This window comes from Lynx rufus, unplaced genomic scaffold (genome assembly GCF_022079265.1).
Source record: "Lynx rufus isolate CCGP_SWC_20201006 ecotype Redwood Valley unplaced genomic scaffold, mLynRuf1.p SCAF_9, whole genome shotgun sequence".
In the NCBI taxonomy this organism is placed as follows: Eukaryota; Metazoa; Chordata; class Mammalia; order Carnivora; family Felidae; genus Lynx; species Lynx rufus.
The window spans coordinates 101,390,083-101,462,171 of record NW_025814897.1 but is presented as its reverse complement, the minus strand read 5'-3'; the positions used below and the strand labels follow the sequence as shown (position 1 = coordinate 101,462,171).

Genomic DNA, 72,089 nt, shown 5'->3' with positions numbered 1-72,089 from the left:
ATAATTGTTTAATATCACGCAGATAATAAGTCATGGAGGGCACCTGGGTGGCTCAGTTGGTTAAGCATCTGACTCTTGATTTGTGCTCTGGTCAAGATCTCAGTCCCTGAGATGAAGCACCATGTCAGGCTCTGTACTGAAAGCATGGATCCTGCTTGTGATTCTCTCTCTCTCTCTCTCTCTCTCTCTCCTGCTCTCAAATAAATAAATAAAAAGTTTCATGAAAATAGCATTCAGACATAAAAAAAAATTGCTAGCTTGCAATCACAAACATTTGTGCAATTGGTCAACTATCTACCTTTTCTGAGATTTGATAGCCTTATCTTTAAAGAATGGTGAGTTTAAAAACAGTGATTGAAGAGTATGTTTTGGAGGAACAACAAAGAGAGTGGAGGGTAAAACTAGACAGACAGCCAACATCTTTCCTCTCTGTGCCCACACACCTTGCATACTACAGGTGATGAACACACTCTTGGTTGTCCCGATTTCCCAGGGTCAACCTGCTTTAAAGTTTTGTTTTGTTTTGTTTTGTTAATCTGAATCAATGTTCTCAAGTTAATTTTTCTGAATAAAATCCTCTCACGTTTTCCACATAGTAGCCTTCTAAAGGATATTCGTATGGGCACGATAACAATTCTAACATATCTTTAAAAACCATTTAGTGATTTGGACTGAATAATAGGGACATTTATGCTCAAAATCAGCAAATAAGGACAGAGGAGTGAAAACCTGAAAAAGGTAGCTGAAAATATATGTGAAAAGACGCTTTAAGATAAAGTGCTACTGCATGGAGAATTCATGGAATATACAATAGGGTTGTGAAGAAGTGCAGTTAAGTAGAAAACCAAATGACAAAGTAATAGGTCTGTCCTCAGTGTAGTCAATGTTCCAGAGCCTGTGCTGAGTGGGGTATAATTTTTTTTATCCTGGGCTGTGTTCAGAAAGTATCATGGAATGGCCCTGAAGCAAATTTCAAGGGAGTTTGACAGTGATAAGCCACAGGATCTAAACTGGAAGCATGGGACACATATAAATGGTAGCATCCTTAAATTGATAACAACGGCAGTGATCACGAAAGCCCATCTGGACATTTTGAGTCAGTCTAAAGAACAAGCAATGTCAAGGCAGGTACAAGGTACAGTAAAAAGCACAGGCTATATTTCTCCTTCCACAGGTGAAACACCAGGAAAAATGCCCAGACAAAAAATCTAACCAAATTAATGGAATGTGTTCTCTTGGATTTTGCAGCTATCCCCATCTCCAGTGGTTTCTATTTGGATTGTACTTGGTTGTCTACATCATTATGCTGATGGGCAATGTCACCTTAGTTCTGACAGAATTGGACCCTGATCTCAACTCCCATGTAGCATTATATTTGCTTGGCAGTTTTTCCTTCTTGGAAATCTGCTATACAGTGTTATCTATTACCTTCCCCGAATGCTTATGAATCTTAGGACCCAAATAGAACTTTTTTTTTTATAGTTTAGTCATGCAAATCTTTGATCCTAAGTACCTCCATCTATAATATTCCATGAAGAAATCAACACTCAAGAAGATTATTTTAGACTAAATGAGAAATCTTATTGCAAGCACTTGATCAACACAATGATAACTTAGTTAAAATCATTTTTGTCTTTTGTTTTTCCAGACATTATGTAATGGTATAATTGCCTTTTTTTGTTTAAATTTCTATATTGTCCACCTATATCTCAATACATGAATAGATAATTGAGTCTCTGTAGATCTCATTAATTCTTCACGATCACAATGTACTTGCTCACTTGCTAGCTAAAATATATATTCTCTGCCTTTGATGTTTCTGGAAACTGTCTCACAATGATATTTTATAATAATCTATAGTGTTCTATTATGATTTTTGTTTTTCAGTTCCGATATATTATTAAAATGAGAATTTTTCAATGAAAGTGACCAATGGCAGTGAGCAAGTCATTTGAGGATAAATTTGCTAGGCAGAGTTTCAGAAATCATATTATCCATGTAATTCCTTCAATATTGCCATTATTAATAAGGAATAGTTCAGAAAGCATTTATCAAATATCTACTACATGTTTGGACAAGATAAAGAAAAGATCTTGCATTATAACATCTGATGACCATGTTGTTTATTTTATATTGATAAATGAATGAAACCAGAATGGTTTCAAATAAAGTGCATACACAAACAGTAAGAGCTACAGCTGTGAGGTACGGAATGGAAGGCAAGCTTGTACTTATAAAAAGCCACATGGGGGCATCTAAGTGGCTCAGTTAGTTAAGCGACTTACTCTTGACTTTGCCTCTGGTCATGATCTCAGTCTTGAGATAGAGCCCTGCCTGGGTCTCCATGTTGGGGCATGGAGCCCACTTAAGATTCTCTTTCTCTTTCCCTTGGTCCCTCCCTGCTCATGCTCTCTCTCTCTCTCTCTTTGTCTCTCTGTCTCTCTAAAAAAAAAAAAAAAAAAAAAAAAAAAGGCTTCCTGGAAGAATTGAGAAGTAACCAAAAAATATATCTCAAAATTTGGTGGTAACATACCACAAGGAAAAAGTAATGTAAAGGTCTCTGTCTCAGGATTCTGTTTGTCAACATATAAAGAATAAAATGGGGGCGCCTGGGTGGCGCAGTCGGTTAAGCGTCCGACTTCAGCCAGGTCACGATCTCGCGGTCCGTGAGTTCGAGCCCCGCGTCAGGCTCTGGGCTGATGGCTCAGAGCCTGGAGCCTGTTTCCGATTCTGTGTCTCCCTCTCTCTCTGCCCCTCCCCTGTTCATGCTCTGTCTCTCTCTGTCCCAAAAATAAATAAACGTTGAAAAAAAAATTTAAAAAAAAAAGAATAAAATGGATTAATTTGCTCTGGACACAAACATACAAAAATTGAAAATTAACAATTCTACAACACATCATTTTCAGTCAAATTCTAACCTTGTATTACATATTAACTATGTTGATATATTTCGAATTTCTCCATTAGTTGTGTTCTTTATGCCCAGGATATGAAAAGCTGGAAATTAGTAAACAATAGAAATTTTATGTACTAATTTCCCCTAAGTTCCTTTGGTCCATAAAATTAGAAAACAGCCCCCAAAAGATAAATAACTAATTTCACTATTTTCACAGATGGAGAAAAAAACAGCAGAAGTAAATCTCACTTCAGTGATGGAATTTGTTCTTTTGGGATTTTCTGATATTCCCAATCTTCAAATGTTTCTTTTTGTAATATTTTTCTTTGTCTATGTGATAATTCTGATGGGAAATGGCATCATTGTTCTCATAGTCAGGGTTGACCAGGCTCTTCAGACGCCCATGTATTTTTTCCTTAGTAATTTTTCCTTCTTGGAAATCTGTTTTGTGTCTGTCACTCTTCCCAGAATGCTCACAAACCTTTGGACTCAGAAAAGAAATATTTCTTTGTTTGCCTGTGCAACACAAATGAGTTTTGTCCTTACGCTTGGAAACATAGAGTGCCTCCTTCTGACAGTGATGGCCTATGACCGCTACGTGGCCATTTGTAACCCTCTGCACTATCCTTTAGTTATGAACCACAAGGTCTGTGTCCAGATGGTAGTGGCCTGCTGGATTACTGGAGTTCCAGTGGAGACAGGGCAGACATACCAAATTTTCTCTCTGCCATTTTGTGGGTCTAACCAAATCAATCACTTTTTCTGTGACATCCCTCCACTACTCAAGTTGGCCTGTGGGGACACATTCCTGAATGAGATGTTAGTCTTTACAGTCGCTGTGCTGTTTGTTACGATCCCCTTTCTGTTGATACTTGGATCCTACATCAAAATCATCTCCACCATTCTGAGGTTGCCATCAGCAACAGGACGAACCAAAGCTTTCTCCACCTGCTCGTCTCATATCACAGTTGTTGTGATGTTCTTTGGATCTGCAATCATCACATATTTACGGCCCAAGTCTAAACATTCTTCCAGAGCAGACAAGTTTCTCTCTCTTTTCTATACCATTGTCACCCCAATGTTTAATCCTATGATATACACTCTGAGAAATGAGGATGCCATGATGGCCTTGAGAAAATTGTTACCTTAATGTTTAATGTATTAGCTTCCGATTTGAGCTCATTTTCTGTTTTCTTATTTAAGTCTGCCATATTGTAATCGAAAATTAATGTTCAGTTTGCTTTCCTACATTACTATACATTGATTATGTTTACTCATTGCTGAGTTTGTTTTATGCTGGACTCTTTGATATCAGGATTGTATCCACATGGTTGCCCTGCTGATAAGAAATTAAGAAGCTAAGTATCCATCCAGCCAATCCCACCAGGCACCACTTTATGTCTCCCCCAAAGTTACTAGTGATGGCACTTTATACTTTTCTATAGCTGACTTGAGCAGTAGTTATAGGATGTTTGCTTTGTAAGGACTCACATGGGTGATAATTTATAAATTTTTCTGCAGGCATAGGATTTAAATCAAACACAACTATGTTTAAAAAGATGGAAGAAATACATCAAAATGTTCACACATGAGAGACAGTTTTGTTGTTTTAGTTTTTTTCCTCTTTTGTCTAAATTTTCTTTAGTGAACACATTTTGCTGGTAATGAAAGCAAAAAAAAAATACTGCTCTTTATTCTTTTAATGTCATCCTTCTGTTTTAACCTGAAAGCAAGCCAGTAAAATCAATCGCCCTTTGCTTCAAAAAATCATAATTGACCAAAAATCGTGTGATCCAACACTGGAGATACCACTGAATTGTTTTGGATAAATGACTCAAACAAATATAATGGACATACTTAAAACACAGTCACATATGATTTCCAACATTTAAAACAAATAAAAAATAATCTCCATTTCTGGTGATAATGTACATGGTCACAGCAAGCCCATTTTCCTGATGAAACCACTAAAAAAATTTGGGTAAACTATAAAAGTGCTCTTTGGAATGCATCAGATAGCTGTGGAAGGAAAAAAGAATAGATGACAATATCAAAATGAAGGCTCATTAAGTCAGAGTGAGACAACCCACATGATCCCATTTAGTTGGCTTTCTTTTGCAAGTACAATGGTGTCATCAAATTCAAAACTGCCTAAACTCAGGGCACCTGGGTGGCTCAGTCAGTTAGGTGTCTGCCCTGTCCCAGTTTATGATCTCAGAGTTGGTGGGTTTGAGCCCCACATTGGGCTCTGTGCAGAAAGCTGGAAGCCTGCCTGGGATTCTCTGTCTCTCTGTCTCTGTCTCTCTCTCTCTCTCTCTCTCTGCCCCTCCCCTGCTTGCACTCTGTCTCTTTCTGTCTCTCTCTCTCAAAACTAAAATAAACATTATTTTTTTAAACTGCATAAACTCATACACATGCAAGCTGGTTTGATTCACCATGAACACAACTGAGTTAGGGGTCAATGGCTGGTTCCTGTCCACAGGACTTGTGCATTTCACCTGTACAATCAGTGTAAATAATGTGTTGTCCTAATTGCATAAAACTGTCAAAAAATTTTTTTAATAAACTGAATCTCTACAGTTTAGTTTTTTTTTCCTTTTTCATAAACAAATTTGACCACCTTCTTATACGGTTAGAAAACGTTTCTTCATCTAGTTGGCCCATTTTTTCTTTTCTGCTTTTTTTTTTTTTACTTCTTGATATTTGAAATACTGAAAACTTGAATACTTGATGAATTTTTGTCAAATAGTAAATAATGAAAGAGGAAAACCTCATTCGGAGCCAAGATTGTAACAAATAAGCATGATATTTATTCATTTTCCTCTTAATGATATTTCAAGAAGAGACCTAACATAAAACCATCCAGGGGTGCCTCGGTGGCTCAGTCGGTCTGGCTCTTGGTTTTGACTCAGATCATAATCCCAGGGTCATGGGCTCAAGCCCCATGATGGACTCTGCACTGAGCATGGAGTCTGCTTAAGATTCTCTCTCCCTCTGCCCCTCTCCTTTGCCTGGGATCTTTCTCTGTCTCTCTCTAAAATAAAAAATAAATTAATTAAAATAAAATAAAATAAAACAATCCGGCTAATAAAATCACCAACTCTTAAGAAATCCAAGAAGCATTTATAAAAAGAAAATAAAATATTTTATGAAGTTAAAGTTGTGTAAAATAGCGAAAGTGAGTTTTCAGTGTAATGTTGGTTTTGAAATGAATTCCGAGGTTTCAGTAGCTAATTTATATTAAGTATACATCTTCATGGCTGAAGATTAGCTCCAGATGTGGATAGTGACTAGTATCTAACTGATTTAGAATATCGTTACACATTCTGTTAATTATTTGAGTTTTCCCAGTAATTGATGCTTGAATTTAAAATAGAAATATTAGCTTACTAAATTTTATTTTCCTAGATTAATAAGGACTTCAACATTCAAAAGAAAGAATAGTAATATAGAAAACTTTGTGGCAGCACTCAAGATAAGTTTGCTTTTTCCACCTCATCTTCATGTGGAGAAAAAAATACACAAATCTTATGTATTTCATGTCATACATTAATAATTTGATTACCCAAAACTGGATACAATTACATTTCATTTAAATATTTTTTCTTTCTCTCTCTCTTAAAGAGAGTGAGAGAGAGAGCAAGCAGGCAGAGGGGCAGAGGGAGAGGGGGAGATGGAATCTCAAGCAGGCTTCATGCTATCACCAGAGCCCAAAGTGGGGCTCAATCCCGCGAACCGTGAGATCATGACCTGAGCTGAAATTAAGAGCCAGATGGTTAGCTGACTAAGCCACCCAGACACCCCACAATTACATATTATTTAGCATCAAGAACTATTTTATTTAATTAATGAGTGAAACTATTTATCTTAAATGCTACCATTCCTAAACGTGATCCATCAAGACGATTTTTTCTTTTGAATATTAATGTTTTCCCTTTTAAGAACCAGGATTATCAATTTAAGAGACTTTTATTTTAACTCACTTCAGAATCAACCTGAGCATTGTATTAGGTGAAAACGTTCACCATATGTACTTTTGACAAGGAATTTGTATCCATAATACGTAAAGAATACTTGCTATCTGATAATACTGACAACCAAGGAGCGGGGAGAAGAGCAAATGGACTGAATGAGCACTTCATCAAAGAAAACATACAGTCAGTAAGAACATAAAAATAGGCACATACTTAGTCACAAGAGAAATGCAAATCAAAACAATAATGAAAGACCACAACCCATCCATTAGTACGGCAAAAAGTGAAAACTTTAATGATGCCAAATGTTGGGGAAGGTCAAGCTATTATCCTTCCCCCACACTGCTGGTGGAAGTGCAAAATGTTGTAACCATTTTGGAAAATATTTTTACAGTTTCTTAAAAGACAACCTCACACCTACAACCCAACCCAACCATTTCACTCCTATTTATCCCAAATGGAAATATATGCCCTACTCCAAACTTGTTCAGAAATATGCACAACTGTCTATGCGATAGAAACAACTAAAATCCCATCCCCAGATGAATGGATGAACACACTGAAGTGTATTTATCCAAGGGGAATTCAATTCTGCAGTGAAAATCAATGTGATATATACAACACAGATGAATTGAATCTTAAAGTTTTACACTAAGCAAAGACTCCAGTAAAAAACAGAGGACATTCTAATTGATTATGAATGATCTAAAGCTACAGAAATCTGATCAATGGTTCCCTGGAGTTGGAGGTGAAAGGAAAACAGATTGTGAAGCTGCACAATGGAATGTTTCAAGATGATGTGAATGTTCTGTATCCTGATTGTGGTAAGAGTTTCACAAGAGTATATGCTCATCAGATTTCATCAAATTTCAAATTTCATTGAATGTATTTTAGAAGTTGTACTTTATTTTATGTAAACTATGCCCCAATAATGTTGCTAATTTAAGAATGAAATTGGGGTGCTGGGGTAGATCAGTTGATTAAGCATCCGACTTATGATTTCGGCTCTGATCATGATCCCATGGTTCCTGAGATTGAACATTGAGTCTGCTTGGGATTCTTTCCCTCCCTCTTCCTCTAACCCTCCTCCACACTTTCTCTCTCTTTCTCTAACTCACTCATTATCAAAATAAATGAATAAACGTTGGAAACAAAGAATAAAATAATATTATATTGGATTAGACATAAAATATATCTTTTTAAAAAGGTAAAATATAGATATGTACCACCAATAATTACTGTTATGTAAATGTCATGCTAGAACTTCAGTCTAAAGGCTTACATATGGAGGTATCTGGGTGGTTCAGTTGGATAAGCATCAGACTCTTGATTTTTGGCTCATGTCATGATCTCAGGGTTGTGAGATCAAGCCACACTTTGGGCTCCACACTGAGTTTGGAACCTGTTTAAAATTTTGTCCCTCTCCCTCTGCCTCTCCCCCCTGACTTGCATGTGTGCACTCTCTCTCTCTCCCTAAAATAAAAAAAAAAGATTAAAGGTTTACAAGTTATAGCATGATACAGCACATTGTTAGTGTGAACACTGTGGCAGAGCCTGGCTTATTGCTTTCCAAATATATTCCCATTTCTTTGATATATGATAAACAGTATTCCCTAGCCCTCTCATATCTACATTAGACCATGTGATTAGTTTCTACAATAGCACAAGGAGAGAAGTGATGTGATTATTCTGTGTTGAGACTCTTAAGAGTTTATTTGTTTCCTTATTTTCTGTATATCTTTAATTCTCAGCTGTGTGAATATTGAAGATCCAATAGGGAACTCCAAAGATAAACAAATTAGGGGAAAATGGGATTCTTAGATAAAAGGAACCAGCTTCTTCTTTTTATTTTAAGTGTATTTATTTTGCAGAAGAGAGAGAGAGAGAGAGAGAGAGAATGAGCAAGTGCATGAACAGGGGAGGGGCAGAGAGAGAGGGAGAGAGAAAATCTCAAGCAGACTCCATGCTGTCAGTACAGAGCCCAATGTGGGGCTCAACCTCAGGAACCATGAGATCATGACATGAGCTGAAATCAAGAATCACATGATTAACCAACTGAGCCACCCAGGTGCCCTGAGGAACCAGAGTTCCTTAATTCCTGACCACAAAATTGTACTGTGGTAAGAGTGGAAAATGCTTATTTATTTTGTTAAGCCACTGACATATCTAAGGCATTGTTTCAGTTTTAAATTAAATTTTTTTGTGTGTGTGATGATGATATTTAGTTGAATAAAAAAGCCCTCAATTCTCTGTCTTAAGAATAAGACAGGATAGGGATTAAATTGGTCTACTCCAATAGGAGACACAGATTCAATTTGTCCCAGCCTATAAGTAACTGACATCTTATTTGAGGCAAATCATGAATGGACGTCCTATTTGTATATAAACATGAAGTCCCTCAGCTATACTAAATCAGTTACAATAATAGGTACAGAGGGCTACTGTATAAGAAGCATGCCATAGTGAAGATAAGCAGGCTTAAAATACAGAAACAAAATGCAGTTTTGGAAACGTACTATTTTGACAAATAGAAAAGCACTATTTTGACACATAGTCAAAAAGCTCCGAAAAGGAAGAAACAAACGTAATTGCAAGTACAAGTAGATATTGGATTTGCAACTTTATGCATGATAATTGTATTGTCATACCTACCTAGAAGTAGGTGAAATAAGAAAACGATTTTGACAGGAAATTTTGATTTTTTTCTCTTTCTTTCCTAAATAATTTAGTTGAAAATGATTATTTTCGAGGTGGATCCCATTTGGAAGTAGCTAGACACTTTCCCTGAGGTCTGAGTGGACACCATAATATGAATAGAACCATCTAGATTTTTGTCAGCAGACAGGACACGCTTCAGTTTCCACAAAACTTAATCCAGGAACCGAGCTCTCCACTCCTGAAAAGGGATCGCACCACCTAATGTATTTAAGAACCAAGCATACCATGGTCATGTGATAAAATATATGACAGATTTTTCGAAGGCTGTGGATGATCCAGATTTGAGTGAGTTATGGGAATAAAGGTAAGAAAAGCAAACCCACACCAATTATGAAGGATCTGAAATGCAATAGATAGAAAGATTTTTTAACTTTTTTTTTTCCAGAAAGTAATACTAAACAAGTAAGTGGAATTTTTCCACCAGGGGACTCCCCCTTAGTGAGGGAGCTTTGCGCCAAGAAGGGTTATCTACAGAGAAGAAAAGAGAAGAAAGGGTTATCTACAGAGAAAGTTAAAAAAAAAAAAAAAGAACTATAATGACCGCAAAGCAGAAGCAGTCTCCTAGAAATCAAAACGATACACGAGAGATGTCCCCCAGGACGAGCATGACTGCTTCCTATTTAAAAGCACCTAATGTTGGAAGGTAACAAGAGTACTGGAGAATTACAGCCACTTACTGGCACAAAAGAAGAGCTGAAAGCATTTACAGTTTACAAAACACCTAGAGTCACATAAATAGCCTCATGAAAATCCATAAAGGTAAGCTATAATTGTGCTACTAGACTCTTTTATTTAAGGATACTTCTATTTTTTTTTTTGACATTTATTTATTATTGAGAGACAGAGTGTGAGTAGGGGAGGGGCTGAGAGAGAGGAAGACACAGAATGTGAAGCAGGCTCCAGGCTCTGAGCTGTCAGCACAGAGCCAATGTGGGGCTCGAACTCACAAACCACGAGATCATGACCTGAACAGAAGTGGGAGGCTTAACCCACTGAGCCACCCAGGTGCCCCATTAAGGATCCTTCTAAAGTTGAGGCTCAAGATACAAAGATCAAAAATAGAAAAGCACAAAATTCTGAGATTTTTATCTGAAAATCAGCTAACTGCTCTTGGAGACGAAATATCTTCCGTAGCCTTCAAGATTCTCCTGGCTGGTCTGAGCATTAAATTAACACGACACAGATTGAGAGAAGAAAATGAAGTTTAATTATGTGTGCACAGAGGCCCGATAAAAAAAATTAAGACCCCCCCAAAAAAACATAGTCACATTACTTTTATCCATTTTTAAAAATGTTTTACTTTTATTTATTTTAAGAGAGAGAGTGCACACAAGTTGGGGAGGGAGAGAGAGAAAGAGAGGGAGAGAGAGAATCCAAAGCAGGCTCCATGCTGTCAATGTGGAGCTGGATATGGGTCTTGATCCCACAAAGTATGAGATCATGATTGGAGCTATAATCAAGAGTCAGTCACTTAACAAACTGAGCCACTCAGTTGCCCCATTTTTATACATTTTAGACAAAGGAATCCCAAACAGTATTTGGGCTGGGGTAGTGAATTGCCAAGTGTAACAAGGTTTGTTCAAATAGATTCACTGCGCCCTGAATTTCCTATTTCTGAAGACAGGAATGTCTCTAACTTTTTGTGCAAGGAGGGTAGCTTTCACATCAGAAGTGTATTTCCTGACGTCTAGAGACAAAAATAGGGGATTTCAGCCAAACTATTAAGGCAAAACATCAGCCGACAAGGATATAAGATGGAGATGGGAGTAGTAGATTTGATGAAGTAGGAAAACACATCATATTTGTTTTCAAAAGTTGGAGAACAAATATCAATAATATGTAACACAATTGTTAAGCAATGTTGACTGCCTGATGTTAGATGACATATTAAGTGAAGTAAGGCTGTGTGTGCATATGTGGTGTGTGTGTGTGTGTGTGTGTGTGTGTGTCCCATTATTGTACTCTAACCATTTGCATGCCCTGAATAAAAAATAGTTAGGTTTAACCAAGGTTGCACTTTAATATGTAAAATTAAGAAAATAATATAAAGAAAGGGAATTGCAATTGACTGCAATGAAATTAATGACAGTGGATCATAGACTCTTACTTAGATAAAAAGGAATATATGGAAAATACTGTGAGGAATGGGGGCTACTTTTCTTGATTGAATTAAAGGTTAAGTGATACTTATCATGCATTGCATAGGATGTCTTAATAGGGAATGTTATGGATGGGATGGGATTAATGCTTTCAGTATTTAGCAGTATTTAATGGGAAAGGTACATAAAGTAGAACAATAACCTCACATATATTTGTTCCCACAGGAACAAAGGATTGGTTTAACTAATTGATTCTCATTAGAATAAAAATGGGAAGACTTAATGCTCATTTTGAATAAGAATTAAACAACCTTTTAAGGGGAAAGGCTTGAATTGAAAGAAGATGGAACAACCCAACCAACACAAGGGAAAAAAAAATGAATCCAGTCAAAAACAATAGAAAAAGCCCGTATCATAATTCTACTCATAATAGGGGTGCAATAATACATATTATTTCTGCATGATATACTAAAGAATCAATGCATATTTCTCATTATCTCTATTATTACATGCAAGTATAAAACATATACATTAGGATTTTCCTTCTTGAATTGATTTTAAGTGCACATCAATTCATTTTTGAGATTTCACATCTCATTTTCTGGAAACAGAGTCAAGAAATAATTTAAGAGATTGCATAAATACATTAATGCATCTACTGCAGTTAACAGGAAGGAAAATGTGGTTGGAAAATGTTAATGGACTAACCCTCCTTCATTTACTATGTCTGCAGATGGAGAATCGATTAAAAACAGGAATTTCAAATATTACTACACTGATGGAATTTGTTCTCTTGGGTTTTTCTGATATTCCCAATCTCCATTGGACTCTTTTTGGGATATTTTTAGTCATCTACCTAACTATCCTGATGTGCAATAGCATCATAATATTGGTAACAAGAATTGACTCTGCTCTCCAGACCCCCATGTATTTTTTTCTTGGCAATCTCTCCTTCTTAGAAATCTGTTATGTAACAGTCACTATCCCCAGAATGCTCATGGACTTACTGACTCAGAAAGGAAATATTTCTTTCTTTGCCTGTGCTGCACAAATGTGTTTTGTCCTTATGTTTGGAGGCTCAGAGTGTCTTCTCCTGACAGTGATGGCCTATGACCGCTACGTGGCCATTTGTAACCCTCTGCACTATCCTCTAATCATGAACCACAAGGTCTGTGTCCAACTGGTGACTGTCTCCTGGATCAGTGGAGTCCCAGTTGTAATTGGGCAAACATGCCAGATTTTCTCTCTGCCCTTTTGTGGGTCTAACACAATTAATCATTTCTTCTGTGACCTCCCCCCAGTACTCAAGCTAGCTTGTGGGGACACATTTGTGAATGAGATAGCAGTCTACGTAGTTGCAGTGATATTTGTCATGGTTCCATTTCTGTTGATTGTTGTCTCCTATGGCAAAATTATCTCCAGCATTCTGAAATTGTCGTCAGCCAAAGGGAGGGCTAAAGCCTTCTCCACCTGTTCTTCTCACCTGATAGTTGTCATCTTATTCTATGGAACGGCTACCATCACGTATTTACAACCCAAACCAAATCAATCTGAAGGAGTTGGGAAATTGATCTCTCTTTTCTACACCGTTTTGATCCCAACTTTGAATCCCATTATATATACTCTGAGGAACAAAGACATCATGGTGGCACTGAGAAAATTACTAACAAAGATTTTAATATGACTCAAACACTTGAAATTGTGGAAAGAACTTGCTTATATGCTTGTCATGCAGAGACAACAGAAACATGTCTTCTAGTTTTATTCCTCAATAATGTTCATTAATAACATCAATGCAACCTCACACTATGTTAAGGAATCTTAGTTTCATAGGATTAACTTAAGGGTTTTGTAAAAAAGTACAAATTATTCCAACTGCAGCAATCCAATCTGAAGATCCATCTTTCCTCTACTGTGAACTAGAGAGTTAAGAGATTGCCTGAGCCATGTGTTGCGATCAGTTTTTTAACCTTCCCATTTCTCCAGATATATTTGCCCCCCATCTTTGTACCTATGTTTGAATTTAGCCAATGACAAACACCAACAGCAGGCAAGATGGAGGAAGCAGGAGTATCTTCATGTTTTCTTTGCATTACTGTTTCTTTCTATCATTTGTCACTGGTCATGCTGCTTTAAGACTACAAGTCCTGAGAATCTCCCCTTTACCATCCCAGTACCCACTGTTTTCTGGTGACATCATTCCCTCCCCTGGTAGCGTCAGGTTTTGCTCTGTTAATATCCATTCAGTATTACATTTGTCTGGAATTTTCACTGTAAACTATCAACATTAATGTGTAGCAGGTTGAATGTGGGTCCATCTAAAACATATGGCTGTTTAGAATCTGCAAATGTGTCTTCTTTGGAAAAAAAAAAAAGACTTTGTAGATGTAATTAAATTAAGGAAATGAGATCATCCTGGTGTAATGTGGGCACTATATCCTCTGAGCAGTGTCCTTATGAGACAGAATGCTAAGAGGACGTTTACAAAATAGATAAAGACACTGAAAATAACATCTTTTAAAGGTGGAGACAGAGGGGCGCCTGGGTGGCTCAGTCAGTTGAGCTTCCGACTTCGGCTCAGGTCATGATCTCACTGTCTGTGAGTTCGAGCCCCGCATCGGGCTCTGTGCTGACAGCTCAGAGCCTGGAGCCTGTTTCAGATTCTGTGTCTCCCTCTCTCTCTGACCCTCTCCCGTTCATGCTCTGTCTCTCTCTGTCTCAAAAATAAATAAACATTAAAAAAAAAAAAGGTGGAGACAGAGACAGGAATGATACAACCAAGAACAAAGAAAGGTCAAGAGCCATTCAACACTGGAAGAAGCAAAGAATGATTCTCAGAGGCCAGAGTGAAGAGAGGCTGACAACATTGTGACTTTAGACTCTGGATTCTAGAGCTGCGAGAGATTCCGTTTCTGTTGTTTTAAGCCACTCAACTTGTGCTATTTTGTCACAGCTGATCGAGGAGGATAATGCACCACGTAAGTAGTATTTTCATTGAAGTGCTTCTATTTGAATCCTCTGAAAGAAATTGTCCTTCTCAGGCAGTAATTTGGCATTTTTTTTCTTTTGATAGAAAATTCATAACCCTTTCCCTTTTATTTTAAAAACTGTATCAATGAAAACTCATCTCGTAGAAATATTTGTCCAAGAATGATTATTACCTGTGTTTGTTTAAGAATTTTTATTAACTATGTTTGCACAAGAGTGTTCTTTTCACAGTGCAAAAGAAAGCAGGAAGCAAAGGGAAGGCGCTGTCAGTCGGAACATATTAAGACAACGGAGCGCATCAACACCATATAATGCAGCACAGCCACTCAAGACGATGTTTTAGAGCCCCTTCACTGAAGAAATTCCAAGCTTTCCAGACATGTGAGAGAGAAAGTAAATCTATGTATAAAATGTAGCTAGGCTTAGAAAAGAAATATTGGCTTCCTGACGGTGTTAGGATTTCAAATGATTTCAGATTTTTAATTATTTTTTTGTAGTTTGGATTTATTACAAAAAGAATGTATCACGTAAATTACAAAAAATAATAACTTCTTAGGCAGAAAACATAAATGTTCCCAGTAAAGAACATTCTTGAATCACTCCCTTTCTTATTGTTACCGGATGTCAAATAGAATATGTATCAGCCAGCAGAGAAATTTCAATATCTGCCAAATCATCTTTTATTTTTGATATGTACGTGATGCATCACTAAATTCTATTGCTGAAACTAATAGTACACTGTACATTAACTAACTGGAATTTAAATGAAACATGAAACAAAAAAAAGAAAGAAAGAAAGAAAGAGAAAGAAGAAAGAAAGAAAGAAAGAAAGAAAGAAAGAAAGGGAAAGAAAGAATAGATTTTTGTTATGAACTAAAAGGAATCGGGAGGGGTGCTTGGGTGGCTCAATTATTTGAAGGTCTGACTTGGGCTCAGGTCATGATCTCAGTGCTCCTGGGTTTGGGGTCTGTGCTCACAGCTCAGAGCCTTTGGCCTGCTTAGGATTGTGTCTCCCTCTCTCTCTACCCCTCCCCCTGCTCATGGTCTGTCTCTCTCTACCTCAAAATTAAATAAACATTAAAAAGAATAAAAATAAAAGGATTCAGGATATATAATATTTAGAGTAATTTCTTTATAAAACTAACTAAAAGGCCGTGGGACACCTGGGTGGATCACTGGGTTATTTCCGATTCTAGATTTTGGCTCAGGTCAGGATCTCATGGTTTCTGAGTTTGAGTCCCATGTTGGTCTCCATGCTGATAGTGTGGAACCTGCTTGGGAGTGTCTCTCTCTCTCTCTCTCTCTCTCACCCTCCCCTGCTGTCTCTTTTTCTCAAAGTAAATAAATACACTTTAAAAAAAAACTTATTAAAAATAACTAAAAGGCCTTCAACAATAGACACAAAAATGGATAAATTTAAGATTATAAAAGTGGACATAGTTAAAATGAATGCCTGTCAGTGATTATTGAATGATGATAATCTTCAAAAGCAAAAAGGAAGGAAAGAGAAAAATGTCAATGAGTGTATAATTAATGAATGGATTCTAGGATTTGACAAATCAGAAAGATAATATAGAATATAAAAAATATACAAATATTGATGAATAGGATTTTTTTGGATTTTTACAAATTAAATTAAAAAAAGAATGTGCATGATTATCAGGTTTATGTAAATGGTAAATTTATAAATTGGGCATGTCTCTCTTTCAATTCCAAAAAATATGTATAAAGGTGCTTTTACTTACTTGCTGACAATACTAATCTACAAATTAAAAAATAACAGAATAAAAAAGCAAAAATTTAAATCCTTTAAAAACACAGAAATTTAAAAACACAGAAAATGTTGGAAATTAAATCCCATTAAGTAAGGCTTACATGAAATAAATGAAGATAAATCCAAAGTTAACTGTACTAAAATAAATAAGTTAATATTCGAAATTTCACCATATTGATCCAATTATGAAAATATATATGTCTGAATAGGCCAAATCATTAATCAAATATTTTCTACCTATTAAAAATGGTATTATTGACCCTAAAAGAAAATAAACACATTTGCATTGTTTTCTCCAGTTTCATTTTGGAAAAATTGATCAGACGCCACAGAATGTGCTTCCACAAGGATTTTATTTAAGGCAACTTAACACAAGTTTATTATTTCACAGTCTCTATTTTTTGTTTATTTATTTATTTTTGAGAGACAGAGAGAGAGAGAGAGAGAGAGTTGAGGAGGGGGAGAGAGAGAGTTGAGGAAGGGAAGAGAGAGAGGGAGAGACAGAAAATACCAAGTGGGCTCCACACTGTCAGCATGGAGCCCATCGTGGGGCTCAAACTCACAAACCCTGAGATCATGACCTGAGCTGAAATCAAGAGTCAGAAGCTTAACCGACTAAGCCACGCAGGCGCCCCTATCTCCCAGTTTCTCTAGGTCAGAAGCCCAGCATGGTGTGGCTTCTTTTCTCTGCTGAGAGTCTCAGAGGCTGAAATTCAGGTACTACCTGGGGGACATTCTTGTCTGGAGCCTCCAGAGAAAAATATTTGATTCTAAACTCTATTAGGTTACTGGAAAAATCCAGCTTTTGGACATTGTGAGTCTCAGGTCCATCTTTCCTTACTGCGTGTCAGCTAGGAACAACTGTCAGTTTCCAGAAGCCAAAGGCAGTCTACACTCTCTGCCTTCTTCCACTTCACTCACCTCGAATCTCTGATATTTTTTTCTGTCTCTAGCTGCTCTACATACATGTATATGTACGTGATTTATGTCATTAGGTCAGGCCCAGCTGAGCAACCTCCCTAATTTAAGGTCAAGTAATAGTCAACCCCTAATTATATCTGCAAAATGCCTTTACAGTTATTTTAGGGTCTTAATGATTAGTTTCTTGCAATAATAACACAAAGAAATAGGCAAAAGATTTTATTGAAAAATATTGAAAGTCCGTTGAAACTATATCTTGCTTTCATTTCAAATCTTAGAAACTAGGGGCGCCTGAGTGGCTCAGTCTGTTAAGCGACCGTCTTCGGCTCAGGTCATGATCTCAGGGTTTGTGAGTTCGAGCCCCGCGTCGGGCTCTGTGCTGACAGCTCAGAGCCTGGAGCTTGCTTCCTATTCTGTGTCTCCCTCTCTCTCTGCCCCTCCCTGCTCACGCTCTATCCCTGTCCCTCGATAACAAATAAACGTTAAAAAAAATATTAAAATCTTAGAAACTGAGGCAAGCCTGGGGAGTTAGAGAGAGAGTGAGCAATGGGGGAAAAAAAAAAGAAAAGATCAGTGAACCAAACATTTCATTGCAAATCAGAGTGTGATACAGGGGTAAGTTTGCACATCTCAGGTATAGCTACCAAACAATTTTCACAGGGATTAGGGAAGTAGACTGGAAACAATAGCAGGCACTGTAGGGTTTTCTAATTCCACTCTGATATATTTTCCTTGTAAAATATTTATTTTGAACGTAGATTTGAGGTATTACTTGCAATCGATCCCATTTTGTCTGATGGCAATTAAAAAATTAATTAATATTCCTTTCAGGATTGTGTTAGTGTTAAAAATTAAAAAAAAAAAAAAAGGAAAATAAGCAGATCACAATAAAGAAAGCCTGCACGTGTAATGACGATAGAAGTCTAGGGTTGCTACATTCGAAGTCCCAGGTGGAAGATAGGAGAGAAATCTTAAGGAAAGTGGAGATAGGAAAGGGTCCCACGTGCACTATTTTCTGTTTGGATTTTCTCCAGTAATATTGGTAGACAACTGTTGCTGCTTTCTCAAGAGCATTCTTGCTTCCTGTCCAGATCTGATGTGGGAGGGGGGTGAGGTGGATGACCAGGGGACTTGAATTCCATAGGGTGATTGTCCTCAAAGATGTTCCAGAATGTCTGGAAAAACACATAAGAATGAGAGGCAAACAGAAGCATAAAGTTGAGGTGATACATGGAAAAGAAATAAAACCATTAGAATCAGGGGGATATTTTCATTTGAAGGGAGCTTGCTATTTTTAAAGCATATATTTTGAAATAAATATGACATTCCATTATGAAAAAATATCAACTTGTTTTCTTTTCTCAATGTTTATTTATTCTCAGAGAGAGAAACAGAGACAGAACATGAGGGGGGAGGGGCAGAGAGAGAGGGAGACACAGAATTGGAAACAGGTTACAGGCTCTGAGCTGTCAGCACAGAGCCCAACGCGGGGCTCGAACCCACGAACATGAGATCATGACTCGAGCAGAAGTCGGATGTTTAATCGACCTGAGCCACCCAGCCCCTCAATCTCTTATTAAAACAAAAGTTTCTTGCACATATGATTATATAATCATTGTATATAGAAATATATGCATATTTGTACATAAGCACTTGTACTTACACTGTTCTACTGAGGGAGGAAAAACAGCTATAACAGAACCCAGAAGAGAACGCATGAATTATTTTATGTTAATATGATTTTGTGTTAAAATTCTTCACTTATTTTAGAACACTGTAAAATTCTGAGAACCAAGATTTGAGCAATAGTCAACATGTACTGAAGAATTTTTTAAGCACAAAATTTGCACTCCTGTCAAAGCCTAGAATTTGTATTTGTCACTTTCATCATGATAGAGAAAATTGAAGCAAAATTGGTAGTAAAATACTTTGGAGATCAAAGAACATTACATAAGTACAGCATGTTTATGATAATAATCCATGAGATAAATAACTGAAGTATATTGAAAATAAATCCTTTTTAATAAGCAACGTACTAGTTTATCTTAATGTATATGCTTCTATGACTCACTGTAGAAAAAGATGTATGCTCTGTTAAGGGAGATTAAATTTATAATTTTTCCTTAAAGCATATAATTTCTTAGAACTGATTTTCTCATTAAGAACGGTAGAATTAAAATAATAATCTTCAAACATGAGACTTCCCACATTTAGTTATTAAAAAAATATTTTTTCTCCTCATAAGATGGTTCTTTACATCTTAAAAGGAGAACTAAAACTATTTTTTTTAATTTTTTTTATTTATTTATTTTTGAGAGAGAGAGTAGTGTGAACTGGGGCAGGTCAGAGAAAGGGACAGAGGATCCCAAGTGTGCTCTGTGCTAACAGCAGAGACCCTGATGCAGGGCTGGAACTCATGAACCGTGAGATCATGACCTGAGCAGAAGTCAGACACTCAACCAGCTGTGCCACCCAGGCACCCCAGAGAACTAACAACTTTAAGCTAACACCTCACCATCTATTTTGGGTCAGTGTCTAATAGTTACATTACAATAATTTAGGCTATGAAATTTCCATAAGCTTCATTCCAGATATATTATTAAAATAAGAATTTTTAAATGAGAACAACAAATCACAAATCACAGATAGCAAGACACTTTGAGTTATATGAGGTAGACAGAGTTCCAGAGAGCATATTATCTGTACAATTTATTTCATAAAGACATCTTTAATTAACCAACCAATGGTTTGGAAAACATGAATCATGTATCCGTTGTATGGTGGGTTATGGTAAATGAAAGATCTTGAAAGGTCTGGTAATAATGATTTTGATTTTGATAGATCAATTAAACAGGAATAAATTTCAAAGCAATGCAACACACACACACGTACTCAACCAGAAGCAAATTTCACTTCAATGATGAAATTGAAAGTTTCAGAATTTTCTCATATTTCCAACATCTGAATGGTTTTTTTTGTGATATTTCTCTTGTCTGTGATAGTCTTTACTGGAAATGTCATCATTGCTCTCATAACTAGAGTTGAACAGGCTCTTCAGACACCCATGTGTTTTTTCCTTAGTAATTTTTCCTTCCTGAAAATCTGTTATGTATTTGTATTCTTTCTGGCATACTCCTAAACTTTTGGACTCAGAAAAGAAACATTTATTCTTCTACCTGTGCTACAAAAATATTTCTTTCTCTTTATGCTTGCAAACAGAGACGATTTTCTCCTGACAGTGATGGCCTATGATCACCACATGGCCATTTGTCATGTTCTGCATTATCCTCTAGTTATGATACTTGGATCCTACAGTAAAATTGTCTCCACCATCTTGAAGTTGCCATTGGCAACAGGACCAGGCAAAGCTGTATCCACCTGCTCATCTCACATCATAGTCGAAGCTTGATTCTGCAGATCCAAAATCATTACATATTTTTCACCCAAATCCAAACATACTTTTCAGAACAAATTTATTTCTCTTCCTTTACCAGTGTCATTCTGATGTTTAACCCCATGATATACAATCTGAAGAATAAGGATATCATGATGGTCTTGAGAAACTGGCTACCTGAAAGTTTACTGCATTAGCCACTGATTTGAACTCATCTCTTTTTCCACTTAATTCTGCTGTTGTCTAATCTGAGGTTGTTTTGCAGTTTACTTTCCTGCTTGAATATGAATTGATTATCTTTACTTATTCATTAACTTGCCATTTTATGCTGGACTTTCTGGTATCAGGATTATATCCTGAGTGACTGTATTTAAAACAAGAGAGTGGAGTACCTGGGTGGCTCAATCAGTTAAGCATCAAACTCTTGATTTCAACTCAGGTCATGATCTCAGTGTTTGCGATATTGAGCACAGAGTTTACTTCAGATCCTCTCCCACTCTCTCTGCCCCTCCCCACCTCTCTGAATAAATAAATAAAATTTTAAAACAAACAAAAAACAATAAAATAATATATTCCACCAGACATAAATGTATCTTTTTAAAAAAGCTAAAATATAGACATGTACCACAAATAATTACTGTTATGTAAATGTCATGCTACATCTCCAGTCTAAAGGTTTACATGTTGGGGCATCTAGGTGGTTCAGTCCTTTAGTGTCAGGCTCTTGATTTTGTCTCAGATCATGACATCAGGGTCATGAGACCAAGCCCCAAGTTGGGCTCCACATTGGCATGTGGCCTGTTTAAGATTCTCTCTCTCTCTCTCTCTCTCTCCCTCTGAAATCAAAAAGAAGATAAAGATTTACATGTTATAGCATGCTATAAAACACTCTAGTGACTGAAAATGAGCTCTGTGGCAGAGTCTGGCTAGTTGCTCTCTGAATATATTTCCATTTCTTAGACATACGGTAAACAAAATTCCCTAGCACTCTCATATCCACATTAAACCATATGATTAGTTTCTACAATAGCACAAGGATTGAAGTGATGTGCCTATTCTGTGTTGAGGCTCTTAAGATTGATTTTTTGCCCTTATTTTCTATCTCTCATTCTCAACTGTCTGAATACTGAAGGTCTGATAGGGAACTAGAAAGATGAACAAACTAGGGGAAAATGGAATTCTTAGATGAAAGGAACCAGTTTCTTCTTCTTTTTCTTTAAGTTTATTTTCAGAGAAAGAGAGAGAGAGCATGAGCTGGGGAGGGGAAGAGAAAAGGGGAGAAAAGAAATCCCAAGAAGGCTCCATGCTGTCAGTGCAGAGCCCAGTGTGGGGCTCAGTCTCAGGAACCGTGAGATCATGACCTGAGCTGAAATCAAGAGTTAGATGGTAAACCAACTGAGCCACCCAGGTGCCCTGAGGAACCAGAGTTCCTTAATTCCTGACCACAAAACTGTACTGTAGTAAGAGTTGAAGATGCTTCTTTATTTTGTTAAGCCACTTATATATCTAGGGTATTGTTTCATTTTAAAATTAAATTTGGTTGGGGGGAGGGGGCCCCTGGTGGCTCAGTCAGTTAATTGTCAGACTTCAGCTCAGGTCATGATCTCACAGTTTGTGGGTTCGAGCCCTGAGTTGGGCTCTGTACTGACAGCTCGGAGCCTGAAGCCTGCTTCAAATTCTGTGTAGCCGTCTCTCTCTGCCCTTACCCCACTTGTGCTCTGTCTCTGTCCCTCTCTCTCTCTCTCTCTGTCTCCAAAAATAAATAAATGTAAAAAAAAAATTTAATTAAATTTGGTTTGGTGATGGTGATATTTAATTAAATAAAGAAGCACTCAATTCTCTGAATTAAGGAGAGGATAGGGTTTCAATCAGTCTACTCCAACGGGGGGTGGACATTCAATTTGTCCCAGCCTATAAGTAACCGACATCTTATTTGAGGCAAATCATGAGTAAAGTTCCCATTTGTATATAAACATGAAGGAAGTCCCTCAGCAATACCAAATCAGTTACAATAACGATTAGAGGGCCAATTTATAAGAAGCATGAGATAGTGAAGGTAAGCAGCCTTAAAATACAGAAATGAAATGCAGTTTTGGACACATACTATTTTGACAAATAGAAAAGCACTATTCTGACAAATGGTCAAAGAACTCCAAAGAGAAAGAAGCAAATGTAATTGTAAGTACAAGTAGATACTGGGTTGGCAACTTTATGCCTGATAATTTTATCACCATACCTACCTAGCAGTAGTTGAAATAGGAAAAAGGATTTCAACAGGAAACCTTCCTTTTCCTTTCTTTCCTAAATAATTTTGTGGCAAATGCTTATTGTTTGAAGTGGTTTACATTTGGAATCAGCTGGATACTTGCCTTGATGCCTGAGTGGAGACCATTACATGAAAAAAAACCGTCTAGATACTTGTCAGCACACAGGACATGCTTCAGTTTCCACCAAATTTAATCTAGGAACCCAGCTCTCCACTTCTGAAAAGGGATCTCACCACCTAATGGGTTAAGGACAAAGCATACCATGTTCATGTGATAAAATATGGGGCAGATTTTTCTAAGGCCGTGGATGATCTAGATTTGAGTGAGTTATGAGAATAAAAATAAGAAAAGCAAATTGACGCTAATTATGAAGGATCGGGAATGCAATAGAAAGATTTTTTTAACTTTTTTTTTTTCCTGGTAGTAATACGGAACAACTAAGTGTGATTTCTCCACCAGAGGACACCCTCCCACCCCATGTGCCCAGAAGGGCCTAAAGAGAGGGAACGTTTATCTACAGAGAAAGTTTTTGAAAAAAAGAACTGTAATGAATGCACAGCAGAAGCAGTCTCTTAGAAATCAAAATGATGCATGAGAGATGTCCCCCAGGACGAGCATGACTACTTCCTATTTAAAAACAGCTAATGTTGGAAGCTAGCAAGAGTACTGGAGAATTACAGTCAATTACTGGCACAGAAGAAGAGCTTAAAACATTTACGGTTTACAAAACATCTACAGTCCCATAAATAGCCTCAGGCAAATCCATAAAGGTAAGCTATAATTGTGCTACTAGACTCTTTTATGTAAGGATACTATAAATTTGGGGCTCAAGATGCAAAGGACAAAATAGAAAAGCATAGAATTCTGAGATCTTTATCTGAAAACCCGTTAACTACTCTTGGAGAGGAAATATTTTTCTCTACCCTTCGAGATTCTTCTGGCTGGTCTAAGCATTAAATTAACATGAGACAGACTAAGGGTAGAAAATAAAGTTTAATTTTATGTGCACAGAGGTCCGATAAAAAAAAAACAAATTTGAAACTCAAAGAAAACATGGTCACGTTGCTTTTGCATATTTTTTAATTGTTTTATTTTTATACATTTTGAAAGAGAGAGAGAGAGAGGGAGCACACACACACAAGCATCAGAGGGACCAAACAGAGAGAGAGAGAAAGAGAGAGAATCCCAAGCAGGCTCCACACGGAAAGAAGTTCACAACAAAACATGAGATCATGACCTGAGCTGAAACCAAGAGCTGGTTGCTTAACCAACTGAGCAACACAGGCACCCTGCTTTTACACATTTTAGACAGAGGAATTCCAAATAGAATTTGGGCTGGGGTAGTAAAATAGCAAAAGGTACAAGGTTTGTTCAAACAGGTTTATTCCACCCCGAATTCTCTATTTCTGAAGATAAGAATGTCTCTCTATCTTCTGATACAGGGAGGGTCACTTTTGCACTGGTAATTTATTTCCTGTTTCTGGGGACAAAAGGAGGAAGTGTCAGAGGGTTCTTCTTGCACTGGCTGGTTCTTTTTTTTTTTTTAACATAACTTATTGTTAAGTTGGCAAACATACAGTGTACACAGGGTGCTCTTGGTTTTGGGGGAGATTACTGTGATTCATCACGTAAATGCAATACCCAAAGCTCATCCCAACAAGTGCCCTCCTCAATACCCATCACTCATTTTCCCGTCTCCCCCGCCCCACCCCCACCACCATCAAGCTTAAGTTCCTTCTCTGCACTGAATAGTCTCTTATGGTTTGCCTCCTTCCCTCTCTGTTTGTAACTATTTTTCCCCTTCCCTTCCCTTCCCGTGGTCTTTCTGTTAAGTTTCTCAAGTTGCACATACGAGTGAAAATATATGATATCTTTCTCTGACTGATTTATTTCATTTAGCATAATACCCTCCAGTTCCGTGCACGTTGCTGCAAATGGTCAGATTTCATTCTTTCTCATAGCCAATTAGTATTCCATTGTATATATAAACCACATCTTTATCCATTCATCAGTTGATAGACATTTAGGTTCTTTCCGTAGTTTGGCTATTGTTGAAAGCACTGCTGTAAACATTGGGAAACATGTGACCCTACGTGTCAACACTCCTGTGGCCTTTGGATAAATTCCTAGTAGTGCTATTGCTGGGTCGTAAGGTAGTTCTATTTTTTGTTTTTGAGGAAGCTCTACACTGTTTTCCAGAGTGGCTGCATCAGTTTACATTCCCACCAATAGTGCAAGAGAGTTCCTGTTTTTCCACATCCTCACCAACATCTGTTGTTTCCTGAGTTGTTAATTTTAACCACTCTGACCAGTGTGAGGTGGCATCTCAATGTGGTTTTGATTTGTATTTCCTTAACGATGAGTGATATTGAGCATCTTTTCATGTGTCTGTTGGCCATCTGGATGTCTTCTTTGGAAACGTGTCTATTCATGCCTTCTGCCCATTTCTTCACTGGATTATTTGTTTTTCATGTGTTGAGTTTGGTAAGTTCTTTATAGATTTTGGATACTAACCTGTATCCAATATATCATTTGCAAATATCTTTTCCCATTCCATCAGTTGGCCTTTAGTTTTGTCGATTGTTTCCTTTGCAGTGCAGAAGCTTTGTATTTTCATGCGGTCCCAACAGTTCATTTTTGCTTTTATTTCCCTTGCCTTTGGAGAAGTGTCGAGTAAGAAGTTGCTGTGGCTGAGGTCAAAGAGTTGTTACCTGTTTTCTCCTCAAGGTTTTTGATGGTTTTCTGTCTCACATTTAAGTCTTCCAACCATTTTGAGTTTATTTTTGTGTATGGTTTAAGAAAGTAGTCCAGTTTCATTCTTCTGCATGTTGCTGTCCAGTTCTCCCATTTGCTAAAGAGACTGTCTTTTTTCCATTGGAGACTCTTTCTTGCTTTGTCAAAGATTAGTTGGCCATACATTTGTGGGTCTAATTCTGGGTTCTCTATTCTATCCCATTGGTCTGTTTGTCTGTTTCTGTGCCAATACCATACTGTCTTGATGACTATAGCTTTGTAGTAGAGGCTAAAGTCTGAGGTTGTGATGCCTCCCACTTTGGTTTCCTTTTTCAACATTACTTTGGCTATTCCAGGTCTTTTGTGGTTCCATACAAATCATTCTTTAGGAACTTTAATACAAAATCATCATTTTACCATTGTGGCATGTTTTGAGGCAGCCTGCCCTGTACCCTTGCCCTACTGAACATAATCCATATAGTTCTTGCCTTTCTTAATGATAAAGTAAAGTAAAATTAGACATATGTCAAATAACAATAATATTGATACTTATAATAAAATGATTCATTTAATGTCATTTTGAAAACTATTTATATTATTAGATTTGATGAAGTAGGAAAACATAATATTTTGGGGGGAAATCTGGAGACCAAACATCTATAAAGTATAGTAGAATTGTTAAACATTGTTAACTGCCTGATGTTAGACAATATTAAATTATATGACAGTGGGCCATAAAATCTTACATAGATAAAAAGGATTATATGGAAAGCAGTGTGATGAATGGTTTATTTTTCTAGATTGAACTAAAGGTTAATTGATATTTATCATGCATTGCATAAGATGTGTTAATAGGGAAGGTTATGGATGGGATAGGATTAATGCTTTCAGTATTTAGCAGGAGTGATGGGAGAGGTACATAAAGTCGAATAATAATAATAATATATTTATTCCCACAGGAACAAAGGGTTGGTTTAAGTAATTGATTCTCATTGAAATATAAATGGGAAGAATTAAAACTCATCTAAATGAGAATTAGACAACATCTTAAAGGAAAAGATTTGATTTGAAACAAGATGGAATACACACACACACACAAATGAACCCAGACAGAAACAATAGAAAAAAGCCTGTGTCATAATTCACTCATAAGAGGGGTGCAATAACTACATATTGTTCCTGCACAATATGCTATAAGTCTCAATGCATACTTCTCATTGTCTCTAGGATTCGTACATGCAAGTATAAAATATGTATGTTTGGATTTTCTTTCTTGAATTGATTTTACGAGATTATATGTTCATTTTTGAGATTTCCCATATCATCTCCTAGAAACAGAGCAAAGCAATGGCAGAAATAACTTAAGAGATTACATAAATACATTAATGTATCTACTGAAATTAACAGGAAGAAGAATGTGGTAGGAAAATGTTAATGGACTAACCCTCTTTCATTTACTATGTCTGCAGATGGAGAATCGATTAAAAACAGGAATTTCAAATGTTACTGAACTGGTGGAATTTGTTCTCTTGGGGTTTTCTGATATTCCCAATCTCCATTGGACTCTTTTTGGGATATTTTTAGTCATCTACCTAACTATCCTGATGTGCAATAGCATCATAATATTGGTAACAAGAATTGACTCTGCTCTCCAGACCCCCATGTATTTTTTTCTTGGCAATCTCTCCTTCTTAGAAATCTGTTATGTAACAGTCACAATGCCCAGAATGCTCATGGACCTATTGACTCAGAAAGGAAATATTTCTTTCTTTGCCTGTGCTGCACAAATGTTTTTTTTCCTCACATTTGGAAGCTCAGAGTGTCTTCTCCTGACAGTGATGGCCTATGACCGCTACATGGCCATTTGTAACCCTCTGTACTACCCTCTAATCATGAACCACAAGGTCTGTGTCCAGCTGGTGACTGTCTCCTGGATCAGTGTATTTCCATTTGTAATTGGGCAAACATGCCAGATTTTCTCTCTGCCCTTTTGTGGGTCTAACACAATTAATCATTTCTTCTGTGACCTCCCCCCAGTACTCAAGCTAGCTTGTGGGGACACACTTGTGAATGAATTTGTGGTCTATATAATTTCAGTGGCAATTGTCATGGTTCCATTTCTGTTGATTGTTGTCTCCTATGGCAAAATTATCTCCAGCATTCTGAAATTGTCATCAGCCAAAGGGAGGGCTAAAGCTTTCTCCACCTGTTCTTCTCACCTGATAGTTGTCATCTTATTCTATGGAACGGCTACTATCAATTATACACAACTGAAATCAAATCAATCTGAAGGAGTTGGGAAATTGATCTCTCTTTTCTTCACCGTTTTGATCCCAACTTTGAATCCCATTATATATACTCTGAGGAACAAAGACATCACGGTAGCACTAAGAAAACTACTAACGAAGTTTTTAATATGATTCAAATACTTGCAACTGCAGAAAGAATTTGCTTATATGCTTGTCACGTAGAGACAACAGAGAAAAGTGTCTCCTAATTTTATTCCCTAATAATGTTTTTTAATATCATCATAGCAACCTCACATCGTGTCAAGGAAACTTCCTTTCCAATGATTAAGTTGAGAGCTTCTGACAAATCGAAGCGCAAATTATTTCAAATTGCGACAATCTCATTTATAATATTAATCTAATTTGTAATTGATAATCTGATACCTGTGTTTGTTTACGAATTTTGGGAAAACAGGTTTCTTCAAACGTGTTTCTTAAAGGTTTCTTCACAGTGCAAAAGAAAGCAGGAAGCAATGGGAAGGCGCTGTCAGTCGGAACATATTAAGACACCGGAGCGCATCAACACCATACAATACAACACAGCCTCTCTAGACCATGTTTTAGAGCCCCTTCACTGAAGAAATTCCAAGCTTTCCTGACATGTGAGAGAGAAAGTAAATGTTTGTATAAAACATAACTATTTTTGAAAAATAGAGAAGGTGAGCATTTCGTAATGTCATGCAACAGTTTACACGTGCCAGTGGTAGTGATTGTGATGCCCATTAGCCCACTTAGTATCCAGGAGGCTATGGAACAGAAGAAAATATTGGCTTCCTGACAGTGCTAGGATTTCAAATGATTCCTGAGTCTTAATCATTTTTTTGCAGTTTGGATTTATTACAAAGAGAATGTATCATGTAACTTACAAAAAGATAATAACTTTGTAGGCAGAAAACATAAAAGTTCACACAAAGAAAATTCTTGCATTACTCCCTTTCTTATTGTTACCAGATGTCAAATAGAATCCAGCAGAGAAATTTCAATATCTGCCAAATCATCTTTTATTTATTTTTTTTTAATTTTTTTTTTCAATGTTTATTTATTTTTGGGACAGAGAGAGACAGAGCATGAACGAGGGAGGGCAGAGAGAGAGGGAGACACAGAATCGGAAACAGGCTCCAGGCTCCGAGCCATCAGCCCAGAGCCTGACGCGGGGCTCGAACTCACGGACCGCGAGATCGTGACCTGGCTGAAGTCGGACGCTCAACCGACTGCGCCACCCAGGTGCCCCATCTTTTATTTTTGATATGTAAGTGAGGCATCACTAAATTCTATTGCTGAAACTAATAGTACACTGTACATTAACTGACTGGAATTTAAATGAAACATGAAACAAAAAGGAAAAGAAAGAAAGAACAGATTTTTCTTATGAACCAAAAGGAGTCGGGAGGGGTGCCTGGGTGGCTCAATTGTTTGAATGTCTGACTTGGGCTCAGGTCATGATCTCAGTGCTCCTGGGTTTGGGATCTGTGTTCACAGCTCAGAGCCTTTGGCCTGCTTAGGATTATGTCTCCTTCTCTACCCCTCCCCTTGCTCAAGGTCTGTCTCTATCTCAAAATTAAATAAAAATTAAAAAATTAAAAATAGACGGATTCAGGATGTATAATATTTATAGTAATTTCTTATAAAACTAATTAAAAGGCCTTGGGGCACCTGGGTGGCTCACTGGGTTAGTTCCGATTCTAGATTTTGGCTCAGGTCAGGATCTCATGGTTTCTGAGTTTGAGCCCCACGTTGGACTCCATCCTGATAGTGTGGAGCCTGCTTGGGAGTGTTTCTCTCTCTCTCTCTCACCCTCCCCTGCTGTCTCTTTCTCTCAAAGTAAATACACTTGAAAAAAAAACTTATTAAAAAGACCTTCAACAATAGACACAAAAATGGATAAATTTAAGATTGTAAAAGTGAACAACGTTAAAATAAATGCCTGTCAGTGATTATTGAATGATGATATCTTCAGAAACAAAACCTGTGTTGGTAGTCAGAGGCAGAGATCAATATGTATTTCTTATTCATATCATAATATCACAATGATACACTCATCAAAAAGACAAAAAAAAATGACTAATCCTGTCCCATGTGTAAAATATGTGGAGCCATGGGACCTGTCACCCAACGCTCAGATGCGAATGGGTACACTATTTTAGCAGACAGCTAAAGAATCCTACTCAGAGAATTGTACCCCTAGGTGTGTACCAGCAAAACTCCAACTGCATGTGTGCCAGGGAACATCTCCAAGAATGCTCATCTTTGGGGCGCCTGAGTGGCTCAGTCGGTTAAACGTCTGACTTTGGGGCAGGTCATGATGTCACGGTTTGTGGGTTTGAACCCCGCAGCAGTGCCTTTAGCAACAGCGTCTGTGCTGTTGGCAAGGAGCCTGGAGCCTGCTTCAGAGTCTGTGTCTCCACCTTCCTCTGCCCCTCCTCCACGTGTGCTCTCACCCTCTCTCTCTCTCAAAAATAAATAAACTTAAAAAAAAAAAGATGTCCATCTTTGCATCATTCATAGTAGCAAATTTTTATCAAATTAAATTGAGAAGTGATTCTGATTCTTAACACAGAGGTAAACTAGAAAGAGATAAAAATGAATAAAACACAATTATATACAATACTGATGAAGGATATTGCGTGAAACCACTCGTAATCATATTCTACACATTTTAGTTAAGGTTAAAAGACAGTACTTAGGAAGCCCATCATTGTTTTTAATGTTTTTTTTTAAGTTTATGTATTTGTTTATTTATTTTTAAATGCAATTTATTGTCAATTTAGCTATCATAAAGTGTATACTGTGTGGGCTTGGTTTTGGTGGTACATCCCCGTGATTCATCGCTTACATACAATACCCAGTTGACAACAAGTGCCCTCTTCAGGGCCCATCACCATTTTCCCCTCTCCTACACCCCCCCCACCAACCCTCAGTTTGTTCTCTGTGTTAAGAGCCTCTCATGGTTTGACTCCCTCTCTGTTTGAAATTAATTTTCCCCTTTCCTTCCCCCATCATTGTCTGTTAAGTTTCTCAAGTTCCACATATGAATGAAAGCATATGATATCTATCTTTCTTTGACTGACTTATTTCACATGGCATAATACCCTCCAGTTCCATCCACATTGTTGCAAATGGCAAGATTTCCTTCTTTCTCATTGTCAGGCGGTATTCCATTGTATATATAAGTCACATCTTTATCCATTCATCTGTTGATAAACATTTGGGCTCTCTCCATGAGTGGCTATTGTTGAAAGCACTGCCGTAAACATTGGGGTACACTTGCCCTTATGAATCAGAATTCCTCTGTCATTTGGATAAATTCCTACTAGTGCTATTGCTGGGTCGTAGGGTAGTTCCATTTTTAACTTTTCAGGAACCCCCACACTGTTTTCCATAGTGGCTCTAACAGTGTGCATTGCCACCAACAGTGCAAGGGGGTTTCCATTTCTCCACATCCTCACCAACGTCTGTTGTTTCCTGAGTTGTTAATTTTAGCCACTCTGACTAGTGTGAGGTGGTATCTCAATGTGGTTTTGATTTGTATTTCTCGGATGATGAGTGATGTTGAGCATCTTTTAATGTGTCTGTTGGCCATCTGGATGTCTTCTTTGGAAACGTGTCTATTCATGCCTTCTGCCCATTTCTTCACTGGATTATTTGTTTTTCATGTGTTGAGTTTGGTAAGTTCTTTATAGATTTTGTATACTAACCCTGTATCCGATATGTCATTTGCAAATATCTTTTCCCATTTGTCAGTTGGCTTTTAGTTTTGTCGATTGCTTCCTTTGCTGTGCAGAAGGTTTCTATCTTAATGAGTCCTCAATAGTTCATTTTTGCTGTTATTTCCCTTGCCTTCGGAGATGTGTTGAGTACAAAGTTGATACACCTAAGGTCAAAGAGATTGTTGCCTGTTTTCTTCTCTAGGGTTTTGATGGTTTCCTGTCTCACATTTACGTCTTTCAACCATTTTGAGTTTATTTTGTGTATGGTTTAAGAAAGTAGTCCAGTTTCATTCTTCTGCATGTTGCTGCCCAGTTCTCCCAGCACCATTTGCTAATGAGACTGTTTTTTTTCCATTGGAGACTCTTTTCTTCTTTGTCAAAGATTAGTTGGCCATAACATTTGTGGGTCTAATTCTGGGTTCTCCATTTTAGTCCATTGGTCTGTGTGTCTGTTTTTGTGTCAATACCATACTGTCTTGATGATTACAGCTTTGTAGTAGAGGCTAAAGTCTGGGATTGTGATGCCTCCCACTTTGGTTTTCTTTTTCAACATTACTTTGGCTATTCAGTGTGTTTTGTGTTTCCATACAAATTGTAGTGTTGTTTGTTCTATCTCTGGGAAGAATGCAGATGCAATTTTCATTGGGATTTCATTGCATGTGTAGATCACTTTGAATAGTATGGACGCTTTAAAAGTATTTGTCCTTCCAATCCGTGAGCATGGAAAGTTTTTCCATTTTGTTGTGTCTTCTTCAATTTCTTTCATAAGGTTTTTTTTATATAAATTTAAGCACACAAATCTCTTACGTCTTTTGTTATGCATATTTCCTGGTATTTTATGGGTATTGGTGCAATTGTAAATGGGATCGATTTCTTGATTTCTCTTTCTGTTGCTTCATCTTGGTGTATAGAAATGCAACTGATTTCTGTACATTGAATTTATATCCTGTGACTTTGCTGAATTCATGTAGCAGTTCTCACAGATTTTTGGTGGAGTCTTTTGGGTTTTCCATGTTGAGTATCATGTCCTCTGCAAAAAGTGAAAGTTTGCCTTCTTTGCCTATTTGGATGCCTTTTATTTCATTTTGTTGTCTGATTGCTGAGGCTAGGACTTCCATCACTAAGTTAAACAACAGTGGTGAGAGTTTACATCCCTGTTGTGTTCCTGATCACAGGGAAAGCTCTCAGTCTTTCCCCATTGAGGATGATATTAGCTGTGGGCCTTTCATATATGATTTTTATGATGGTAAGATATGTTCCTTCTATCCCAACTGTCTTGACGGTTTTATTAAGAAAGGAGGCTGTTTTGGGCCAAATGCTTCACCTACATCTATTGACAGGATCATGTGGTTCTTTTTCTATCTTCTATTAATATGATGTATCACATTGATTGATTTGTGAATATTGAACCAGCCCGGTAGCCTAGGAACTAAGAAATAGTCACGAGTAATTAAGAAATAATGTAAATGAGATGCAAAATAAAATGAGGTGCAGTGACATCAAGGATGGAGGAAGCAGAGGTGAGAATAAGTGAAATAGAAGATAAAATTATGGAAAATGATGAAGCCAAGAAAAAGAGAGATAAGAAAATACTAGAACACGAGGGAAGAATTAAAGAACTAAGTGATTCAATAAAACATAATATTCATATAATAGGAATTCCAATAGAAGAGAGTGAGAAAAGGACAGAAGTTTTACCTGAACAAATTATAACTGTGAACTTCCCTAATCTGAGGAAGAAGCAGACATCCAAATCCCCAAGCCACAGAGAACTCTATTTAGAATCAACAAGAATGTCTCCACAGTATCTCATAGTGAAACTGGCAAAATACAAAGATAAAGAGAGAATTCTGAAAGCAGCTAGGGAAACAAGGGCCTTAAACTACAAGGGTAGACACATAAGGGTAGTAGCAGAACTATCTACTGAAACTTGGAAGCCAGAAGGGAGTGACAGGAAATAGTCTATGTGCTGAATAGGAAAAATATGCAGCCAAGAATCCTTTATCCAACAAGGCTGTCATTCAGAATAGAAGGAGAGATAAAGGCTTTCCCAGACAAACAAAAACTGAAGGAGTTCATGACCACTCATCCAGCCCTGTAGATCCTAAAGTGGCTCTGTGGGTGGAATGCTGCAAAGACTGGAAAAGCCTAGAGGTATCACCACAACCTCGATACCTACAGATAACACAATGACATTAAGTCTGTATCTTTCAAGAGTCACTCTGAATGTAAAAGGACTAAGTGCCCCAGTAAAAACTCATAGAGTATCAGAATGGATTAAAAAAAAAAAAAAAAAAAAACAAGATCCGGGGCACCTGGGTGGCTTGGTCAGTTGAGCATCTGACTTCAGCTCAGGTCATGACCTTGTAGTCCATGAGCCTGCTTCAAACTCTGTGTCTCCCTCTCTCTCTGCCTGCCCCCCCCCAGCTTGTGCGATGTCTCTCTCTGTCTCAAAAATAAGTAAACATTTAAAAAACCCAAGATCCAAGTATATGCTGTCTGCAAAAGACTCATTTTAGACCTGAGAATACCTTCAAATTGAAAGTGAGAGGGTGGAGAACCACCTATCATGCCACTTGAAGTCAAAGAAAGGTAGAGTAGTCATACTTATATCAGACAAATGAGATTTTAAACTGAAGATTGTAACAAGAGATGAAGAACATTATATCATAATTAAGGCATATATCCATCAAGTAGAGCTAACAACTGTAAATGTTATATATTTAGGGAGCACCCAAATATATAAATCGAGTAATCATATCATACACATACAATGCCCATGGTAATTGTAGGTGACTTACAATTACTCCACTTACAGTGGAGTGACTTACTCCACTTACAACAATGAACAGATCATCTGTGCAGAAAATCATAAAGGAACAGTGGCCTTGAATGATACACTGGACCAGATGGACTTGACAGATATATTCACAATTTTTCATCCAAAAGCAGCAGAATACACATTCCTCTCTAGTGCATATGGAACATTCTCCAAGATAGGTCACATACCAGGTCACAAAAAAAGTCGTCAATAAATATAAAAGAATTGAGATCATACCGTGCATATTTTCAGATCCCAATGCTATGAACCTTGAAAACAACCACAAGGAAAAAAGTTTGGAAAGTCTCCAAATGCATGGAGGTTAAAGAGCATCCTACTAAAGAATGATTGGGTCACCCAGGAAATTAATGAAGAAATTTTAAAATATACAGAAGCAAATGAAAATGAAATTACAACAGTCCAAAGCCTTTGGGATGCAGAAAAGGCAGTCCTAAGAGGAAAATACGTTGCAATCCAGGACTATCTAAAGAAACAAGAAAAATCCCAAATACAAAACCTAACCTCACACCTAAAGGAACTAGAAGCACACCAGCAAAGAAACTGCAAAAACAGCAGGAGAAAAATTGTGAACATTAGAGCAGAAGTAAATAATATAGAATCCAAAAGAACAGTAGAACAGGTCAATGAATCAAAGAGCTTATTTTTTAAAAGAATAACAAAATTGATAAGCCCCTAGCCAGACTTCTCAAAAAGAGAAAAGAGAGACCCAAATAGATAAAATCACGAATGAAAGAGGGGAGATCACAACCAACACCACAGAAATACAAACAATTATCAGAGAATACTATGAGAAATTATATGCCAACAAACTGGACAACCTGGAAAATGTGGACAAATTCCTAGACACCCACACACTACCAAAACTCAAATGGGTAGAAATAGAAAATTTGTAGAGAGCCATACCAGTGAGTACATCGAATCAGTTATCAAAAATCCCCCCAAAAATAAGAGTCTGGGCCAGATGGCTTCCCAGGGGAATTCTACCAGACATTTAAAGCAGAGTTAATATCTATTCTTCTTGAGCTGTTCCAAAAAATAGAAATGGGAGGAAAGCTTCTGGACTCATTCTATAAAGCCAGCATTACCTTGATTCCCAAACCAGCTAGAGACCCCACTAAAAAGGAGAACTATAGGCAAATACCCCCAATTAATAGGAATGCAAAACTTTTCAACTACATAATATCAAATTGAATTCAACAGTATATTAAAATAATTATTCACCATGATTGAGTGGGATTCATTCCTCAGTCAACACTTCTATAAATAGAAAACCAAGCCACTTATAATTTCAAACGCTGAAATCAAATAAATAATTTCCATTCCTGTTTAAGATGTGATGGGTCATGGCAGGCCAGTCTTATTGCAAGCCCTGGAAAAAAATGGATACATTACAAAATTCGTATTTTAGATGCATCATAGAGTTGTGAGAGAAAAAACTAGAGGAAAATATCAAAATTAAGTCTCCTTAAACAGAGGATAATAACTCAGAGAATTATTCACACTTAGGTGGCTTACAGTCTTTTGCAAGTACACAATTGTTGCAATATCATGCTATTGTGTAACTCCATGTATGTACATATATTGTTGATTGATACAAAAAAGAAACACAGTCATGTTGTGGGTCCATGGTGCCCATTTCCTCTCCATAGATCAATGCATAGGGAGATGTCTCTAATTTTTTAAACTAAATCATTATTTAAATTAATTTTTTTCATAAATGAATATATCCTTGCTTAAGGCATGTTTTTTTCCCTTTCTTTATTACTTCATCTGTTTAGTATAGTTTTCTAATTGTATTTTGGACTTTTTTATTGATATTTAAGAACAAAACAAGAGCACTTCATTTGTGGAAAAAAATAAATATAACAAATCAGAGAGTACCAAAGTGATGCTTCTAATTAGAAATGTAAGTTTTCCAGGTGGAAGAGATCCCTGGGGTAGAGATAACTACTTTTATTTAAAGAGAGTTTGTATTTAGAAAGCACAGAATATTATAAAGGTGGCTTGAGTCTCTTTGATGAAACAGGTGATTTTCAACCACAGCAATCGAGTTGAATCATTAAACCCTCTACAGTGAGAAAAGTCAACATCCCAAATAAGAAAGGTAAATGTAAACTAATTTATACTGATATTAGGCTTTAGAACCTACTTTTAAACATAAAATTAGTATTAAAGTAGCAAATATGTCATTTTATTAGAGTGATTATTTTATATTTCTGATTCTATTAAATAAAATTTACAATGAAATGATGATAATAAATAATGGTATTCAGTCACTTTGACATACTGAAAACTGTAATAATTGAAGTATTTTTCTAGGTATAGATAATATTATAGGAAAATTCATTTTGAGCAAACACATTGAACAAATAATTGTCACATTTACATATTCAACCTGATATTGTAATCAGAAATGTGAAGCAAAACAAACTATGAAACAATGTTATAACCACTGGGAAATCCAAAGAACATTTATTTTAAGGAAAAATGATAAAATTAAGAATTAGTAAAATAATGAAAAAGAGTTTTAAATTCAATATGTTTTTAAATTAATTTAAGGTTTAAGTAGCTAATTTATATCAAATACACAAATATAGCTGAGACTTGGTTGGCTCCCAATATTTAAATGACCTAGAATATTGTTATACATTTCCTTAATCATTTGGAGTTTTTCAGAGAGTAGAGGCTTGGATTTAAATAAAACCATATAACTACATTAAGTTGTATTTTCCCTTTATCAATAATAATGTAAACGTTTACAAGAAAGGAAGTATATAATTTTATGAGAACACCCAGCAGAGAAAATCTCTGCTCTTTCTACCTTGTTCCACTCTTGAGAAATACATACACAAATCTTACTATTTCATGTTATGCATAGATGATATCATCACCAAAATGTTGGGTTTGAACAATTAGAAAGTATATTTTACTTAGCACGGAAAGTAATTTTATTCTAATAAGAATCATGGGAAAAAATAATCATGAAATAATTTATAGTAAATATGTGCCATTTGTAAAAAGTGACACATGAAGATTGGACTTTTGTATATTAATCTGTTTCTCCCCTTTAAGAGTAATAACTTTATTTGAAACCTGTTTGCTGCCTTACTTAATTTCAGAATCAAATACTAAGCACCACCATAGGTATACAAGCATTTTGTAAGATTTATATTGATCCTAACTGGGAAAATAGTCACAGTCCTTATTTCTCAAGTCAAGAGTATTAATGAAAGAAAATGCATATGAAAGATATTTAGCCAAATTGTGATGCTTTTGGTTGAATGCTGATATGCACTCTCGGCATTAGGTTCACAGAGCAGAGATAATAATGTAAACATAAATATTGGCAGAGAATTCATGGAGAATTCACACCTTAAGTGCATGACATTTTTATTAAATTCTGTTGATTGCTTTAAGATCTCATTCCATTTCCCCATTAGTCATGTGATACATAGAGAAAGTAAATTAGAGAATTTTTTACATGCCACATAAAACAGACAGTACAATTTAGAAGAATAAATTTTAATTTCCTTTTTTTTTTTAACTTTTTTTAACGTTTATTCATATTTGAGAGACAGAGACAGAGCATGAGTCGGAGAGGGGCGGAGAGAGAGGGAGACACAGAATCTGAAGCAAGCTCCCGGCCCTGAGCTGTCAGCCCTATGGTGGGGCTCAAACCCACAAACTGTGAGATCGCGACCTGAGTCGAAGACGGAGTCAGTTGACTGAGCCACCCAGGCATCCCATAGAAGAAATAATTTCAGTGTTTAGTAACAGTAATAACTGCAGCCTTTAAAGACACTTTTATGAGCTCCAGAACTTCAAGTTGTTTGACAGATATGAGATCAATTAATTAATATAAAAATCCTAAGTGTTGGTGCGGTATTTAGCCAATCACGGAGTTGACTGAACCACAGCGCAAGGAGATTAAGCATCTCTCATGAGGTCACATGGCTCGCAGGTGGTAGAGCCATAATTTAAATCTGGCCCATCTTGGCAGGACTGTATTTTTTATCCATGACACTATATTATGCTGTGTTTGGTGGACAAAGTCTAGACCCACCGGAATGGAGAGGCGAAAGGCATGGCTCGGACCCATCTTGAGCCAAGTTCCAAGGGTGCAATATCGAAGGAGGCATTTACTTTCTGGATTATGCAACACAGAATCACCCCTGAGAGTGAGTGAATGCCTCTTAAATTTTGTACCTGAGGAGTCTCACTCACCTTACCTTAGTAGTCCTGACCCTGATGAAAGGAAAGAATGAAAACATAGCAGCGATCACCCACAAGTAACTCAATAATTCTAATGAATACCATTTCTCTAAACAACGTGGTACAGTCCTGGGGACTAAAGACTTAAGAACATAATATCATATCCATAGCATTTTCATGATTACAGTTATAAAACCGTAACTAATAAATAAACCGAATAAAATTGTTAGGTAATTTTACCAATATTATCTCATTTAATTATGACAAATAAGGAAGCAAACCCTAAAAATTTTGAACAGTTGCTTAATGTCACACAGATAATAAATCATGCAGTCAGGATTCAAACGTAAGCCCAGTAAAAAAAAAATAGGCAATAACTTGTAATCACAAAACCTATGTGCACATGATCAAATTATCAATCAGTGGTAAGTCGCGATGTTCTTGCCTTCAAGAGAAGTGAGTTTAGAAACTGTTGCTTGAAGCATTTTGTGAGGAACAATAGAGACAGTGGAAATACAAGTAGCACACAGAATCGTTTCTCCCCCTGCCCACTCACATACGCACAGGTAATGAACACACTTCACGCCATCCCTACTTTCCCGGGGTTCACCACTTGGCTGTTTCTCAATCTCTACACTCACAGGCAACTTTTCCCAAATAACCGCCCCCCCCCGCCCCGCTCTCTCCACCTTGTTCCACTCTTAATGTTCCCCACTTACTATCTTACCAAAAGGTATTTGTTGCATTCCCCTACGTGTGATAAAATATTCCTTTTTGGGGGTAATTTGCCTAATAATGTGAACTGTATAATAAGAAAATGTATGATCAGGATCAACAAGTATTGTAGGGTAACGACAGTGTTCAAGCAGGCAGTTGAAAATGTACGAGGAAGACAAAGTCTGATAGAGTACTATTGAATGGTGGTGGAGAATAATCATGGAGAACAATAGGACTGTCAAGGAATGAAATGAAAAGTGGGACCAAATGGCAAAGCTGGAGATCTGTCTTCAGTGATTGCCAATTTTTCCACTGTCTGTGCTGAGTAGGGCATAGTTTGGTTTATCCTGGGCTGTATTCAGAAAGTGTATGGAAGAATCTTCAAGGACATTTGAAGGGAGTGTATACAGTGATAATCCATAGGATCTAAACTGAGAAAGTGAGAAATACACAAATAGTAACATTTTTAAATTAGAAACAATTACAATGGTTAAGAAAATCAATATAGATATCCTAATGCAATTTAGAAAACAGGTATTGATCTCTTAAGGTAAACTAAAAGTAGAAGCTAAATTTGCCCCTTTCGCAGATGCAACACAAAGAAAAACCACCAGAAGCAAACCTAACTGAACTGACAGAATTTGTTCTCTTGGACTTTGCTGATGTTCCCCATCTCCGGTGGCTTCTATTTGGATTGTTCTCGGTCATCTATATCGCTATTGTGATGAGTAATGGCATCATATTTCTAATAACAAAATTGGATCCTGCACTTCAGACTCCTATGTACTATTTCCTTGGCAATTTTTCCTTTTTAGAAATCTGCTATGTGTCAGTTACTCTCCCCAGAATGCTTATGAACCTTTGGACCCAGAGAAGAACAATTTCATTAGTTGCCTGTGCCACACAGATGTGCTGTATTCTTGTGTTGGGAGCCACGGAGTGTTTCCTGCTGACAGTGATGGCCTATGACCGCTACGTGGCCATCTGTAACCCTCTGCACTACCCTCTAGTCATGAACCAGAAGATCTGTATCCAGCTGGTGGCTGGCTCCTGGATCAGTGGAATTCCAGTCCAGATAGGGCAAACGTTCCAGATTTTCTCTCTGTCCTTTTGTGGCTCCAATTTAATTGACCACTTCTTCTGTGACATCCCCCCAATCCTCAAGCTTGCTTGTGGGGACACATTTGTGAGTGAAATGTTGATCTACATAGCTGCTGTGTTGATTGTCACCATTCCCTTTCTGTTGATACTTATCTCCTATAGCAAAATCATCTCCACAGTCCTTCAATTGCCATCAGCCACAAGTCGGGCCAAAGCCTTCTCCACCTGTTCTTCTCATCTTATTGTCGTGGCGTTGTTCTTTGGATCAGCCGTTATCACTTACTTAAGACCCAAACACAGTCACTCAGCAGGAATTGACAAAGTACTTTCTCTTTTCTACACAATTGTGACTCCCATGTTTAATCCCATGATATACAGTCTAAGGAACAAGGATGTCATCATGGCATTGAGAAGATTGCTATATAAGTAATTCACTTCATTAAAAATGTTATACTTATAGGAATTCATTTCTTATATATTGGTACTGCAATTTCAACAGATATTTATATCAAACTGTAATATTTGTCTATACGGTGGTAGCTTTTTTCCAAATTAAAAATTACTTGTAATGTGTAATGCATCAGGTCATAATATATGTATGTGTTATCAAATAAAAAATCATTCTATTGGTAATTTTATAGTTTTATTGTGTTTTATTTTCCTCTCTCAGTAAGAACTCTTGACAAAGATTGATATCATAGACTTAACTGTAATATAGACACAGTTATATCACTTATTGGAACCCATGTCATTCATTTATATAGAATTGTAACAGTCATTTTAAGAACCAGGTTGACAATTAATATTAATATATATATATATATATATATATATATATATATAGCAACGACTCTACAAGAAATAATTTCTTAAGGAAAAAGAGCATCTTTCACTGAAAACATAGTTTTATAAATGATTTTGGTACACTAATACCAGTCAATAGAAAGCATGATATACACTAATATCAGATTAAATATGTGTATATAGTATAGTCCTATGATTTGACAAAAGTGAATATTATTATTAAAATGTTTGCTTCTAATTAAAAGAGGGGAGAAACTCATAAGAATGTATTTTTAATATACTTTTCTAGAGATGATAGTGTGATGGGAAAATTAGGGAAATGGAAATAAAGTTTCACAAAATATATGTACTATAAAAACACAGACATTGCACATATAACTAGTATGCCACATACACACAGACCCTGCAAATGATCAATAAAAATATGATAACCAGTGTCAACTGTGGATATCTCAGAGAAAAATATTCTATCATTTTCTCCTTCGTATTACTGACAGTTACAGTTTATTGCAATAAGTTTGTGTTGTTTGTGTAATCATGAAAATTGCATATGTATTCATAAATATGTATTTATTGTGTATCAAGATAATCATTATGATCAGTTGCTTCTGTTGTTTCTCTGTTTGTACTTATACAAATAACTTTATGATTTTCAATATTTATGCCTATCTAATAAATCCTTTGTAAATGTAGGCAATGGATCTCTAAGGAACCATTACCTGTCAGAAATGTTTCCTTCTGATTAAAAAATATGTGATGAAACTTGCACCTTCTTAGCCCATAAGTCAAAAAGTCTGTTCTACTCACTTGCATATGAACATATCAAAACTATAAAAATATAATAGAAATGAAATGGAAATTTAAAAAAATAGAAACACAGTATCAACAATAAAAAAAATAATCCCAGGAAAATTTCCAAGCAGAAATCAGATAATTCCTGAAGCTATTATACACAGAATGGAATGAGACAGCTATAAAAAATTCCCTTCATTTTCATTGTCCCTCCTGCCTAATAGAGAAAAAAAAAGTTGAGATAGAAGAGATAACTAACAAGAGGAAAAACACGTAAACCTGTTAACATGCCTAATAGATGTCAACTCATCTAACTTTTATATAATGGGAAATAAGAGATATGTTTTTGGAGCACCGTGATTATTTTTAGCTAGAAAATGATGTTCTAGGGGCACCTGGGTGGCTCAATCGGTTGAGCCTCTGACTTCGACTCAGGTCATGATCTCACGGTTCATGAGTTCAAGCCCCGCGTCGGGCTCTGTGCTGACAGCTCAGAGCCTGGAGCCTGCTTCAGATTCTGTTGTCTCCCTCTCTCTCCCTGCCCCTCCCCCATTCATGCTTTGTCTGTCTCTGTCTCAAAAATAAGTAAACATTAAAAAAAGAAAGAAACAAAAAAAAAAAGAAAATGATGTTCTACACTCCACCCCCAAAATCTGTGAAAAGTATTAACAATCATATTTTCACATATGAGTCAAGAATCAGTAGAAAAGGAATCATGGCAAATAATAGAGCCACCAAACAGACACACATTTCATTCCGTGATGTATTCCCACAGGCCAGCTTGCTCAATGTGGGGATGTCACCGAAGAAGCGGTTGATTTGATTAGAGCCCAAGAGGAGCAGCGAGAACACCTGGCATGTCTGCCCTATCTCGACTGGAATCCCACCGAGCCAGGCACCAACAGCCAGCTGGAAGCACATGGCACACGGCTAGAGGGTAATGCAGAGGTTACAAAGGGACACAGAGCGGTCATAAGCCATCACTGCCAGAAGAAATGCCTCTGTGCCTCCCAGAACAAGGAAGAAGCACATTTGAGCGGCACAACCCGACAAAGAGATGTTTCTATCTTGAGTACAATGATTAACCAGGATCCTGGGGAGAGTGGCAGACACATAACAGATTCCCAGAGAGGAAAAACTTGCAAGAAAAAATACATGAGTGTCTGAAGAACACAGTCTACCCTCACAATCATTATGATAAGACCATTTCCTGTTAAGATGAATAGGTAGATGAGAAAGAAAATTCCAAACGGAAGTCCCTGGAAGTTTGGAAGGTCAGAAAAGCCCAGGAGAACAAATGCCGAGACGGAAGATAAATTAATTGCCTTCTCCTGTTTGGTCTCCAGGTAACACCTGTGAAAATAAGGTCTTGTTTAGCTTTTGTCGTTTTTTTTGTAGTAGATACGACTTTCCTCATAAAATGGTATGAGGAAATCATTTTAAGATGACTTTGTGAGGGGGGATGCCTGGGTGGCTCCGTTGGTTGGGCATCCAACTTCGGCTCAGGTCATGATCTCACAGTTCATGGGTTCAAGCCCTGCGTCGGGCTCTGTGCTGACAGCTCAGAGCCTCGAGCCTGCTTCGGATTTTGTGTCTCCCACTCTCTCTCTACCCCTCCCCTGCTTGAACTCTCAAAAATAAACATTAAAAAAATTTTTTTAAAGAAGAATTTGTGAGGGATTGGTATTATTATTATCATTACTACTACTACTATTATTTTTTTTTTTATTTTTTTAATTTGGTAGAGTTCACCAGTGAAGCCATCTGGTCTCTAGCTTTTTGTGCGTGTAGTGGTATTCAAACTGCTAATCCAGTTACTTTAATCATTATAGGTCTGTTTAAATGTTACATTTTATTTTGGGTGTCACCTGGGGTGTTAACTCTTTCTAGAAAGGCTTCCCTCTGTCCCGTCTGCGTGTAATTGGTTGCTATAAGTAGTTCGTACCGTCTGTTGTAATTATTTTCCTTTCTTTAGGATTCGTCATATGAGCACAAAAATACAGTTTTTAATTACTGTCTTTAACTTTTTTTTAGTTTATTTATTTATTTGGAGAGAGACAGAGCAGTGCGAGCGGGAGAGGGGTACAGAGAGAGAAAGAGAGAGGGAGAATCCCAAGCAGACTCCACGCTGTCCGCACAGAGCCCAATGCGGGCCTCGATCTTACAAAACCTGAGCAGAAACCAAGAGTTGATTACTTAACCCACTGAGCCACTCAGGCACCCCTAATTATTGTTTTTAACCTGTTGTCTTAAATATTTGTCCCTAAAATATTTGAAAAGGAAGATAGAAAAAAATATATAAATTTGTACTATGTTATACAGTTATCTATGCAATCACTCTACGAGGGCATCTGTTAGATTTTTGCGAATTTGTGTCACTCTATGGAAATCTGTGCCATTGATTTTTGACAAAAATGCAAATGATTTTCAGCGGAAAAAAAATGTTTGTTTTAACAACACTGGAACAGTTGAACAAACATCTAAAGTACTCGCACCTCAAGTTCATACCTTCTACAATCATTTATTCAAAATGGACCATAGACTTAAATGTAGAATGCTAAACTATGTAATTATTATAATAAAATATAAGAGAAAATCTTTGTGATCTGGGGTTAAGCAAGAGATCTTAAATATGTCATAAAAAAAAACCAGAACCCATTAAAAAAAAAGTTTGTGGGGCGCCTGGGTGGCGCAGTCGGTTGAGCGTCCGACTTCAGCCAGGTCACGATCTCGCGGTCCGTGAGTTCGAGCCCCGCGTCAGGCTCTGGGCTGATGGCTCAGAGCCTGGAGCCTGTTTCGGATTCTGTGTCTCCCTCTCTCTCTGCCCCTCCCCCGTTCATGCTCTGTCTCTCTCTGTCCCCTCAAAAAAATAAATAAATAAATAAATAAATAAATAAATAAATAAATAAATAAATAAAAAGTTTGTAAATCAGACTTCTCTGAGATTGACATGTCCAGAGAACTAAAACACAAGCCAAAGATGGAAAGACTTGCACATTACACTTCCAAAAAGAAAAACAAAAGGATTGAGAATATACAAAGACCTCCCAAAACTCAATAGTAAGACAAGAAACAGCCTAATTAGCAAATGTGCAAAAATTTGAATATATATTTTGCTAAAAGGGATATACAGAACTCAAATAATCATGCAAAAGGTGCTCACCATCCTTAGCCACTATTAAAATGCATCCTAGGGGTGCCTGCTCTCTCTCCCTCTCTCTCCCTCTCTCAAAAGTAAAATGAAATTAGATTAAAATTAAAATGCAAGCTAAAACCACAATAAGATTATGCTACACATATATTTTAATGGCTGGAATTGAAATAAAAATATAACTCAAAATTGGTGAATAAATATATAATCCTTGAAGATACGAGCTTTTATTTTCTTGATGTTTCTTTATTTTTGAGAGAGAGAGAACATGAGTGGGAGAGGGACAGAGAGAGAGAGGGAGGCACAGAATCTGAAGCAGGTTCCAGATTTTGAGCTGTTAGCAAAGAGCCTGACACAGGGCTCGAACCCACAAACCATGAAATCATGACCTGAGCCACAGTCAGACACTTAAAAAAACTGAGCCATCCAGGAGCCCCAGATAAGAGCTTTTCAATGCACAGGACTTGATGTTTCCAAAATCTGTTTTCCATCCCTCTATTCATTAATATTCATAAACATATGAATCTACTGCTTCCTTTAGGTGGACCTAATACTCCTTCCAATGTATTTTGTGAATGTGTGTCTATATGTGTTTGTTTGTAGCGGGTGTTATAAAACTTTTTCTCTTGTTTTATAATTACTGCACTGAGAGGAGCCACAATGAAGATATCCTTGGCTGAGAACCGGATGCCGCAACTCAGCATTTTAGGTTTTGACAACGGAGGTGAGTTAATGATAGTCTTAGCTCGTCCCATGGCAGTACCTAGAGAAATATTTTCTAGCTTCTCTTCCAGTTTGGAGAAGGGGTGTCTTATGACTAAATTTGACATAAGGGATTATGCCTGGAAATTCTGCATGGAGTTTTCAGTTTGCAAGTCTAAAAAGGAGTGAGTGCTTACCTCCAGCCCCCTGCCCACCTTCTGCAGTGTGGGAGGAGGTGATGCGGCCTACTTAGCTAACTTGAACATGGAGATGGGAGATTCACGCTGCAGGTGACTTAATGGTCCCCACAGCCCTTGACTTCTTACTTCTGAATTTTTATTTTTCTTTTTTTAAGTTTATTATTTATTTTGAGAGAGAGAGAGGCAGAGAGAGACAGAGAATTCCAAGCAGGCTCTACACTGAGACCTTAAGGGCTTGAACTCACAAACCATGAGATCATGACCTGATCTGAAGTTGGACGCTTAACTGTGTGAGCCACCCAGGTGCCCCTTAAGCTTGCATCTTTATTAGAACATCTTAGTTTATAAGCAATATGTAATTTACTTTATGTAATTTAATAAGTATAATTTATAATTTAATAATTTAATATTATATATTTAAATAAAATTATATTCATATAAATAAATATTTAAATGAATAAAAATATTTAAATATTTATATAAATAAACATTTAAATATAAATATTTATATATTTATATAAATAATATTTGAATACAATTATTAAATATTAATAATTTAAAATTTTATGTAAAGTTTTGATTGTACAATGCTTATATTTCTTAATGATGACAAAAAAAGTAAGAGACATAGAGAATTTAAAGAAAGAGTAATGTGGCCAGATATGCCTCTGGTTATTGTACCAAATTCCTTGAGTGGCAGGCAGAATGGTTTAGTTCAATTAGAAAGTGACCCGGGAAAGGAACTGATCCCAAGGGCAAAGAATGATTCCTCCTTAAAGAGCACAAGGTGTTGTGACAGTAGACATATTTTACCAAGTGGTTGACTTCGGTTTCAAATAAAAGTAAATTACCTGCCAAAACTACCATTCTCATTCTCTCTCTTTTTCAGTCAATAAAGGTAAGCATTGTATTTAACCTCAATCCAAACAGGTAAGCATGAATTTTTGTCTGATACTAAGTTCAGTTTTACTAACAATTGTATTCTCGGGGCATCAGCAAACACTGATTTAAGAAAATTTAAAAAGGAATCTTTTTTTGTTATTGCTACTGTGGTTTAATTACAAAACATTGATTCAGATAGTCTGTTTGCTTTTCTGACTTTCATTATTGTAATATAAAAGAAAATGCAAAGTGCTTTGTAACATAATGGACAAATATACCAGAGATTATTGACATTCTATTATCATCAACATAATCATCACTGTTACCATCTTGGATGCCAACATGTAAAACTACTGTGTGTTAAGCATGTATTTAAGTAGTTTGAATGCATTAAACCTGGAAATCATATCCCCTGAAAATTTAATTATACATAACTAAGGAACGAGATAGTGAATGGACCTTATGGAAATGGGTTTGCATCCTACTAATACCAATGGTATTCTTTGCTTGTCAAGAGTTAGGTTCCATGATAAATGAATCTGAAGATGCTACAGAGATATCGACATGTTTTCACTTTTATCTTTAGAGACTTCTGAAGGAAAAAGCCTTCTGAACTGCATTCACCAAATTCTGATTGTTTATTTCTTACCTCCCATTTGATTTTATAAACTTGTTCTGCATATAAGCATTACATACATTGTAATGATAGTTGTAATTGATATCACGAGCTCTCTATTAAAAAAAAAAAAAAAGAGTCATTATTTTAGTGGGAAGACCAAAGAAAGAAACAGAAAACGTCTGAATTAAAAACAAAGTTGGCTAGGGGGCACCTGGGTGGCTCAGTTGGTTCAGTGTCCAACCTTGGCTCAGGTCATGATCTCACGGTTCGTGGGTTCAAGCCCCATGTCAGGCTCTGTGCTGACAGCTCAGAGCCTGGAGCCTGCTTCCGATTCTGTGTCTTCCTCTCTCTCTTTCTCTGCCCCTCCCCTGCTCATTCATTCAACAAACAATTTAAATAACTGTTCAAATACTGGATTGGATTTTATGTTGACTGAAACAAGTGAATAAAATATGATTTGTGGTTAAAGGTGTGTAGGATGGCATAGTGAAAACACACACACACACACACACACACACACACACACAAACCCTGGCTGTGTCATCTTGTATGCCACCTAACAGCTACTAATTTCTGACCATCTTACAGACTCACCTATAGCGTTTTTACATTCCTTGGAACCAAATTTACATTGGGAGAATTGTATAATAGCAGGGCAAGGTCTACACGCCTTTATCACTTTAAATATGTAGTTTGGAATATTGTAGATTGTAAAAGAAATTATCATTTAATTTTCCTTTTCTCAGCCACAGAAAATCCTCAGTATTGTCAGGTTTTGCATGGACTATTGTTCCTGCCCCATTTCTGCCTACGTTTTTGTACTGACATTTTGACTATTGTCCATATTCAATACCCTTAGAGTATGGTTATAGGTGTGTATTTTCTTTGCAACGAGTTAGTCTCTATTGGCTTTCAAATTAGTTAACTCATTATATGGAAGTTATCTAGGACAGATTGAAAACAATGAAACAATTTGCTATTTCTACAAGACTGAATGAAAAGAGTATAATTCACACACACACACACACACACACACACACACACCACAGAAAACATGCTTAATCTATATATACCAGGAGGGAGAGAGGCAGGGGAAGTCTGCATTTTGGGTAAGAACCCATGCTTACACCAGAGAGGCTATTCCAAAGAAACAACCAATTTGACTCCTTTGTAATTTATTCAAGAAGTTAGTAAATCACATTTTTGGGAAAAAATATACTATGCATTTCATAGAAAAATGTATAGAATATCAAAAGAAGCTTATAATCTAGTTATACAAATGACAAAATTACATAATAAAGATGAGCAATTCACCCCAATACACTCATGTGCATGAACACAGACACATATGTGTGCAAGGAAAAGACAGGATGGGTTAAATGGAATCAGCAGAATAATTGCAATTATTGAGGATATGGGTAATTTAGAGAGATCTCAGAGATGAGTTTGATCAATATTTCTTTTATATGGGAAATGTGTGAGGGGTATACATTGTAATTGGGATTGCTTTTTTGAACAAAAATGCCTCTGAGTATTTCTGAACACATAGACCATTTTAGACCTCCTTTTCTCTCCACTGCAAAGTATGAAAAAAATATGACTGCTTATTTCATGGATCTTAAACTGAAACACACATTTTTAAGGATTAAATAACACCCCATAATATTTAGCGGTCAGCTCATCAATTTTGTCTTATAGTAAAACAGCTGAAATATGCAGAATGTCAAAGTTAAACCCACAAAAACCCACTACTTTGAAAAATGAACTACATTCGTTCATAAAACCTATTCAGGTGACTTACAAGATATTGACTTGTGAAGTGAAATTAATTTTGAAATTGATATTCACAGAAAACAGATTTGGGAGGAAAACACAATAGAGTGAAAGCATGAAATCATTGTCAGGATTGAAGATAAATTCAGATTTTGCAATTTCGAATGTTCAGATGGAGAACAAAATTACAATGACATATCTTCAGAAACAAAAAAAATATGATAATTCATAGCAGAAAAAAAAGACTAGGGGCATTTTTCTTCTTACAAATACATTTAATAATAATGAAAAATACACCTCACCACACTTTTAGAGCGCTGGAAGTTATAGATTTGTTTTAATAGGTACCTGGGAAACTTGGGAAGCATGCCATCCTCTTTATGTATCAGAAGAAAACAAAAGCCAAAGGAATCGGAGTGACCTGTACTTCTGATTAAATCATTCCCACAGATGAAATGTGAAGAGGTGAAAGCAGATGATAATACTTCCACCATAAAGCAATTTGTGCTCTTGGGATTTTCTGACCTTCCAAACCTCCAACGGTTACTATTTGGAGTGTTCTCCACCATTTACATTATTATCTTAATTGGAAATAGCCTCGTAATAACAATAACCAGGCTTGACAAGGCACTACAGAAACCCATGTATTTTTTCCTGGCGCATCTTTCCTCGTTGGAAATCTGTTACGTGTCCGTCACTCTCCCTAGGATTCTGGTGAACCTTTGGACTCAGGATAGAAGCATTTCTATGCTGGGCTGTGCCTCCCAGATGTGCTTCTTCCTCGCGTTGGGAGCCACTGAGTGTTTCCTCCTGACAGTAATGGCCTATGACCGCTACGTGGCCATTTGTAACCCTCTGCACTACTCTCTAGTCATGAACCAGAAGATGTGTATCCAACTGGCTGTTGGCTCCTGGATCGGTGGAGTCCCAGTCCAGATAGGACAAACATGTCAGATTTTCTCTCTGCATTTCTGTAATTCTAACCAAATCAACCACTTCTTCTGCGACATACCCCCCATCCTCCGGCTAGCCTGTGGGGACCTCTTTGTACATGAGATATCGGTCTATGTAGTAGCTATGTTGTTTGTCACACTTCCTTTTGTGTTGATACTTGTCTCTTACAGCAAAATCATTTCCACCATTCTCAAGTTGCCAACCACCAGGGGACGGGCCAAAGCTTTTTCCACCTGTTCTTCCCACCTGCTGGTCGTGTTTTTATTCTTTGGATCCGCTACCATTACCTACTTAAGGCCCAAGTCCAATCATTCTGCAGCAACTGACAGACTGCTCTCTCTTTTCTATACCACAGTGACGCCAATGTTTAATCCCCTGATATACAGTCTTAGGAACAAGGATGTGACTGCAGCCCTGAGAAAACTATTACTTAAAAAAATGGCGTGATGAGTTTAGCTGTCCACGTTTTAGCCGCTCGCCACACGGGTATCAGGGAAACATTTCAAATCTCTACACTCCCTTTAAGGAATTAGCCACTTCCAGCTTATGATAGACTTCTAGATGCAATAAGTTGTACCCAGCCTACAATTTATTGTGCTTGGACACATACCAGGCAAATTAATCTGTCTTCAGTGCTCCAAGCCTAAAGAGTAATCCCAACCCAGGAATAAAATAGTAATGTGCACCACAGATTTCATATGAAATTAGAACATAAATGATATTCGTATAAAATAGAGCTCCATCTTTCAAGATTTTTCACTTGATTACGCTAAACAGTGTATGAGATTATTTACCTAAATAATTTCTTCAATCTTCACACTTGTATTTGTTAACATTCTTTGATTCTAGAGGTGCCTGGGTGGCTTAGTTGGTTATAAGTGCCCAACTCTTGATTTTGGTTCAGGTCGTAATCTCATGGTCATGAGCTCGAGCCCTGAGTCTGGCTCCGTGCTGAGAATGGAGCCTGCTTAAGAGTTTCTCTCTTTCTCTGCCCCTCTTCCACGTGTGTGCTCACCCTCTCTCTCTCTCTCTCTCTCTCACAAAAAAAAAATAATAAAAGTTAAACAACAATAATGGAAAACTTTCTTTGATTCTATATTCAGAGACTGGAAATGGCACGTAAACAATAAATGTTGAATGAGTGAATCTACTAAGTGAATAGGTAAATTAATATGGTTGTGATATACCTCAGATTTTTGGCCAAATAAGAGATTTCAGAGCATCAGCGAACATTGAAAGCATATTTATTTAACCTACTATGCAGCAACGTGGAGTCACTCCGATCATAATACCAAAAGAAAATCTTACATTCAGTTCACTTTCTTCCTAGTAACTTCCAGCCAGAAGTTATTGCACATATTTCTTAATGTATATTTACTTTTTAAGAGAGACAGAGTGCAAGTGGGGGAGGGGCAGAGAGAAAGGGAGACACAGAATCTGAAGCAGCTTCCAGGCCCCACCCTGTCAGCTCAGAGCCCAACTCGGGGCTTGAACCCACGAACCGTGAGATCATGACCTGAGCCAAATTCAGGTGCTTAACCAACTGAGCCACCCAGGCACCCCTGAACATATTTCTATGTTTGACTCAATAATTTTGGTCTCAAAGTAATTTGCTTTTAATTTTTTCATTTATTCTTTAATAGAAATCTGAACAGCTACTCCTATGCCAATTCATATTTTAAAAGTAAAGTATCTGTGGGGTGCCTGGGTGGCTTAGTCCGTTGGTTCAGTCAGTTAAGAGTCCGACTTCGTCTCAGGTCGTGAGCTCACAGTTCATAAGTTCGGTTGAGCAACCAGCTTCAGCTCAGGTCATGATCTCGCAGTCCGTGAGTTCGAGCCCCGCGTCGGGCTCTGTGCGGACCGCTCAGAGCCTGGAGCCTGCTTCAGATTCTGTGTCTCCCTCTTTTTCTGCCTCTCCCCTGCTCTCTCTCTCTCTCCCTCTCTCTCTCTCAAAAATAAATAAACGTTAAAAATTTTTAAAGAAAATAAAACATCCATGAGTTTGAAAGTGAAGGAATGTGTTACAGGTTATTTCAGATTTATGCAAAGTCCTTACAGTAGCATTTACCTTGTGTGCCTATTCTTTTATGCCTTCCACCCTTTCTAAAATGTTGGAAATTTTTAATTTTTTTTTTCAACGTTTATTCATTTTTGGGACAGAGAGAGACAGAGCATGAACGGGGGAGGGCAGAGAGAGAGGGAGACACAGAATCGGAAACAGGCTCCAGGCTCTGAGCCATCAGCCCAGAGCCCGACGCGGGGCTCGAACTCACGGACCGCGAGATCGTGACCTGGCTGAAGTCGGACGCTTAACCGACTGCGCCACCCAGGCGCCCCAAAATGTTGGAAATTTTTAAACCTTTGAACTGGTTTTATCAAGGAAAGGGATCACCTGTCAATAGAACCACGAATGCCTGTCTCCCAATCCCAGATCTCAAGCCAGTCACTGGAATGAAGAGAGTATTGAGTGCATCTGTCTCTGAGACTTCTGTTAGTAGTTCTTTGACAATTATTATGCTCAATAGTTTTAGCTGTAATTGTACATATACTTATAAAACAATATTAGCTCCCGTTCTTTATTTTTTAATGTGTTTATTTATTTTTGAGAGAGAGAGCATGAGCAGGGGAGGGGTAAAGGGGGGGCAGAGGATCCAAAGCAGGCTCTGTACTGATAGCAGTGAGTCCGATGCAGGGCTCAAACTTATGAACCATGAGATCATGACCTGAGCCAAGTAGGACACTCAACCGACACAGCCACCCAGGTGCCCCTTGCCTCTTTTTTAGATGGCTATATTTTATGTCATTAACCTTTTACATCTTCTGCAATCTAACATAATGTACTACCTTTATTTATTTAGGTATTTTATCCATGAAGTATATGTGTTTATATCCCTTCCCATTAATGTTTTATATACCAATTTTTATATGGTTATGATAAAGCCCATGATGGTGATAATTATGGTGATGATAGTGATGATAAAGATACGAGTGGTGGTGTTTTCTGTTTCTGACATTTAGCGAAGCTCGAATCACAATATGATGGAAATAGTGTTATCCCAAGAGTTCAGACAACTAAATTTTAATCTTTGCTTTACCCATATCTTGAGCAATTCATTTAGCTACTTTTTCATTACATTAAAGAACAGCAATTCAACTGAGTACATCTTAAAGTTATTATTGGCTTTTGTCAGTAATTCATGAATTGGGTAGTATCCAATTCAACAGGTAGGAAGGAGCTCCAAAGAGCTATACAAGGCAAGGGGACTTTACAGGCAGGAAGAAGCAGGAACAAGGAAGTTATGCTGGGCAAAAATTGAATTGGTTACGGCAAAATTACTTTCCTTATAAGGCATGGAGGGATAGATCAGGCGGATTACCAAGCTTGATTACCTTGACTGAGTGGTTTTAGATTACATTTTTGGGAAAGCCAAAACTGGAGCTAAGTTTTCGTTTGGTGATGTGGGGCTTAACGTAAGCGACTCTATTTTGGGCCTGTTGTCTTGTCTTTAACAATTCACAATTAATAAAATCGCAAAAACACACTATTTTCTATGAACTCCCAGGATTATTATCAGGATCAATATATACCTGGCATGGAGAAGCATTTGGAAGAGTTTAAAGCACCAAAAATGGTAGTGTTGGCTGTTTTTCTCAGGGAAATCACTAGCTGTGTTGTATTTTATATTCAAATACATAGAAATAATCAATCTACGGCTATTTTTGAGGGAATGGGATATTCCACAATATGAATTACCTACGGAAAAAAACCTATTTATGTACAAATTAGAATTATTTTCCTATTACATTATTTATGCTCAGTTTTTAAAAATGTGTTACTTAATTCCTTGCTCATCTAAACAAAGATTATGGAACAGAGCTAAATATACATTAACACTCAAATGAAATATAACATTTACATCATTATGAACTCAGTGTCAATTAAGAATTGTGTGATTATGACTTCCTTAATACTTTTACAAAATTCCTTGAAACCTTTGTTTTTTCTCTTTTTTGTATCCCTTGGCTTCCCAATCTGTTAATTCACAATGAGACAGACTCTGGAAATTACTACGTAGATTCATTTAATTGTATATGATATCCCTTATGGCTAATATAATTGAGGCTGATTGAAATTTATGAGCCACAAATTATATTTAGCTTATAAAATTGATAATTTGACCTTACACATAATTCTCTGACTAACCCATGATTGTTAGTGAGGGCTCCACACATTTTTTTGATATAAAGACCAAGAAATTATTCTCATGCACCTTCCTTTTTTTCCTGATTTTTATATTATACCAGTCTTCTAGATAGTGCCATTTTCTGGCTTCTGGCCACTCAACATATGGGGAATGCAGTATATAACTTGGTGTGCCATTTGCTAAAGATTTACATTGTTATGTCAAAATAGGTGTGTCAGTATATACATCATCAAGAATATGTATATTTAATGAGAAAGGAAACATGCACATTCCTGTCTAAACTTGTATTGGATGAGTGTTACTATTTGTAGAAGATTGCCTCTTCCCAAGGGCTATTTACACATTGTTTTTCTCAACAAAGTGACAACTTTGACATAATGCTCCTCTGAAGAAAACACTATTAAAAAGTAAGCAGAGAGACACCTGGGTGGCTCAGTCAGTTAAGCAACTGACTCTTGGTTTTGGCTCAGATCATGGTCTCATGGTTCATGGGATTGAGCCCCACATTGGGCTCTGCGCTGACAATGCAAAGCCTGCTTGGTATTCTTTCTCCCACTCTCTCTGCCCCTTCCCCTCCTCCACTCATGTGCGTGCACGCACACACACACACACACACACACACACGTTCTCTCTCTCTCTCTCTCTCTCTCTCTCAAAATAAAGAACTTTGAAAAATAAGAATAGTTACCTATAGGAATGTAGTAGTTATATTTTACAAAAGCTTATTTTATCAAAGGATGGTATGACATATGAAAAATATGTGTCTTTACAGGATATATAAAAGATTTTAACATACTGCTTTCAGTCACAAAGTACCATGTGGCCTATTTTCTCTAGTGACTTCTAGAGGCTAAGCATACTACTTGGCTGGCCGATGGCCAGAAAGGAAACAAGTTCTTCAGTCCTGAAACCTCAGAGAACTGAATTCTGTTAATAGTCTAATAGAGCAAGGAAATGGAGTACTCACAAGAGCTCCAGAAAGAAGTGCAGCCCTGCCCATACCTTGATTTTTGCTCATTGAGACCCATGTAGCACCTACGATCTACGGAGCTCTAAGATAATAAGTGTGTGTTATTAGGGGCACCCGGGGGGTTCAGTCAGTTAAGCATCTGACTTCATCTCAGGTCATGATCTCCAAGACCCACATCAGGCTCTCTGCTGGCCATGCAGAGACCACTTGGGATCCTCTTTCTTGATCTCTCTCAGCCCCTCCCCCACTTGTGTTTTCTCTCAAAAATAAATAAGCATTATGGGGCGCCTGGGTGGCGCAGTCGGTTAAGCGTCCGACTTCAGCCAGGTCACGATCTCGCGGTCTGTGAGTTCGAGCCCCGCGTCGGGCTCTGGGCTTATGGCTCAGAGCCTGGAGCCTGTTTCCGATGCTGTGTCTCCCTCTCTCTCTGCCCCTCCCCCGTTCATGCTCTGTTTCTCTCTGTCCCAAAAAAAATAAATAAAAAACGTTGAAAAAAAAAATTTAAAAAAAAAAAAAAAAAAAAATAAATAAGCATTAAAAAAAATAAAAGTGAGTTATTACAAGTCAACCCATTTGTGACAATTTATTACAATAGCAATAGAAAACGAATACGGAGATTCACATATAACGTGGAAGATGTTGTAGCCTGCCTCAGAACATACTGATGTAAATCTTCTATCCTATAACCAATGTAACTACAGAGTTTGAGGACTTTAAACGCTCAACTTCCCAGCCCCCTTCCAGCTAAGTATGAGCGGATGACTCAATGTTGACTGAGGTGATAAATGTAGAACTCAGCTAGTGGCTCTATCTTTTGCTTCCATTTTCTTTCCTTCCTGAAAGGTTGCAGACATCATATCTAAGAATGGAAAATCAGGAAGATGAGAGAAACAGGGCTTTCTGATATCATGTTAAAAGCCCTGGACTATTTCCCCCATTCACCAGAAATTTTGATGTAAAAGAAAATAAATATGTTTTATTGTATATGCCTAAATACAACCCTAAAGGAGAATACACCTACAATATTAATGTTTTGCAATGTTTGGCGGTGAATAGTACCTCTTTCATTTATTCTCGGCTTGTGCAGAAGTCCTTTTTGTGGTAGGCAATGTTTCTCAGAAATGCAAATTCTTGGTACTTTTAATGAGTGTGATAAAATTGAACACTTTGGGTGTTTAAAGGATGCTTTTCTTCACGTGTATTTAAGACATCTTGTGATGTACAGACTTCTGTAGATATAGAAGGTTGGGAATACAAACACATTTTATTAGTACTTGGCAAAAATTTAATATGCGACAAGTATCAATAGGAGAGTAGCAAAAAAAAGTCTAAGAATGACCCATTGAGATTTCAAAGAAAAGATGTGTGTATTTGTCTAGGTATGGCTCTTCCAATTAAATCATATGCCAGACATTGGATGATTTGGAAGCAGTTCCTTCACAAATCTGTCACATTAAAAGAAATATATTTCACTGTGTCTAATATCAACTTTGCTCCACTCCTGGATGATTTTGGCATTAGAAAAACATTGCTAAATCTGTGGATTTTACAGATATTCTTTATTCCTTGGCTTCCAAAGAATATGACGTCTTCACCATTATTTGAAAGAGTATCCCAAAGTAAGGAAAACTATTTCAAGATCTTATGATTAATAGTACCTCTATCAGGGGCACCTGGGTTGCTCAGTTGGTTAAGCGTCCGACTTCAGCTCAGGTCATGATCTTGCAGTTCGTGAGTTCGAGCCCCACCTCAGACTCTGTGCTGACAGCTCAGAGCCTGGAGCCTGCTTCAGATTCTGTGTCTCCCTCTTTTTCTGCCCCTCCCCCACTCACACTCCTTCTCTCTCTCTCTCTTTCTCTCTCAAAAATAAAGATTAAAAAATTTTGTTTAAAATAGGACCTGTATCAGTACTGACTTGTGGTTACTTTTTAATCTATGTTTCCTTTGACCATTCATGCAACCATGATAAGTTCCCATAACTAATATTTCATCATCAAGATAAAGTCTGCTAAATACTGATAAATGGTCTCATAAGGAAGTATGATTTATCGTCTTGATTTGATGGGCTTCAATTTCTTGTATTTGAAATATAAGACAAATTTTACAGTTTGTGCAAATGTTTTAGTAGTATTTGTGACATAAAAACCATATGTGCTCTGTTCTATCATTCACCATTGTCTGTGCCCGTTTCTACAGGCTCTGTTGACTACTTGAGAATGTCTGTGACAAACAAAAGTCAGTTCTGGGGAGCAAGAAAGACCTCCTTCCAGTATCTGAGATTATTTTTAAATACACAGGCTGACCTTGGAAAGAGTTTCTTAAATGGAGTTTCCAAGAGAGATTGTTTGCAAAATGGGGTTAAAATATAATCTTTAGACTGGATCAAGGAAATGGAATATACAGCCTCTTAGTGATGCCTTTGTCAACTGGTAGCATTATAAGATTTATTTTTAGATTACACACAGTAAATTTTAAATTTATATACAAAGTAAAATTCCTTCTTTTCAGTCTAAGTTCTTTGAGATTTGACACATTCATGGAGGTGTATAATCACAAACATGATTAAGGCTCAGTCCCAGCACTCTCCAAAATTCTCACCTGTTGCCTTTTTGCAGTTGACAATTCCCACCAATGGTATCACCAGGCAACCTTCCTCTGTCCCTATAGCTTTCCGTTTTTCATGTCATATAAATGGAATCAGACAGTAAAATCTTTTAAGTCTGGCTTCTTTCACTTGGCATAAAGCATTTGGCATCTACAATGCTGTTGCATGCATTAATAGAATCTGTTCATTTTAATTGCTGAGTAGTGTTCCAATGTATGAGGTACTGAAGTTTGTTATCCATTTCCTAGATGGACAGCATTCATGTTGTTTTCACTTTTTAGTTGTTTTAAACAAAACTACCCTGAATGTTTTGTCTATATATATATATAGTGTGTGTGTGTGTGTGTGTGTGTGTGTGTGTGTGTGTGTGTAAACACAAATTTTCACTTCTCTATGATAAACACCCAACAGTGGGACTTTCGGGTAAATACATAAGGTAAATGTATAGTGAACTTTAATTTCAATTTAATGAAATTCAATTTCTTTTTTTCTTCCTTCATGATTCATGCTTTTGGGGTTGTGTTTATGTATTTTTTGCCTAACCCAAGGTCACAGGGTATCTCCTATGTTTATTCTAACACAGTCACAATTATACTTTTATATTTACATCTATGATCCATTTTAATGATATTTACAAAAAAACAAGCTTTTTATTTCATTAATTTTCTCTGCTCTTTTTCTGTGTTCAATGTCATTGATTGCTGCTCTAGTCTGAGTTATTTTCTTTGGTCTGTTGACTTTGGATTTATTTTTCTCTTGTTTATCTAGTTTCTTATCACGGAAGCCTAGATTATTGGGCATTTTTTTTTCTTTTCAAATGTAAGATTTATTTAATTCTTTTGTTATAACAGATAAATTTTTATCTTAGTAGGATATTTTTTATTATGGTAAGATTTATAATGCAGCTTTCTGGTGTCATCAGGGAACAGGATTGCAGGAATAAGAAACGGCAGATGTCTCCATCCCCCTACCAATATTTTAAATTGAAAAAATTGTAGAATCACATGAATTTATGAGAAATAACACAGGGATCTCATTTTTATAATTTTCCCAGTTTCTCCTCTTGGCATATTTTACAAAATTATAATATAAAATCAAAACCAGAATACTGACATGAATACAATATTGGTCTTATTCCAATTTCCCCAGTTTTTAAAGAATTTTTCTTTAACATTTACTTATTTTTGAGAGACAGAGTGCAAACAGGGGAGGGACAGAGAGAGAGAGAGAGAGGGAGACACAGAATGTGAAGCAGGCTCCAGGCTCTGAGATGTCAGCACAGAGCCTGACATAGGGCTTGAACTCACTGACTGTGAGATCATGACCTGAGCTGAAGTCGGGTGCTTAACTGACTGAGCTCCCCAGACGCCCCACACCGATCTCCCCAGTTTTACCTGTACTCAGTTGTGTGTGTGAGCACACACATACACCTGTGCTCCATGTTTCCCTCTTATATCATCTCCTTCATTCTGAAGAGCTGCCTCAGTATGTCTTCTGGAGCAGGTGCACTGGTGATAGATTCTAATACTATTCCCTCATCTAAGAACAGTGGGGATGTTTACATCATGGAAATTATCAAATGCTACAAATCAGGGTTTCCTTTTACTTTTCTTTCTTCCTTTCTGGGTATGTCTTTATGTCTCTGTCTCTGTCATCTCTCATCTTTCTCTCTCTCTCTCTCTCTCTCTCTCTCTCTCTCATCTCTCTCTCTCTCTCTTTCTCCATCATTATCTTTTCTATTGGTTCTGTTCTGATGGAGACCCCTGTCTAACATACCTTCAAAACTCTCCGACTCCAAATACCATCACATTGATCACAGCTTCAATGTATGCCTTTTTAGGGGTACACAATTTTCTTCAGAGTACCCACACATTTAAAATAGTTAAAATATCCCAATGCAAGATAAAATGAGACCCTTAAGGATTCAAACTTATTATACAAGACTTATTTAGAGAAGGGGTGATTATCCCCACTACTTCTCCATCTTAAAGTCTAATTTGACCTGTTTTTAAACTTGGAAATAATGGATGCCATGATATTACCACAGCCTTAATACTGTGCTCCCCCTCTTTAAGGTCCCCATGTGCAATATTATTGAAATTACTTAATCAAACAACTACCGTTAAATATTTTGAAGCTGTAGTTTTGGCTAATATGTTCTGTTTAGTGCCTATTTTGACAGTCTCTTAGAACCAGTTTGCCTTCAACTCTAAAAGGATATAATTCCCTTTGCTTGGCCATCCAAGGGGTATCTCAATAGCCCTGCCATCACATACAATTTTTTCGGGCAAGATTTTAACAACATCCAACTGTCTCTGCAAACATAGGTATGATATTATGTATAAAGTGTCCTCCTCCAAAGAGATTCATTTTACAGAATAATTTAGGACACACAAACATTTACTAAGGAGCTCATAAAAAGGGGATGGACCATTATCCCTTACACAGTAAAAGACCCCACCAACTCAGTTAAAGCCTTGAAGATTACTTGGTAGACCAGAGATTATTCTATCCATGCCACTGTAAATAAATAGCTATTAATCATCTTAGCACTCACAATATTAAAACACAGATAACATCTTATAGAACTTTGGGGATTCTGGAAGCAATATATGTTTGATTTTACTTAAGACAATTTATGCATTTACCTGCTCATTGTTAATAGGGCTTCTTAAAAAAAAAAAGTTTCTAAAATCTGTCCCAATCACGATACAACTGGCTGTCCTGTTAGTGCCTCCCAGAGTGTCCTTCATTTAGAGGTTTTAGCAACCTCTTCATTGGTCCTAGGAAGTCTGGATCATCGATGGTGGCCATAAGTGTCCCAAGGACTTCTGATACAAGAAACTGCCCTCCTCAGCTCCATGCTGGGTACCATTAAAGTGGCCATTGTGGGTGCATAGTTACCTGGGTTTTCACAGGCCCTATTCCCATGTCCCTCTATATTTAGCTGCTCCACTTTGTTTTGTGTCATGGAAGCAGTACGCCCACAAGATTAGGGAAGCTGCTGAGGCCTCCCTGCTACAGGATAAAACCAAACTTGGACCCACAGGTATATCCCACTTGCAGGAGTATGTGGCCTCCCGTGCTCAGTCCCTTGGCAGAAACCGTGGTGCTGAGTGAGTTATTTTGGATAACTTAGGGGCAACTGGAGTCAGCTGGATGTACAGGAAAGGGACTTTTTACACTTAAAGACAACATCTCAACCATTGCACATGATGGAGCTCCCCAGAACAGTTGCTTCTTGTCCCTTATCAAGACATCCCTGATCACAGATGAGAACTCAGAATGGGCACAGCTGCTCAGACTTCAGGCAGTCATGTTAGTACTCTGGCCAATCATCAGTCCCATCTTTACCTTTTTATAAACTCTTGGACCACTGCCAATCGTTTGACTGTCCAATCAGCGTAATAGCAAGAAAATTGATTTCTTATCTGAAGTTGCCACTGCTTCTGGCAAATAGCCAACAAGGAAATAGGCCCTTTTATTACCATGGTAAATAAATTAGTTTTGCCAGGAACTTGAATGATCATAAACATAAATCCCTCCCCAGTCAAGCATTCGGATGATGCCCCAGCTCCAGCCAAGGCTTTTTGTTCACAGCTTTCTGGGGGACTCAGCTAAACCCTGTTCACAATCCTGTCCCATAGAGACTGTGAGATGGTAAACAGGCACTGACAATCTTCTACGTTTCTGGTAATTTGTTATGCAGCAATAGATGAGTAACACAGATATTCTTTATCAGCTTGAGGAAGGCTTCTTTTTCTAATTCATTAAGATAATTTACTCTGAATGTACATTCAATGTGTCACATTGTTGGGGTTAATTTTTCCTCACTTATTGAAATAATCCTCTGGCTTTTCTCCTTTAATTTGTTCACACAGCTAAATAAATTGATTTTTAAATGCTCATCAACACTGAATTTCTGAAAGAAACTCTTCTTGGTCATGTTATATTATCTGTGTTAAGTAGCATTGGATTTGATTTACAAATATTTTGTCAAGGGCTTTTTGTATCTATTTCTAAAAGTCATATCATATTAGACTATAATATTCTCATTTTTTAAATGTTTATTTGTATTTCAGAAAGAGAGAGAGGCAAGCGTAAGTGGGGGAGGGGCAGAAAGAGAGAGAGACACATAATCTGAAGCAGGCTTCAGGCTCTCAGCGGTCAGCACAGATCCCAAAGCAGGGCTTGAACCCACAAACCATATCATGACCTAAGCACCTGAAGTATGATGCTTAACCAACTGAGTCACCCAAGTGCTCCTATTCTCATTTTTGCAAGTTCTTCTAAGGGTTTTTTTTTTTTTGAGGGGGGTGTCTTATTTGTTTGTTTGTTTGTTTTGAGAGAGAGAGAAAGCTCAACTGGGGGAGACGCAGAGGGAGAGAAAGAATCTCAAGCCAGCTCTAGGCTCATTGGACAGCCCAACGCAGGGCTTGATCCCATGACTGTGAGATCATGACCTGACTTGAAATCAAGGGTGGACATTTAATTGATTGAGTCACCCAGACACCCCTAAGTTCTTCTCAGGTTCCTCATTTTATGGTTATTTTGGTTTCATACAGAAGGTATGAAAGTGTGCTACAGCTTTCTATTTTCTGAACTATTTTGCATAATTTTAAATTATTTCTTGCTAAAATATTTAGATTTCAGCAGATAAGCCCTGTGGGTTGGTAACATTTTTGTAGGAAAGTTTTGAGTGTTATTATTTTCCTGAATTCAGAATAATGGCTTAAATTTTTAAACTTCATCTTTCTAACGTTAGGGTTCTAATGTCTTTTGTCTATTTTATAATTGTTGTTTTGTTGTTGGTTTGTTTCATTTCCTTTTACTTAACTTTTCTATGCCTAGATTTGATTCACTTTGCATTCAGCATATGTTCACCAAGATTATAAATCTGAATATCGATGTCATTTATCTATGTTCCTATAGTATTGATTTTTTCTTTCTTTTTAGGGATCACATTTTCCTGCCTCTATACATGTTCCATTATTTTTTTTAAATTTATTTTACACTGGATTTTTTAAAACTTATTTTACACTGGATATAGAGATTTAAATAGATAATATTTGCCTTCAGAATTATGAACGTTCCTCTGCATAACTGCTAGGATGAGGTGCTAAGTCAATCAAATCTATAGTTGAGCTTGGTTTGGACTTTGCTTCCACTTTAATTAGATTCATTTTCCCACTCTAAATAGTTCTTTTGTTTGTATGTAGTACTGTGGTGGGGATTTTTCCTTCTTTAGTGCTCAGTTTGAGAAAAAATAGAATTTCTTGACTATTCTTTGATGCTTTTGTGTAAATTTAAAATAACTTCATTCTTTTATTTCAGTATAATGGATGGTCTGAATATCTTAGGCTGTCATAGTCCCAAAAGAAGAGTCTAGTTTCTTATGAAATACTTGCTCATTCATGTAAACTAGCTTTTCCCAAAGTTTTGACAGTTTTTCCAGGACTCATTTATGAGTTATATTTTATATATTATAAAATATATATTATATTATATTATATTATATTATATTATATTATATTATATTATATTATATTAATTTAATTCATTATATTTAATATACTATATATTATATATTTAATATATTTATATATAGTTTATATATATTATTATATATTATATCAATTTAATATTTATATTTATATATTTAACATATTATATATTAATTCAATATATTAAATTAATATACAATATTAATATACAATATTAATATATAACATAATTGATTAATTATTAACTCGTTGATATTAAATATTAATATTAAATTACTATAATCTATTATATTTTAGCTGCTCTGCCACAAAAATCAGTTCAACCTATTGGGGTATTGATACAAAGGATGGGAAACCATAGAATCAGGATTTACTGTTTGATGATGCTTTATGGGGAGCTGAGGGTCGGAATATCAGGTGCAGAGAGAGAAGATATATATCTTACCCAAGTAATAGAAATGTTCCTTAAAAGAAAATAACCAGGTCTGAAAAACACTTCCACAGGATGACAAATCAAATACTGACCAGCCTAATAAAATAACAATTACAGCAAAGATCTGTAGGAACTTCCAAACATTAGGAGTCCTTACTACTGAGGTGATTACATATTTGTCTCTGGTGCCATCTAGTGTGTGGAAGATGTAACAACTCTAGATTCTGGGGCAAAAGGAAAGCACTAAATTCATGCACTCCCAAGCAGCCCCAGGGTGAAAGAGACTTGCTGGGGAAGTCTGATTTCTTAAGAGCTGGTTCAAGGTGGGTATTCTAAGTATTTGAGTGACAGAGCATATATTTTTCTGATTACTTTCTCTGCCACATTGGTTTCAGTTTCTAAGCAAAAGATCCTAATATACGCTCACTGACCCTCATCACTTTTCATCCATTTCCGTTATCTAATATTCAATGCACCGCTCATTAAGTTAAATTAGTTCAATAAGTTGCTCATTATAAATATACTTTTTCAATCGATTTAATTTTTCTATGGTTCCAATTCTTCAGTGAATTTCTCCACTCCTTTGCCATTTTCCAATTAAACACAATTTTTAAAGCTACTTTTACAATTATTTTAAAGTCCTTACTTGCCAACTCCATTATGTGGTACACTGTGCATTTGCTTTTAGCCTGTTTTCTCCGTGTTTGTTGCTCATAATGTCTTTCCTGTTCTCTGTGTTTATTACTTGCCATATAGTGACTACACAGAAAAATGTTCCAGATGATTTCACCACCAAAGAGTTTTCAATCATTCCTCTGATGAAGTTAAAGCTGAAAATCTCAATGCAATCAGAAACTGATCTGAGTTGATTCTCCCTTACAGTTTTGACAAGATTCAGTGTACCCCCAGTTCACCCCCATTTTTAGGGCATGGCAATCCAGGACTTTTACTTAAGAACTTAGACTCTGTCTCTTCTGCAAGAAGAGAATGAAAAATTTCACTCCTGTGTTTCAGAGATTTCTGGTTTATATCTTTAAATTTTCTACCCCAACCAACTTTAGAATCGGCAAGTGCCATGAAAAAAAGATCACTGTGTTTGAGCCCACACAAATTTCCAATGTTGCACTAATCGTATGCAATTAACAAAAGTTCTGAAAGTTTTTCTAAGTCCAGATGAAACACTCTTCCAGGGACCATACCTGTATTCTCAAATGCTTTTGTGTGCCTAGCTTCTCAGAGAAACGTGGTTTATGATTGTTAGATAAAATGACAAATCCCAGGGCGCCTGAGTAGCTCCACTGGTTAAGTGATGGACTTGGGCTCAGGTCATGATCTCGCAGTTCATAAGTTTGAGCCCCACAACCGGCCATCTGGCTCTGTGCTGACAGCTCAGAGCATGGAACCTGCTTCAGATTCTGTGTCTCCCTCTCTTTCTGCCCCTCCCCTTTTCTTCTGTCTGTCTCTCTCCCTCCCTCAAAAATGAATAGACATTAATTTTCTTAAGTGACAAATCCCTCCAGGGATTTATTTTCAGAACCCAAATTAATAGCAAGTCTTTGTATCCTCAGCACTAAGAAATTGAGAGAAATTCCACTTAGCTTATCCATTTTTTTTTAGCGCTTTTGTCTATTACATGCTAAAGCTTTGAATTTAGAAATGGTCTGGAATAGGAAATCTACCATTTGTTTGAGGTTTCTCACATCTTCAGTTTTGATATTCCAGCACTACATAACTGCCAATATTCTCAGTATCTTGCCCTGAGTATGCTCAGTCATGCTTGATAAATTCTCATAAGGACATCTGTAAGCTTTCAGCTCACCTTTAAGGTTAATAGTTATAGCCTTTCTTGAAGGTTCTCTAGTCCATAATGATGAGTTTACATATATGATGCAAAAGGTGATTTCCTTAAATATCACCAAAACAAACGGTTGATAACAAAGGTAAGCTTACTGCTCACCTTAGTAAGGGAGGAAAGAATTTATTAAGAAGTGAAAGTTTGGTTTAAAGCAGGGCTTTCAAAGGAAGGATTTGATAGTATTGGCTAGAGGTCAAGAGACAGCAGTTCAGGTTGGGGGGAACAAGGAAAGGATTTTGCGGCAAGAGATTCACAGAATTTAAGGAGTAAGCTGTTGATGTTTTCCATTAAAGAGTCTGTGGGTTGTTCTGGAAATTTCTGCAGTGAGCAATCAAAACATTTACTGGGGCAAAAACTTAGATAACTTTTTTTTGCATTTCTAACAAGTTCCATATTTTTTTATTTTTTTAATTTACATCCAAGTTAGTTAATTAACATCCAAGTTAATTTACATTCAAGTGACATCATAGCGCAACAATGATTTCAGGGATAGATTCCTTAATGCCCCTTACCCATTTAGCCCATACCCCCTCCCTCAACCCCTCCAATAACCCTCTGTTTTTTCTCCATATTTAAGAGTCTCTTATGTTTTGTCCCCCTCCCTGTTTTTATATTATTTTTGCTTCCCTTTTCTTATGTTCATCTGTTCTGTGTGTTAAAGTCCTCATATGAGTGAAGTCCTATGATGTTTGTCTTTCTCTGACTGACTAATTTCATTCAGCATAGTACCCTCTAGTTTCATCCACATAGTTGGAAATGGCAAGATTTCATTTTGTTTTGATTGCCAAGTAATACTCCATTGTCTATATATATATACCACATCTTCTTTATCCATTCATACGTCGATGGACATTTGGGTTCTTTCCATACTTTAGCTATTGTTGATAGTGCTGCTATAAACATTGGAGTGCATGTACCCCTTGGAACCAGCATACCTGTATCCCTTGGATAAATACCTAGTAGTGCAATTGCTGGGTCATAGGGTAGTTCTAGTTTTAATTTTTTGAGGCAACTTCATGCTGTTTTCCAGAGTGGCTATACCCGCTTGCATTCCCACCAGCAGTGCAAAAGAGATCCTCTCTCCACATCCTTGCCAACATCTATTGTTGCCTGAGTTGTTCATGTTAGCCATTCTGACAGGTGTAAGGTGGTATCTCAGTGTGGTTTTGATTTTTATTTCCCTGATGATGAGTGATGTGGAGCATTTTTTCCTGTGTCGGTTGGCCATCTGGATGTCTTCTTTGGAGAAGTCTCTATTCATGTCTTTTGCCCATTTCTTCACTGGATTCTTCATTTTTGGGGTGTTGAGTTTGCTAAGTTCTTTATAGATTTTGGATACTAACCCTTTATGTGATATGTTGTTTGGAAATATCTTTTCCCATTTTGTTGGATGACTTTTAATTTTGCTGATTGTTTCCTTTGTTATTCAGAAGTTTTTTTTTTTCTTTTTAATTTTGATGAGGACCCAATAGTTCAGTTTTGCTTTTGTTTCTCTTGCCTCTGGAGATGTGATGAGTAAGAAGTTTCTGTGGCCAAGATCAAAGAGGTTTTTACCTGCTTTCTTCTCAAGGATTTTGATGGCTTCCTATCTTACATTTAGGTCTTTCATCCATTTTAAGTTTATTTTTGTGTACGGTGTAAGAAAGTGGTCCAGGTTCATTTTTCTGCATGTCGCTGTCCAGTTTTCCTATCACCACTTGCTGAAGAGACTGTCTTTATTCCATTGGATATTCTTTCCTGCTTTGTCAAACATTAGTTGGCCATATGCTTGTGGGTCCATTTCTGGTTTCTCTAATCTGTTCCATTGATCTGAGTGTCTGTTTTTGTGCCAGTACCATACTGTCATGATGATTACAGCTGTGTAATACATCTTGAAGTCCAGGATTGTGATGCCTCCTGGTTTGGTTTTCTTTTTCAAGATTGCTTTGGTATTCGGGATCTTTTCTGGTTCCATACAAATTTTAGGATTGTTCGTTCTAGTTCTGTGAAGAATGCTGGTGTTATTTTGATAGGGATTGCATTGAATATGTAGATTGCTTTGGGTAGTGTTGACATTTTAACAATATTTGTTCTTCCTATCCAGGAACATGGACTCTTTTTCCATTTTTTGGTGTCTTCTTTAATTTCTTTCCTAAGCTTTCTATAGTTTTCAGTGTACAGATTTTTCACCTCTTTGGTTAGATTTATTCCTAGGTATTTTATGGTTTTTGGTGCAACTGTAAATGGGATCGATTCCTTGATTTCTCTTTATGTCGCTTCATTGTTGGTGTATAGGAATGCAACCGATTTCTGTGCATTGGTTTTATGTGCTGCAACTTTGCTGAATTCATGAGTCAGTTCTAGAAGTTTTTTGGTGGAATCTTTTGGGTTTTCCATATAGAGTATCATGTCATCTGCACAGAGTGAAAGTTTGACCTCCTCCTGGCCAATTTGGATGCCTTTTATTTCTTTGTGTTGTCTGATTGCAGAGGCTAAGACTTCCAATACTATGTTGAATGACAGTGGTGAGAGTGGACATCCCTGTCTTGTTCCTGACCTTAGGGGGAAAGCTCTGAGTTTTTCCCCATTGAGGATGATATTAGCATTGGGTCGTTCATATATGGCTTTTGTGATCTTGAGGTATCATCCTACTATACCTACTTTCTTGAGGGTTTTTATCAGGAAAGGATGCTGTATTTTGTCAAATGCTTTCTCTGCATCTATTGAGAAGATCATATGGTTCTTATTCTTTCCTTTACTGATGTGATGAATCACATTGATTATTTTGCAGATATTGAACCAGCCCTGCATCCCAGGTATAAATTCCACTTGGTCATGATGAATAATTTTTTTAATGTATTGTTGGATCTGGTTGGCTAATATCTTGTTGAGGATTTTTGCATCCATGTTCATCAGGGAAATTGGTCTATAGTTCTCCTTTTTTAGTGGGGTCTTTGTCTGGTTTTGGAATCAAGGTAATTCTGGTTTCATAGAAAGAGTTTGGAAGTTTTCCTTCCACTTTTATTTTTTGGAAAAGCTTCAAGAGAATAGGTGTTAACTCTTCCTTAAATTTTTGGTAGAATTCCCCTGGAAAGCCATCTGGCCCTGGATTCTTATTTTTTTTGGCAGATTTTTTATTACTAATTCGATTTCCTTACTGGTTATGGGTCTGTTCAAATTTTCTATTTATTCGTGTTTCAGTTTTGGTAGTGTATATGTTTCTAGGAATTTGTCCATTTCTTCCAGATTGCCCATTTTATTGACATATAAATGCTCATAATATTCTCTTATTATTGGTTTTATTTCTGCTTTGTTGGTTGTGATCTCTCCTCTTTCATTCTTGATTTTATTTATTTGGGTCTTTTCCTTTTTCTTTTTGATCAAACTGGCTAGTGGTTTATCAATTTTGTTAATTCTTTTGAAGAACCGGCTTCTGGTTTCATTGATCAGTTCTACTGCTTTTTTTGGTTTTGATAGCATTCATTTCTGCTCTAATCTTTATTATTTCCTGTCTTCTGCTGGTTTTGGGTTTTTATTTGCTGTTCTTTTTCCATCTCTTTAAGGTGTGAGGTTAGGTTGTGTATCTTAGACCTTTCTTCCTTCTTTAGGAAGGCCTGGATTGCTATATAGTTTCCTCTTATGACTGCCTTTGCCATGTCCCAGACATTTTGACTTGTGGTATTATTGTTTTCATTGGCTTCCATGTACTTTTTTTTTAACATTTATTTATTTTTGAGACAGAGAGAGACAGAGCATGAACGGGGGAGGGTCAGAGAGAGGGAGACACAGAATCTGAAACAGGCTCCAGGCTCTGAGCTGCCAGCACAGAGCCCGACGTGGGGCTCGAACTCACGGACCACGAGATCATGACCTGAGCCGAAGTCGGCCACTTAACCAACTGAGCCACCCAGGCGCCCCTTCCATGTACTTTTTAATTTCCTCCTTAACTTCTTGGTTAGCCCATTCATTCTTTAGTGGGATGTTCTTTAGTCTCCAAGTATTTGTTACCTTTCAAATTTTTTTCTTTTGGTTGATTTCAAGTTTCATAGCATTCTGGTCTGAAAATATGTACAGTATGATCCCAATCTTTTTGTACTTGTTGAGTGCTGATTTGTGTCCCACTATGTAGTCTATTCTGGAGAATGTTCCATGTGCACTGGAGAAGAATGTGTATTCCACTGCTTTAGGATGCAATGTTCTGAATATATCTGTTAAGTCCATCTGGTCCAGTGTGTCATTCAAAACCATTATTTCCTTGTTGATTTTCTGATTAGATGATCTGCCCATTGATATAAGTGGGGTGCTGAAGTCCCCTACTATTATGGTAGTATTATCAACGAGTTTCTTTGTATTTGTGATTAATTGATTTATATATTAGGGTGTTTTTACATTTGGAGCATAAATATTTACAATTTTTATGTCTTCTTGGTGGATAGACCCCTTAATTATGATATATTGCCCTTCTTCATCACTTGTTACAGTCTATATTTTAAAGTCTAGATTGTCTGATGTAAGCATGGCTACTCCGGCTTTCTTTTGTTGACCATTAGCATGATAGATGGTTCTCCATCCCCTTACTTTCAATCTGAAGGTGTCTTTAGGTATAAAGTTGGTCTCTTGTAAACAGCACAGAGATGGATCTTGTTTTCTTATCTATTCTGTTATCTTATGTATTTTGGTTTGAGCATTTAGTCCATTGATGTTTAGAGTGAGTACTGAAAGATATTAATTTATTGCCATTATGTTGCTTGTAGAGCTAGAGTTTCTGGTGGTGTTCTCTGGTCCTTTCTAGTCTTTGTTGCTTTTGGTATTCACTTATTTTTTTCATCTTTTCTTCCCTCAGAGAGTCCCCCTTAAAATTTCTTGCAGATCTGGTTTACTGGTCATGAACTCCTTTAATTTTTGTTTGTGTGGGAAACTTTTAATCTCTCCTTCTATTTTGAATGACAGCACTGCTGGATAAAGAATTCTTGGCTGCGTGTTTTTCTGATTCAGCACATTGAATATACCCTTCCAATCCTTTCTGGCTTGACAAGTTTCTGTGGATAGGTCTGCTGCAAACCTAATCTGTCTCCCCTTGTTGGGTAAGGACTTTTTTTCCCTTGCTGCTTTCATGATTCTTTCCTTGCCTGAATATTTTGTGAATTTGACTATGATATGGCTTGTTGATGGTCAGTTTTTGTTGAATCTTATGGGAGTCCTCTGTGCTTCCTGGATTTTGATGTCTGTCTCTTTCCCCAGGTTAGGAAAGTTTTCTGCTATGATTTGCTCCCATAACTCTTCTCCACCTTTTTCTTTCTCTTCATCTTCTGGGACCCCTATGATTCTGATGTTGTTCCTTTTTATTGAGTCACTGATTTCTCTAATTCTTAAATCATGCTCTTTTGCCTTAGTCTCTTTTTTTTTCTGCTTCATTATTCTCCATAAGTATGTCCTCTATATCACTGATTCTCTGCTCTGCCTCATCCATCCTTGCCGCCGTGGCCTCCATTTGAGATTGCAGCTCAGTTAGAGCATTTTAAAAAGTTAAAAGTAACAGCCAATATCATACTTGCTCTATATCAGCTGATCTGATGTGAAAAAGTTAAATTTCAACTGCAGTCATTTGCTTAAGTGTTTTCCTAGAGCACTTGAATAATGAGTACAATTAGCTTATCTTTATTAGAAAGACTCCCCTCATCCCATCTTGCCTTCTATCTCTCCTGAATACGATGGCAAGGACATTTAGAATCATAATAAAGAATGGTGCAAAATCCCAGGAATTATGGAGAGATTCCAAATGTTTGCTACAGAAGCAGTGCTACTGCTACATGTTATAACAATCTTAAAGGCTTGGACCTCTGCCTATAGGTTCAAATAGATCACTCAATTGGTGATCACTCAATTGGTGTTAGGTTATCACTCTTGGAAATGTAGGAATAGGGAAAGATAATGGGTATTTTTAGCTTTTAAGGGATAAAAGTCTAAATAATTGCAGTTTAAAAATGTAAATCTGTATATTTAAAAATGTAAATTTGTATATAAAGCATA

At 37.0% G+C, this 72,089-nt stretch overlaps 5 protein-coding genes and 1 pseudogene across 9 annotated transcripts in view; 5 read left to right on the top strand and 1 right to left on the bottom strand.

Moving 5' to 3' along the window:
• The window catches only part of LOC124506231 (olfactory receptor 10AG1-like), a 5,652-nt gene extending 1,606 nt beyond the window's left edge, over positions 1-4,046 (top strand). For 2 of the 4 annotated variants that reach the window (XM_047072252.1, XM_047072250.1), the window contains exon 2: positions 3,130-4,046. In XM_047072252.1, the coding sequence (XP_046928208.1) occupies positions 3,153-4,046 (894 nt within the window). In that variant the 5' untranslated portion in view covers positions 3,130-3,152. Of the gene's footprint in view, positions 1-3,104 lie in introns of those variants that run through there. The other 2 variants (XM_047072253.1, XM_047072251.1) reach the window with 2 other exon arrangements.
• An 8,356-nt stretch (positions 4,047-12,402) lies between these two features.
• Positions 12,403-13,371, top strand: LOC124506236 (olfactory receptor 10AG1-like). The gene has a single exon (XM_047072259.1). It carries the CDS (start codon positions 12,421-12,423, stop codon positions 13,369-13,371), a length of 951 nt encoding a protein of 316 aa, XP_046928215.1. The 5' UTR covers positions 12,403-12,420.
• Positions 13,372-27,215: 13,844 nt separating this feature from the next.
• On the top strand, positions 27,216-28,184 carry LOC124506235 (olfactory receptor 10AG1-like). The gene has a single exon (XM_047072258.1). It carries the CDS (start codon positions 27,234-27,236, stop codon positions 28,182-28,184), a length of 951 nt encoding a protein of 316 aa, XP_046928214.1. The 5' UTR covers positions 27,216-27,233.
• Positions 28,185-34,843: 6,659 nt separating this feature from the next.
• Positions 34,844-41,061, top strand: LOC124506234 (olfactory receptor 10AG1-like). Of its 2 annotated transcripts, XM_047072256.1 has the most exons (2): positions 34,844-34,883; positions 40,148-41,061. In XM_047072256.1, exons 1-2 carry the CDS (start codon positions 34,844-34,846, stop codon positions 41,059-41,061), a joined length of 954 nt encoding a protein of 317 aa, XP_046928212.1. The 2 variants fall into 2 exon arrangements, with proteins under 2 accessions (XP_046928212.1, XP_046928213.1); XM_047072257.1 differs by lacking the exon at positions 34,844-34,883 and having other exon boundaries at positions 40,105-41,061.
• A 1,838-nt stretch (positions 41,062-42,899) lies between these two features.
• Positions 42,900-46,133, bottom strand: LOC124506046 (olfactory receptor 10AG1-like; annotated as a pseudogene).
• Positions 46,134-49,986: 3,853 nt separating this feature from the next.
• LOC124506045 (olfactory receptor 10AG1-like) lies at positions 49,987-50,955 on the top strand. Its single transcript, XM_047072053.1, has one exon. The coding sequence runs from the start codon at positions 50,005-50,007 to the stop codon at positions 50,953-50,955; it is 951 nt and encodes a 316-aa protein (XP_046928009.1). The 5' UTR covers positions 49,987-50,004.
• The last annotated feature ends 21,134 nt before the right edge of the window (positions 50,956-72,089 follow it).

What these genes read in the sequence shown, in the direction of transcription:
- LOC124506236 (XM_047072259.1), top strand. Translation starts at nt 12,421, where the DNA reads ATGGAGAATCGATTAAAAACAGGAATTTCAAATATTACTACACTGATG.
- LOC124506235 (XM_047072258.1), top strand. Translation starts at nt 27,234, where the DNA reads ATGGAGAATCGATTAAAAACAGGAATTTCAAATGTTACTGAACTGGTG.
- LOC124506234 (XM_047072256.1), top strand. Translation starts at nt 34,844, where the DNA reads ATGAACCTTGAAAACAACCACAAGGAAAAAAGTTTGGAAA. An exon ending in CAAGGAAAAAAGTTTGGAAA is followed by an intron (nt 34,884 to 40,147) that starts GTCTCCAAATGC and finishes AACCACCAGAAG; the next exon opens with CAAACCTAACTGAACTGACA.
- LOC124506045 (XM_047072053.1), top strand. Translation starts at nt 50,005, where the DNA reads ATGAAATGTGAAGAGGTGAAAGCAGATGATAATACTTCCACCATAAAG.